The 72,089-nt window shown below is 49.0% G+C and overlaps 1 protein-coding gene across 1 annotated transcript; it reads left to right on the forward strand.

Moving 5' to 3' along the window:
• Window positions 1-8,332: 8,332 nt before the first annotated feature.
• Window positions 8,333-43,971, forward strand: LOC144808008 (uncharacterized). Its single transcript, XM_078673577.1, has 2 exons — window positions 8,333-8,441; window positions 39,991-43,971. Exon 2 carries the CDS (start codon window positions 40,675-40,677, stop codon window positions 42,292-42,294), a length of 1,620 nt encoding a protein of 539 aa, XP_078529703.1. The 5' UTR covers window positions 8,333-8,441; window positions 39,991-40,674; the 3' UTR covers window positions 42,295-43,971.
• Window positions 43,972-72,089: the final 28,118 nt, after the last annotated feature.

Genomic DNA, 72,089 nt, shown 5'->3' on the forward strand with positions numbered 1-72,089 from the left:
TGGTCTCCGCATACGCGGATGATATTATCCTGTACTTTCGTGATTTGAGGGGGGACCTTGCTTCTGTGTCTAAAATATTCGAGGACTTTAGGCTTTTATCTGGCCTCACCATCAGCGAGTCCAAGTCCTACGGGTTCATGTTTGCAGCACCTGACCAACCCACACCATTACCCTTCGCACCACACACGTTTCAAATGGCGGACTCCACCTTCCGCTATCTCGGGATACAAATCTACAGAGATGCAGATCTGATGATCGATGGCAACCTCGGCCGGGCTATGAGAGCGCTCAAATCCCAAATACAATTTTGGTTGTCCTTGCCCTTGTCGGTGGCTGGAAGGGTTGCCATCTCTAAGATGGTGATGCTCCCCCGCCTCCTTTACTATTTTACCAACTTGCCTTTTCTGATTCCCGCCTCGACGTTTAAGTCACTGGATACTCTCCTCACGGAACTCATATGGGGCCCAGGGCGGAGACGCATAGGCCTTGCCAAACTACAGCTCCCCGCCGGTGCAGGGGGCATGGGAGTACCTGACTTTCGGGCCTACAACTTTGCATGCCAGCTGCAATGGCTGGCCTACTGGCTAGCGGGTCGGAACCTGCACGAGGTCGACATTACAGAGGCAGACCACTCTAAAGGGAAGATACATGCCCTGCTGTTACCCCGCTCAGCCTTGCCAGGCGATACCCCGCCGCTGCTCCGGCTTGCCATCCAATACTGGCGGAAGGCCCTGAGATATACCACCCCGGCGACGTCCTATGCCCCCACGATCCCACTTCTGGGTGTCCCACTAGAGGCGGGCCCACTTACTACTCACATACTCACGCCTTGGCATGACACTGGCGTGACAACCGTAGGGGACCTTTTTGCCGAGGGGCGGCTACTGTCCTTCGAAGACTTTAGGACTACACATGGTGTCCCCGGGGGATCGTTCCTCATGCATGCCGGCCTTCGCCATTACGTGGCTACTAGGTGGGCACCTGGAGGACTGGAACCTCCCACTAATCCCTTGCCAACGATGCTATATCTTATGGGGACGGGGAGCCATCTCACTAAATGGTTAGCTGCTAGTATTAAATCGGGGAGGACACTCCCGCTATCGCTTCTCAGGGCTAAATGGGAGGGTGATATGGGTAGACCTCTACGGGACAAGGAATGGGAGCGCATCCTCCAGTTCCCCAAAAAAGTGGCCAGAAATCCCAAATTCAAGTTCATTCAGCTCATGCTTCTCCATAGGGCTTACTTGACACCTCGCCGCATACACGCCATGTTCCCTACTGCTGTAGACACATGCCCCCGATGCTTTGCGGATGACGCATCATTGCTACACATGCTGTGGGACTGCCCCAAGCTGGGCTACTACTGGTCCGTGGTCGCCGGATCACTCGCCAGTGCAGGCGCCTTAACACGCACTCCCACACTGGAATACGCACTACTGGGGTTGGGACCCGCGGCGCGCGCTAGAAGTGTAGCAACACGCTTTGCTGACCTGGCCATGCTCTTGGCAAAGCGGGCAATAACGATGAGGTGGAAGTCACCTAAACCACCTGACCCCGAGCTATGGAGGGCGGAAGTGGCGAGGTGGAGCAAAGCGGAAGGTGAGGCGCTGCAGCGCGAAGAACGCAGAGGTCTTAGGAAAACGCCGATCTCCTTGGATTGGTTTGCCATATTGGGGATGTTCGAAGCAGAGGGGGATGGGGACTCTGCTGATTCGATGCCTTAGCACTGCACTGTGTCCTACGAATTCTGAATTTCATGTGCCGCGTCTATCTATGGTGCACTAGCTACTGGCGCGGGATATCCCGTGCTGCTCATGATATTGCTCATGACTATCTGTATCTGTATTAATCAATACTACTGAGTGGAATAGACTCATGGGTGCCACCAGGCATGACCTAGCCTACACATACATGTATTACGAGTGTCGAAGGGGGGGAGGTTCCTGAGGGTGGAGGGTGGGGTTTTTGTTCCGGTTAGTTCGGGGAGCTGTTACATTATTAAGTATACCACAAACTACAAAATGTACGATGTACTTGCTGATATTCTGTTCACGAGAGCATGCCACCTTCTCATGCTGATCCTAACTGTTGCTTCTGTATTGCTGCTCGTGTTACTATGCTAATAAACAGATTTTCAAAAAAAGCTATAATGTTCACTGCAGACAAGTCTCTTTCTTCACGGTGGGATCATTTGTGAGGTTTTAAAATTAGGTTCACATTTTTACTTGTAGAATCTAGATGATTTTATCTGCTATTTACAACTAAACCTAGCCAGAAAAAAGAACAGCATTTCTGATATTAGTCATGGTGAAGCCAGATAAGTCTCTTTAAGAAAATGAAGAAAATCTTTGGCTTGCTGTTTGTAGGATTTTTTGACTGGCGTTGTTTCAGGGAAGAGGTGTGGCGCCGCGGCCAGGGTGACTGACGCTGGAATATGGGGACCACGGTTCAATCCCCGGCTCCGGCGGCAGGTTAGCCCAGCACCATGTGACTCTGGGCAATAGCTCGCTTAATCTTCCCGACGGCCCCCCAGCGCCTAGAGACCCTTACGGGTGATTGTGCGCTTTACAAATGTGGACTTTTACAGGTTCTCTTGGATCGTCAGAGAACGAATCAAAATTAATGAAATAGCCAGAAGTAGTTCAATCAATTGTTTGGATTGCATCAGGATTTGTAGAATTGCTGTGTTTGCTTGTTCTCGTCGAACTAATTGATCACTTGTTACATTTGTGTAGACAGGTGTATCTGGTCGGACTGTTATTTGGGTTTCTAGAGGAATGAGTTCAATAGCATTGTTGCATAGTCCTTCATTTTGCACTGGCGACTCCTTGATGGTTATGAGTCTTTCAGTTTGAACCTCTTGGATAGTAGCGAGAGGAGGGCGTCTGCTACTAGGGCGGAGACCACGAGGCCACTGTTGAGTATTGGTCACATATTGTGATTTTATGAGGTTGATTGACACACATCTTTTCTCCTTTTTTTCCGGCAAGGGGTGGCAGAAGTACTGTTCTTGTTCCGTTGACAGCTAGGATGGGTACAGGTTTTCTGTATGAAGGTCTAAATTCATTTTTATCTGCAATTTTATCTCTGACTAGATCCTTAACTTTTGGGACCCAGACCGGCCTTGCTGGCACTGCCGATTCTTCCCCAGTGGCGGTTTGCTTCAGGTTAACGTTGCTTTGTTTCGTTCTTAATTAAAGTAAAACAAATGATCCCTTGGATTATGCCACAATGAAGTGGCATAACCCTTTGCTCACTTCAGAGTTCACCCTTAGATGAGTAAGATCCTCCAACCTGTGCAATAGACTCCCACCACTGTGATAATCATATAAATTCCAACACTCAAAATTTATCATTAAATCCTTTTTTATTAAAAACGTTATCATCAGTTTACAGTAATCATCACACACTATGTGTCACACATTTCATCTGAAGCAATACAAGTTTAAAAACCACACATTACATGTGATACAATCAAAAGCCAATTGTAAGAGTAGCACCCTGCAGCACTCCAGGCAACCCTTATGGCGATGTTAGTGGTTTAGCCAACCTTATAAAGGCTCTCAAAGTGGTAGCTATGGAGAGCAACCTTTAGGCTTAGTCTAGGAGGAGTGCAAAGCAGCGCGGTATACCAGTATCTAATCCTTTAGTGTAGGCTAAGAGAAAAAGAACCACACATGCAATATATAAAAATAGATATTTATTACAATAACCAACTAACACTAAACAATGCACACAATATTGCAACAATATATCAGTAAAGCAGCACCAATACACAATAGTCCCCCGAGGGAGACCAAACCTTTCTCAGTGGACCCGCGGAATACAGAAGGTTAAGGAGCCACCCCACCAGTGGATGCCATCGGAAGCAGGATACCTACAACCACTGTCGGAAACAAAGGAGGACTTCCGTTCAATGCCGCTGCTGGAAGGATGAAAGAGTCTGTTGCAAGGTCAACAGAGTCCATTGGATGAAGTCAGTCTGTTGAAACAAAGACACAGTCTGTTGGAATTCTAATGCGGTTCGTGTAGAGAAGTACCTGTAAGCAGATGGGACAGAGACTATGCAGGAGACCTGGAAGACGCAGGTCTCTCGAAGTCAAGAAGAACAGGTTGCTTGTTGCAGAGCCCAGGCTCTGTTGCGCCGAACCAATAGCTACGCCTGAACTACTGTGTCTTTGGAGATGGCCGAGTTGGTCCTATCACACAACTGCATCGGTACGGATCAGTTATAAAGAGGACAGACTCAATGACAGAACCTTCCGTAGTGTTCGACTCCGTTACCGCGAGTTGGTGGAGGTAACCGATGCGGTCATCAGGAAATCAAGTGATCCAGCGACGCAGTGCACAGGGGTTCGGTTCCACGAGGGATGCTGACCTCAACTGGACGAGAGGACAGCTCAGACATCAAAGGGATGCAGGACCACCACCTGTGTTGCTGAACCTTTGGGGAGTCCGCAGGAGCTCAGGCTCGGCCGACCGATCGGTTGCCTTACAGTGCCTACGACTGCAGAGGAGTGACTCCTTCACTCCAAGGGAAATTCCTTCAGTTATCTTAAAGTTCCACAGGCCTTGGTTGGACCTGTATGGAGCACAGGCACAGACGTTGCAGAGGGCTTGCAGGACGAGGCAGTCAAGAGCAGCAAGAATCTACCCCGGTGCGATCTTGAGGTCCAAAGCGAAGTCCAGAGTACCCAGGCGGTCGAGGTAGAAGTGATGTTGATCTGAATCGAATCCCACAATGACTCTAGGGATGCATCCACAGGTAAGTCCTTAAGTACCCTAAGGTGAGGATTGGGATGATTCAGGGGTCCCTCTCAGATACTCCCATGTCCTTTGTCCAGTTTTACACCTGAGCAGGGAGCCAATGGCTTCCTGATCTGGTTTAAACTGGAGTATGCAAGAAGGCCACCAAATGTGCCCTTCGAGCAGACTATGTGGCACTGGTCAGCACTCCCACCCCGGCCTAATACACTAAATCCTGTCTGGGAGGTGGTCACACCTCCCTGTGACAGGAAACCTATTGTCCTACCTTCCCCTGCTCGGGCTTGGCACAGCAACAGGAGGACAGAATCGTGTCTGGGGTTGGCAGCAGACCTAGGTTGCTGTTAGGCTCTGTAACCTGGTTCCCGGAGCAGCTACTGTGATTGGAATCATACCTCCAACACCGGATACAGTGTTGAGGTATGATTCCAACATGTTTGATACCAAACATGCCCAGGTTCGTTCCAGTCAGTTTTGAGATGGACATCGCGTAATGATGCTTGGCCTCTCTATTTCGGGATGGCTGTTACACTTACAGAGCTTGGAGAATGGACTCCTGGGTTTGTAGGGGTGTCCTGCTCATGCAAGGGCACCCTCACACTTAAAACCGAGCACCCTGCCTTTAGGACTGAAAAGGTCTGCCAGAGGGGTGACTTATAGGGTCTTAGTGCACATGGGGAGAGATATAAGGAATCGTATATCTCTCGTGAGAGGTGCAAACATCAACTCACACAGGCTGCAATAGCAGACCTGTGGTCAGGATTTGGAGGGACCCTCATGGGTGGCATAATACATGCTTCAGCCCAGGGGGGGACCCCTGGTTCACCTATGCCCTAGGTTCTTCCGTACCATATACTAGGGACTTACAAGGGTGCACCAGTAGCCAAACAGGAATGTACCAAGGTACTTGCTATAGCCAATTTAGGGGAGAAAGAACAGAGGCTAGGGTCCTGGTTAGCAGGATCCAAGATAGACTAGTCAGAAACAGTATAACACCAGGCACAATGTGGGGCTAACCATAGAAGCATATCCTACTTTCCTACACTGCTGCAGACAGCTTTTTTTCGAGCATCACCACCCGCAATTTATGCTGTTTGTTGGAGCAGAGGCTCGGCCTCTCACTCTCTGAGGAGGACTCCCATGACCCTTGGAAAGACCATGGCAGTTTCCTCCAGGAGGTTGAAATTCAGTTATTTCAAGTTCCTACACCACTGGCACTGGACGCCGGAGTGGATCTCTAAAGCACATTTGGCAGAGAATTCCAAGTCCTGGAGGTGCTGAAGGTGTGGTGCACCGGCCTGTGACATTTTGCATTTCCTGTGGGTCTGTATAGTATTTTTGTACTACTCAGGCTCCGTTTAGGATACCTTGATGACCAACCTAGGGCTTAATTAATGACCCGTCTAACATTGCTTCACAAAATGTCAATATTCCCGGATTTAATGCACCATGGTAATAGTTGGCTGACTACAGCCTTCGTAGAGGCAAAGGTGGAATTTTACACCATTGGTCATCCACCACGCTACCGTCTCATAGTACATGGCTCTTTGACATGCACAACATGGCCACTTACAAAAGACCTATTTGTAAGCTGAAAGACCAACTGCAGAATTTTGGGGTCCCTTCCTACATGGGTAGTGGTATACACTGACACCAATCGACCTGGTTCCGTCCTCTGTACCTGCCCCTTGTCTACTTCGGGGGTGGGAGTTGGCTTCTTGAGGGGCTACCAGGTGGCCTGGCACACTGACTTTTCTCTCCTGTCCCCATGTTCCTTCCCCTCGCGTTCCCCCACATCCTTCTTCCTTGATCATCTGTCCGATCTTCTGGGCCGTATCACCTTTATCTGAAGGGGTTATTCTATTTATTGTTTTTCATGTTATCAATGTATTCTCACAAGTTCTTGTTTACACAGAATCTTGGACTCTGCTTAATCGATAATCATTCATACCGGTTAAATGCTGATTGTATAAGGAAAATCAATAAAGAATTGAGATATTATAAAAAGGCTATTTGAGACATTACTTAATTTATAGACATGATGAGAACACATGTACAGTGATACAATTAACAACCAAGTTTAACTAAAATAGACACATTAGCATTCTTCTGAACTGTAACATGTGCAGTGCTCAAGGTGAAATATGAGAAACGTTTTGCCACCAAAATGTGGACAGAGAGTCTGCTCTGTGTAGAAAAGTTTTGGAGATGCTACTCAGCACACAGCAGAAGTCATATGTGATGTTCTAGTTCATCCCCATAGTTGTGAAGAATGAGCCAGGTTTGTGTGAGACTTCAGCACAACCTCTAAATGTGTGAGTGTCCCTAGTGATGAGTGAGGCTTGAAGGCTCTGATGTATGCACGTCTGAATTAATGTTGCTGTCGAGGCATTCATGGCTGCTTGCATGACAATGCTACAAAGAGTTGACGCACTCGCTAATCAATGGTGTACTGATGACGAGCGTACTATGATATAGGGGCTTATATGAAGGAGTACAATATTTCCGAGTCATGAAATGCCCCTCCGCTGTGCTTCAAACCAGTAACACCCACTCATTCTTTTTATGATACATTGCAAACTGTGTGAGAAAATTCTTGTTCATACTTGATATCTGTATCTTAGGAATTAATTGCTTCAAAGATAAATTGCTTTTTTTGTCAGTGAATCTTTGTTGAGAAAGGGAGGTGGTTACTGTAAACAAAACAACAAAGCCTGGAAGAGGCCGGTGTCTTAATAATTTAGAAGACAGTTGTGCTCTTAAATCAGAAACTCAATACCTAATTAGGGCCTAAATTTCAGTCTTGTTCGAGGATATACAACTGTATCAAATATAAGGAATAAGCCACAGACACAGGAAAATTGGAAATAAACTGTTCCTTTAATTGTCTCTTTCACACATGACCTACGCCACATTCTATTTGATCTGGTGTTTAAAACTCCCTGGTATTTTCCTCAGTTTACTTTCCTATGTACCACGCTCTGGATTTGAAAAACCTGCAAATAAGTTATTTAAAAAAAAAACATAAGCTGTCCAGTTTAATTGCAAAACCGACCGAAATATTCATATATTCTTTAAAATACGGATATATTCATTGATATACAGATATATTAATTGAAATACTGATATATTCATTGTAATACAGACTGTCGCTTCCAGTTGTCACCTTTCTGTAAATACTCTTTAATCCTTTACAGTCAGTGTTTGGAAGATGCTCCTCAGAAGTGAAGCTATAAATGCTTTTTTACAGCAACAACCAAGTGTGAGGCCCTGTACTTGAACTGTCTGACCCTTAAAAACATTCACGTCTGTGACATCTGAAATCCCAGGTTTTCACAGGTATAAATGCTTGTTTGTGTGAAATGGAGTCACTTCTGGAGCCTGGAGGCGGCGGTTCTGTCAGCGGCCACCAGAGGGCGCTCCGCACCTGCTGATGAAACCCACTGAGCTGCACTTTGAATGAAAGGGAGAAGGGTTTCCTCTTCCGGGTCAGCAGTGGCAGAGACAGCACCAGCAGCGGCGGTGACATCACTTCCAGCCTCTCCTTGTGTGTCCAGCCTGCTGCAGAGGAGGAAGGAGCCCTGTCTATCTGTGCAGATACCTTCATCTACAGACCCCCCTCAGACCCCAGATCTGCCCCCAGGAGGAGGAGAGAGCCTGGACAGGTTTCTGCTCAGGTAGGAGAGCTGCCAACTCACTTCACTGCAATTTATGAATCCATGGATCAGATTCACCCCTCCTGGCATTCACTGTGACTTCAGGAGAGCTCAGCTCTTCCTCCTGCTGAGTCCGAGTGGGGAGCGGAGGAAGAGAGGCCTGTCCAGGGGGGCAGAGGAGGTGAGGCCTGTCCAGGGGTACAGAGGAGGTGAGGCCTGTCCAGGGGTGCAGAGGATGTGAGGCCTGTCCAGGGGTGGAGAGGAGGTGAGGCCTTTCCAAGAATGCAGAGGAGGAGAGGCCTGTCCAGGGGTGGAGAGGAGGTGAGGCCTTTCCAAGAATGCAGAGGAGGAGAGGCCTGTCCAGGCCTGTCCAGGGGGGCAGAGGAGGTGAGGCCTGTCCCGGGGTGCAGAGGAGGAGAGGCCTGTCCAGGGGTGCAGAGGAGGTGAGGCCTGTCCGGGGTGCAGAGGAGGTGAGCCCTGTCCAGTGGTGCAGAAGAGGTGAGGCCTGTCCAGTGGTGCAGAGGAGGAGAGGGTTGCCCAGGGGTGCAGAGGAGGTGAGACCTGTCCAGGGGTCAGAGGAGGTGAGGCCTGTCCAGGGGAGCAGAGGAGGAGAGGCATTTCCAAGAATGCAGAGGAGGAGAGGCCTGTCCAGGGGTGCAGAGGACGTGAGGCCTGTCCAGGGGTGCAGAGGAGGCGAGGCCTGTCCAGGGGAAGAGGAGGAGAGGCCTGTCCAGGGGAAGAGGAGGAGAGGCCTGTCCAGGGGTGCAGAGGAGAAGAGGCCTGTCCAGGGGTGCAGAGGAGGTAAGGCCTGTCCAGGGATGCAGAGGAGGTGAGGCCTGTCCAGGGGGTGCAGAGGAGGAGAGGCCTGTCCAGAGGTGTGCAGAGGAGGCGAGGCCAGTTCAGGGGTGCAGAGGAGGTGAGGCCTGTCCAGGGGTGCAGAGGAGGCGAGGCCTGTCCAGGGGTGCAGAGGACGTGAGGCCTGTCCAGGGGTGCAGAGGAGGCGAGGCCTGTCCAGGGGTGCAGAGGAGGAGAGGCCTGTCCAGGGGAGCAGAGGAGGAGAGGCCTGTCCTGGGGTGCAGAGGAGGAGAGGCCTGTCTGGGGTGCAGAGGAGGTGAGGCCTGTCCAGTGGTGCAGAGGAGGTGAGGCCTATCGAGGGGAGCAGTGTCTCTTCGAGGGACTGGGCATAGCGCCTCGAGGATCAGGGCGGAGTGAGAGGCACTGTATGGGGTGGAATGAAGTCTGGGCTCCTCTGTCCTTAATGAGAATCCTTCACCGAGAGCTCCTGAGAGAAGCACCGAGAGGCCTGTCCAGGGGTGCAGAGGAGGTGAGGCCTGTCCAGGGGGCAGAGGAGGAAAGGCCTGTTCAGGGGTGCAGAGGAGGTGAGGCCTGTCCAGGGGTGCAGAGGAGGTAAGGCCTGTCCAGGGGTACAGAGGAGGAGAGGCCTGTCCAGGGGTGCAGAGGAGGTAAGGCCTGTCCAGGGGTACAGAGGAGGAGAGGCCTGTCCAGGGGTGCAGAGGCGGTGAGGCCAGTCCAGGGTTGCAGAGGAGGTTAGGCCTGTCCAGGGGTGCAGAGGATGTGAGGCCTGTCCAGGGGTGCAGAGGAGTTGAGGCCTGTCCAGGGGTACAGAGGAGGAGAGGCCTGTCCAGGGGTGCAGAGGAGGTGAGGCCTGTCCAGGGGTGCATTGGAGGTGAGGCCTGTCCTCGGGGTACAGAAGAGGTGAGGCCTGTCCAGGGGTGCAGAGGAGGAAAGGCCTGTCCAGGGGTACAGAGGAGGAGAGGCCTGTCCAGGGGTGTAGAGAGGTAAGGCCTGTCCAGGGGTGCATTGGAGGTGAGGCCTGTCCTCGGGGTACAGAGGAGGTGAGGCCTGTCCAGGGGTGCAGAGGAGGAAAGGCCTGTCCAGGGGTGCAGAGGAGGTGAGGCCTGTCCAGGGGGTGCAGAGGAGGAGAGGCCTGTCCAGAGGAGTGCAGAGGAGGCGAGGCCAGTCCAGGGGTGCAGAGGAGGTGAGGCCTGTCCAGGGGGGCAGAGGAGGCGAGGCCTGTCCAGGGGTGCAGAGGAGGTGAGGCCAGTCCAGGGGTGCAGAGGAGGTGAGGCCTGTCCGGGGTGCAGAGGAGGTGAGGCCTGTCCAAAGGGTGCAAAGGAGGTGAGCCATGTCCTTTTCAGGGGAGTTGCAAAGAAGGTGATGCCTGTAAAGAGGTGCAGAGGAGGTGAATCCTCCCCAAGGGGAGGAGAGGAGGTGGCCTGTCCAGAGGGAGTAGAGGTGATGAGGCCTGCGAAGCTGATGCAAAAGAGTTGAGGCCTGTTCCGCGGGGGTGCAGAGGAGGTGTGGCCTGTCCAGGGGTACAGAGGAGGTGATGCCTGTCCTGAGGGTTGCAGAGGAGATGCCTGTCCCGGGTGTGCAGAGGAGGTGAGGCCTGTCCCGGGGTGTGCAGTGGAGGTGAGGCCCGTCCCGGGGTGCAGAGGAGATGAGGCCCGTCCCGGGGTGCAGAGGAGGTGTGGCCTGTCCAGGGGTACAGAGGAGGTGATGCCTGTCCTGAGGGTTGCAGGGGAGATGCCTGTCCATGGGGAGCAGAGGAGGCGAGGACTGTCCGGGGTGTAAAGGAGGTGAAGCATGTCCTGTCCGGGGGGTTAAGCGCAGGTGAGGCCTGTCCAGGGGTGCAGAGGAGGTGGTACCTGTTCCTGGCTGGGGTGCAGAGGAGGTGAGGCGTATCCGGGAGGGGTGCAGAGTGGTTGAGGCCTGTCCAGGAGGATGCAGAGGAGTGGAGGCGTGTTGTCTGCGTGGATGAAACGTGCCCTGTAGGGGTAGGAGGTGAGGCCTGTCCTGTTCTCTTGGTATGAAGAATGTGGACCGCCTCAGCCGCTGCTCTCACCGCCCAGAGATGCTCCTTTCCAGACATATCATTTTATTTTAAGAGCTCATAATCTGAATTTTTGAAAAGTATCTGGAGTTACCTTAGAGCCTCAGATGGCTCCTGACAAAGGCAAACTGGCTAAGTTCTCTTTCGTGAGTGCCCTGCCTTGTTTTAAGATGTTTATGTGTCGAATTCTGCTAGTTTAGGTGCTCCTTTGGTAACGCCTCCTGTCCTGGTGACGCAGAATGTCTTAAAGCTTTAATTGTGCTTCCAATTAGTAATTGGGTGCATCCCATAGGGCACACTTACATGGTTCCAGTATAGGATTCCAATAATGTTCAAAATTAAACCAATTTTGCAAAAATAGTTCCAAAAGAATAATGTTTATTCCAATCGTTCAGAAATTATATTAATTTCTTTTCATTTCTTTCATGCTCAGTAAACAGAAAAACTGTATTTTTCATATTGAGTTCAGTTGTTAGCTCCAATGCATTTCGGGCGCTGTTCCCTTCATCTGGGAGCGTGTCTAAAGTAAAAGTAACATAGCTAAGTTTTAGACTACATAGACATCACAAAAAATGTATATAAACAATTGTATCAGCCTGCAACAGTGTCCCCGTGCTCTATAAAATGTGGAGTGAGACGTGATTTAAACGAGGTGTGTAATTCGGCGCAGTAAGTGAAGAACGCTCTATGAGTGAACAACAAGCGTGTGGTTAAAACAATGGTGCGGCGCAACAAGTGCTAAGCGAATCGGTGAGAAGCTTACTTGAAACTCTTCCTGAAATTGCACGGTTGGTCTGGAAAGAGAAACGGGATTGTTAGCCCCAATTAAACGATACAAATGGCGGTCAATATGGTGAAGCGAGTGCAAAATAATACTCACTATGTTGTGTGCTGTGAAGGATACAGCATTCGGGACCAAGGTTTAAGAGACACGTTCAATGTTGTGTCCGGTGTGTGCCGGTACCTCCTGGTGATCGGCATTGATGGGCGCTGTTAGACCTGTCAGCCCTGTTTTTTCCGCCCTTGCCTCATTTTTTCCACCTTCTTTTTGCTGGCCCTTAGGTCTTCGGGCACCTTTTCATGGCTAATCCATGTTAGGGTGCAGGTGCTCTCTCCTACAAACATGGCTGCCACTGGCCCCTGCTACTGCAGCGTGGTCTTTTAGTGTAGCACCGTAGTGCCAGGAGCAGGCTGGATCCCCATACAATGTTGCAATGCCAGCCTGCCATCCCCTGTCCATAGGTAGAGTGGGGAAGCTCCTGGAACCTTCCAGAAGAAAGTCGGAGCTGATTTTTGCCGCCTTAGAGAGTGGTCACCTGACCTGGGCATACTTAAGCAAGGGAGGGAACTTTTTCTAGTCAGTTGGGGCATCACTGACCTGGGGAACCCACGCCGGAGTTTTAGGCGGGAGGGCCTAGTTAGGAACCAATGCTACTGGGAGTGACAGGATTTAGGTGCTGCCTCTTAAGCTGGGTGAGGTGTCCAAGACTAGCCCCCTGTTCTGGCCCAGCGGTAGGGAACCCCAGGGTCCATCGACAGTGACCTGAGGAAAACTCATCCAGCCTCCAACTCAACCCCCCCCACTTCAAGAAACCATCTCCAAAGGGCGCAGAACCATCCAAGCGCCGAGAAGACTACTTGCCCTTAACCAGAGACTACTGGGGGATCAACAAGGTACTGGACAGTGCTGCCCTGTGCACTCCCTGCCTCCCCCTGACTGAACTGATCAACTACTTGTCCTGCTCCCCTCATCAGAGCTGTAACCTGCTGATCTGATAAGCGCTCTGGCTTAGACTGCCTTTCCTGTCAGAACTGCTGGGTGGGCCCCCACATCGCGTCTCACCTGAGCGCTGTAACCTGCCCTGAAGCGCTAATGCCCCATGCGCTGTCCCGAGGCGCTGTATGATCGTCGCGCTGTTGCCCACAACTGCTGTGAAGCGCTGTGCCCCCTGAGCGCTGCTGCGCCTTCGCAGCGCTCACTGAAGTACTCACCACCTCAACCTGTGGGAAGCGCTGGCCTTGAGGCGCTGCTGTTGGCCCCCGGCGGCCCTCAGTGCCGCCGCTGTGTTCCCTGAGGGCCGCGACCGTCCCAACTGTGTGCAGTTTCCCCCGCGGCGGCCCCCGGAGCCTTGGGGAGGCCGCCGCGATTATCGGCCAGGCCGCGCCGGGATTCCTGTCAGGCGGCGCTGGGCCTGCCAGGCCGTGAAGCCGGCTTCTACCCCACGTGACAGGGGAACATCTTTGCACCGCCTCTCCAGGGCCGCGATTGAGCCCGTGGCCCGGCCTGGTCCCTGGCCGCGCCGCGATTGGCTGTTGACTCTCCCGCCCCCGAGGACGCGACCGGATTGGTCCCAGGCCCTCGCAAGGGCTGGGAAGGAAGCCGGGACTGCCTTGGGGGCCAGAGGGAGACCCGGGAAGAGCGCGAGAGTGGCGCGGGTCTCCCCCTACTACCCCCCTGGGGCATGTGAACACCGCTGGAAGGCTCCGTGGATCGCGGGAGCCCTCCCTTGTGTCAGCGAGGGCCCCTTTGCCCGCGTGAGGCCTGCCAGAGGGCCGAAGCCCTCCCCATCTCGCAGCGAACCAACGCAAGGGCCCCGGAGGGCCGAAGTCACAAGGTAACCCCAGGGGAGGAGGGCGGAAGGCCGGAGGAGGCCCCGAGTTCGCCCCTCCCCCGGGGAAAGTGAGACTGGGCCCTGCTGGCCCCCAATGTGCCTCTAGAGTCTGTGAGGCCCCAGTAACTGTTTGTGCCTGTGGACAGGCTTACGCTTGAGTTCAACTGTTTAGACCCTGAGTGTCCATAAAGTGGTACGGGGCCTGGTTGCCTGTTTAGGCCTGAAAACCTGTTGAGTTGGCCTGAAATGGTTTAGCCCGGTACAAGGGGGTTAACTGCTTTAATGAAAATGCTTTAATGAATATGCCTAAGGAAATGCTTTACTGAAAGGCTTTAATGCAATGCATAATGAAATGCTTTAATGAGAATACTTTAATGAAAGGCTTTAATGAAATGCTTAATGAAATGCTTTAATGAGAATACTTTAATGAAAAGGCTTTAATGAAAATACTTTAATGAAAATGCATAATGAAATGCTTTAAGGAGAATGCTTTAATGAAATGCTAATGCATTGTTTGCCTCGATCTGAAGCCTATATAAAAGACATCGATTTTCAATCAAAAGTACTGGTGTGGTCTCCATTATTGCGCCCACTTACTGCCTCGGTGGATGAGTGTGGCAGCCTTCCTGCTCGAGCCAAGCTACCCCCCGGAGAACTGGTGGTCCCAGTTCTTACATTGTTGGCGAGCGGTGGGATCCAGGACCTGTAGCTACCTAACACCCTCCAGTGGGACAGAGTGCGCTGCAATTAAGTGGACACCTGTTGTGCCTACAAGCTTGCCCAATTGCCCACCACTGTCTAGCCTGCAAAGTGTGTAGGGACCTGTGTTGACCCAGCATTGTTGCCTATGTCCTAGGATCTTTCTTCCAAGTTACCTGGGTCCCCACCTGACAAAATGGAGTTCCAGCTGGCTGACCTTGATAGGTACACGGTAGTGCAGTTAAGGGAGTTTTGTCAGGGGATGGGGGTGCCGGTTGGGCAGAGAGCTGTAAAAGAAGAGCTCCGCACCGCCTTGAGGGCATGGGTAAGGGCCCACCCAGGGGAGAGAGAGGATGAGGAACAAGAGGGACAGGTCACACAAGGGGAGGCGGACACTCAAGAAGACCCAGGCCTGCTCAACATTGATATGACTGACAATGTATTGCCAGGAAGACGTTCCGGGGCAGGGAGTAGTGTATCCAGGGGGAGTGTGTCGTCGCAGGAGAACGAGGACAGGAGGGAGGAGAGGCGATTGAAGTGGGAGCTTCCCAAGTTAGAGCACGAGAGGGAGAGAGAAAGGGAAGACAAGAAGCTTGCTTTGGAGAGAGAAAGATTAGCTATGGAGGAAAGGAAATTGGCGCACGAGCTACAGCTCAAGGAAATGGAGCTGCAAGCATTTACAGTTGGGTGCTCCAGGAAGTCCGAATGGTGGCAGTGTACCAGAGGTTCAGCAGGAGCCCAGATTCTGGTTACCTAAGGAGGTGATAGCGAGCTATACCAAGGGTGATGACATTGAAAGATTGTTGGAGGCGTATGAAGTGGCCTTGACTGCCCATGGGGTGCCCAAGAAACATTGGGGAGGTGGCCTGTAACGTTATATACCTCCTGACGTCAGGGACACCCTCCTGTATTTGGATAAGGCAGACCAGTTCAGGTATTCCCCCATGAAGAAGGCGCTCATTAAACATTTTGGCCTCAACCCTGAAAGGTATCGCCAGAGGTTCCGTGGCAGCCATAAGCTGTACACGCAGAATTGGGTGGATTTTTTGGAGTATGCCCGTAAGGCTCTGGATGGTTGGGTGCGTGGCAGCGAGGTGCGTGATTATGAGGGCCTGTACAATCTTTTTTTGAGAGAGCACCTCTTGGATAAGTGTTTTCCGGAGCTGCGCCAGCATCTGGTGGACCGCAATCTTACTGATCCCCGTGAGCTTGCGGAGGAGGCGGATACCTGGGTTAGCACCCGGGTGTCACACAAGGGCCCCGGGGGAGATAGCCCGAAAGGCGGACAGGGCGCCCCCCAGAAGAAAGAGGGTGGAGATAAAAGGACGGAGTTCTCACGAGGCCCACAAACTAGACAGTTTAGGAAAGGAGTAGGTACCCCACCTCAGACCTGTTCCCCAAAACCCACTTACCCTGACAAGAGTCAGCAGCCAAAAGTGGTCCGGTGCTATGAGTGCGGAGAGGTCGGACACTACAAGGGAGATGACCAGTGTCGCAAACGTCCCCATCCCCCACTGGTGGCAAGAGTCCCAGGGGGGCTAGTGTAGCGCTTGGGATGGAGCTGCCCCTAGATAGGGAAGGGGAGTGGACAGGCCTGACCCTGGTTTCACTTGGGGATAGAGAGATGGTCCCAGTGACGCCCTTACCATCGAATACTGCTAAGTACCAGCAGAGGGTGAAGGTCAATGGGGAGGAGGTGGACGCTCTGAGGGACACAGGAGCCAGCATGACCACCGTAGTGAGGCGGCTGGTATCCCCTGAGCAGGTAGTACCTTATGTGTTCCATCCGGCCGTGTTAGCTGACGGCAGTATGAGCTACTATCCCGTGGCTCAAGTTCCCTTTGAGTGGGGAGGAGTGTCAGGCCCGTTGAGAGTTGCGATCAGCCCTGCCTTGCCTGTGGACTGTCTGCTAGGTAATGACCTGGAACATACCGCCTGGAAGGAAGTGGAGTTTAAGGCCCACACTGAGATGCTGGGGTTACCAGGGTGGAGTTGCGTAGTCACGCGGTCCATGGCTGCCCGGCAAAAAGCTCAACCCGGGTTGGAGCCTGAGACAAAATCCCAACCCAATGCTGGTCGTGAAGAGGAGAGTGTGGTGGAGGACACACCCCGTGTGATGGATGGGGAGCCCGCGGAGGTACCCCCGGAGTCCGTGGAGGTGGATATTGTTACCGTGGGGGACTTGCCGACCCTTGCCGAGGGGCATGTGGAAGGAGGGCCTACCCGGTAGGAATTCTGTGAGGCGCAGAAGGAGTGCCCCACGCTTGAAGGCATGCGGCGACAGGCCGAAGCCCAAGCGGTCAACCAAGAGACCGGCAGTTATCACGTGTATTGGGAGGATGGCCTCCTGTACAGTGAGCCAAAGGTTCCGGTGCATGGATCCTCGAGGGCCTTAGTGGTACCCCAGTGCTACCGGGCCTTTTTGTTGGGATTGGCGCATGAGATAACCTTGGCTGGACACCTGGGCCAGGATAAGACCTTTGCGAGGCTAGTCCCACATTTTTATTGGCCCAGGATGAGAGTTGCCTCTGACACCTACTGCAAGACCTGCAAGACTTGCCAGGCAAGTGGCAAGACGGGGACCAAAGTGAAGGCCCCATTGGAACCACTCCCGGTGGTCGGTACCCCTTTTGAGCGGGTCGGCATTGACATCGTTGGGCCGTTGGACCCTCCGACCTCTGCGGGACACCGGTTCATCTTGGTGTTGGTGGACCACGCCACTCGGTACCCGGAGGCCATCCCTCTGAGGACCGTTACTGCACCTGTGGTGGCGCGGGCCCTGATGGGGATATTTACCCGAGTGGGATTCCCCAAGGTCGTGGTGTCGGACAGAGGCACAAATTTCATGTCGGCCTACATGCAGGCCATGTGGAAGGAGTGCGGAGTGACCTATCGGTTCTCCACTCCTTACCAGCCCCAGACTAACGGGCTCGCAGAGCGCTTCAACAAGACCTTGAAGGGGATGATCCGGAGCCTGCCCGAGGAATTGAGGCGGAAATGGGACATCCTCCTCCCTTGCCTGCTGTTTTCGTACCACGAGGTACCACAGAAGGGAGTCGGGTTCAGCCCCTTCGACCTGCTCTATGCCCATCCCGTTAGGGGACCCCTCAGTCTTGTCAAAGAGGGGTGGGAGAAGACTTCGAAGAAGCTTCCCTGTGATGTTGTCAGCTACATGCTGGCATTCCGCAGCCAGATGGCCAAGCTGTGGAAGGAAGCATCAGACAACTTAGAGGCTAGCCAAGCCGTCATGAAGGAGTGGTATGACCGCAACGCTCGGACGGTGGAGTTGTACGCTGGACAAAAGGTGTGGGTCATGGAGCCTGGGGAGCTTAGTGCCCTCCAGGACCGGTGGACTGGTCCGTACGAGATTGTGGAGCGTCGAGGCCAGACCACCTACATCGTGGACTTGAAGGCCCCCCATCAGCCCCATCGGGTGCTCCACGTCAACCGCTTGAAGCCTCACCATGAGCGACCGGAGCTTGCTCTCCTCATGGTAACGGATGGGAGCGAGGAGGAGGAGAGTGAGCCTCTTCCTGACATTCTAGCGGCCCAGGAGAAGGATGGTTCAGTGGAGGGAGTTGTCCTCTCCTCATCCTTGACCCCAGAGCAACAGAGGGACTGCCGCCAGGTATTGGCGCAGCACGCCTCGTTGTTCTCCCTCATGCCTGGAATTACACATCTGTGTACCCATGATGTGGACACAGGGGACAGTCCGCCAGTAAAAACCAAGTCTTACCGGCTGTCCGAGAAAGTGAAGAACAGCATCCAGGGTGAGGTAACCAAAATGCTGGAGCTGGGGGTGATCGAACCCTCCAGCAGCCCGTGGGCTAGTCCGGTCGTGCTGGTGCCGAAAGCGGCCCCACCGGGCACCACACCAGAACTTCGGTTCTGTGTGGATTATCGGGGGTTGAACTCTGTCACCAAGACAGACGCGCACCCGATCCCATGGGCAGACGAGCTGATCGACCGGCTGGGAGCAACCAAGTACCTCAGCACCATCGACTTGACATCAGGGTACTGGCAGATTGCCATGGCCGATGGAGCGAAGGAGGAGACAGCGTTCTCCACCCCCGAGGGCCACTTCCAGTTTCAAGTGATGCGCTTCGGGCTTAAGAATGCTCCGGCCACCTTCCAGCGGTTGGTGAACCAGGTGCTATCTGGCCTGGAGTCCTTCTCAGCGGCGTACCTGGATGACATAGCTGTCTTCAGTAGCACCTGGGAGGACCATCTGCAGCATCTCCAGGAGGTGCTGCGGGCGTTGCAACGTGCTGGCCTCACCATCAAGGCTAGCAAGTGCCAGATTGGACAGGGATCTGTCGTTTACCTGGGACACCTGGTGGGCGGGGGTAAGGTGCAACCCCTCCAGGCCAAAATTGAGACCATCATGGCCTGGGAGCCCCCCAAGACTCAGACTGAGGTCCGATCTTTCCTCGGCCTCACTGGCTATTACCGCAGGTTCATCAAGGGATATGGCACCATCGTGGCCCCCTTGCCCGAGTTGACGTCCAAAAAGCAGCCACCCAAGGTGATCTGGACGGCTGCTTGCCAGGAGGCATTTGAAACACTGAAGCGCGCGATGTGCACCGCTCCGGTGCTGGCCATTCCGGACTTCCAAAAAGAATTCATCGTGCAGACAGATGCCTCAGAGCATGGCGTAGGCGCCGTGCTGTCGCAACTCAACGATGGCGGCCAAGACCAACCTGTGGCCTTCATATCCAGAAGACTCCTCCCTCGGGAACAGCGATGGAGTACCATCGAGCGAGAAGCCTTCGCTGTGGTCTGGGCCTTGAAGAAGCTGAGGCCATACCTTTTTGGCTCTCACTTCCTAATTCAAACCGACCACCGTCCCCTTCGCTGGCTCATGCAGATGAGAGGCGAAAATCCCAAGTTGCTAAGGTGGTCCATTTCCCTACAGGGGATGGACTTTAGGGTTGAACATCGGCCCGGAGCTGACCACGCCAATGCTGACGGTCTCTCCCGGTTTTTCCGCCTTAGCGACGAGAACTCCCTAGAGGTTGGGTAGTTCTCCCCTCTTTCGGCTGGGGGGGACGCATGTTAGACCTGTCAGCCCTAGGGTGGTCTTTCCCTGTTTTTTTCGCCCTTGCCTCATTTTTTCCACCTTCTTTTTGCTGGCCCTTAGGTCTTCGGGCACCTTTTCATGGCTAATCCATGTTAGGATGCAGGTGCTCTCTCCTACAAACATGGCTGCCACTGGCCCCTGCTACTGCAGCGTGGTCTTTTAGTGTAGCACCCTAGTGCCAGGAGCTGGCTGGATCCCCATACATTGTTGCAATGCCATATTGCCATCCCCTGTCAATAGGTAGAGTGAGGAGGCTCCTGGAACCTTCCAGAAGAAAGGCAGGGCTGATTTTTGCCGCCTTAGAGAGTGGTCACCTGACCTGGGCATACTTAAGCAAGGGAGGGAACTTTTTTTAGTCAGTTGGGGCATCACTGGCCTGGGGAACCCACGCAGGAGATTTAGGCGGGAGGGCCTAGTCAGGAACTTATGCCACTGGGAGTGACAGGATTTAGGTGCTGCCTCTTAAGCTGAGTGAGGTGTCCAAGACTAGCCCCCTGATCTGGCCCAGCGGTAGGGGACCCCAGGGTCCATCATCAGTGACCTGAGGAAAACTCATCCAGCCTCCAACTCAACCCCACCACTTCAAGAAACCATCTCCAAAGGGCGCAGAACCATCCAAGCGCCGAAAAGACTACTTGCCCTTAACCAGAGACTACTGGGGGATCAACCAGGTACTGGACTGTGCTGCCCTGTGAACTCCCTTCCTCCCCCTGACTGAACTGATCAACTACTTGTCCTGCTCCCCTCATCAGCGCTGTAACCTGCTGATCTGATAAGCTCTCTGGCTTAGACTGCCTTTCCTGTCAGAACTGCTGGGTGGGCCCCCACATTGCGTCTCACCTGAGCGCTGTAACCTGCCTTGAAGCGCTAATGCCCCATGCGCTGTCCCGAGGCGCTGTATGATCATCACGCTGTTGCCCACAACTGCTGTGAAGCGCTGTGCCCCCGGAGCGCTGCTGCGCCTTCGCAGCGCTCACTGAAGTACTCACCACCGCAACCTGTGGGAAGCGCTGGCCTTGAGGTGCTGCTGTTGGCCCCCGGCGGCCCTCGGTGCCAGGAGAGGGCCGCCACTGTGTTCCCTGAGGGCCATGACCGTTCCGACTGTGTGCAGTTTCTCCCGCGGCGGCCCCCGGAGCCTTGGGGAGGCCGCCGCGATTATCGGCCGGGCCGTGCCGGGATTCCTGTCAGGCGGCGTTGGGCCTGCCAGGCCGTGAAGCCGGCTTCCACCCCACGTGACGGGGGAACATCATTGCCCCGCCTCTCCAGGGCCACGATTGAGCCCGCGGCCCGACCTGGTCCCTGGCCGCGCCGCGATTGGCTGTTGACTCTCACGCCCCCCGAGGACGTGACCGGATTGATCCCGGGCCATCGCAAGGGCTGGGAAGGAAGCCGGGACTGCCCTGGGGGCCGGAGGGAGACCTGGGAAGAGCGTGAGAGCGGCGCGGGTCTCCCCCTACGGCCTACTACCCCCCTGGGGCTTGTGAACACCGCCGGAGGGCTCCGTGGATCAAGGGAGCCCTCCCTTGTGTCAGCGAGTGCCCCTTTGCCCACGTGAGGCCTGCCAGAGGGCCGAAGCCCTCCCCATCTCGCAGCGAACCAACGCAAGGGCCCCGGAGGGCCGAAGTCACAAGGTAACCCCAGGGGAGGAGGGCGGAAGGCGGGAGGAGGCCCCGAGTTCGCCCCTCCCCCGGGGAAAGTGAGACTGGGCCCTGCTGGCCCCCAATGTGCCACTAGAGTCTGCGAGGCCCCAGTAACTGTTTGTGCCTGTGGACAGGCTTACACTTGAGTTCAACTGTTTAGACCCTGAGTGTCCATAAAGTGGTACGGGGCCTGGTTGCCTGTTTAGGCCTGAAAATCTGTTGAGTTGGCCTGAAATGGTTTAGCCCGGTACAAGGGGGTTAACTGCTTTAATGAAAATGCTTTAATGAATATGCCTAAGGAAATGCTTTACTGAAAGGCTTTAATGCAATGCATAATGAAATGCTTTAATGAGAATACTTTAATGAAAGGCTTTAATGAAATGCATAATGAAATGCTTTAATGAGAATACTTTAATGAAAAGGCTTTAATGAAAATACTTTAATGAAAATGCATACTGAAATGCTTTAAGGAGAATGCTTTAATGAAATGCTAATGCATTGTTTGCCTTGATCTGAAGCCTATATAAAAGACATCGATTTTCAATCAAAAGTACTGGTGTGGTCTCCATTATTGTGCCCACTTACCGCCTCAGTGGATGAGTGTGTTGTGTAGCTACTTTACACGTAAGCCCCTGGCTGCCTTCCTGCTCGAGCCAAGCTACCCCCCGGAGAACTGGCGGTCCCAGTTCTTACAGGCGCCTATTGGATATACTAGTACCACGTGGTGAGACCACGTGATCGGACATTTACGAACGACAGGGAAGATACACTGTGGTGGTAACGATGGAAACGGGTAGTTTAGAAGAGGATAGCTTCGAGGATGGAGTGAAAAATTTAAAAATAAAACGTGTGAAATAAAACGTATAAGATAAAACGAGGAGTCAAAATGGCGGTTTGAAAAGCAGAGAACCTGAAAAATGTATTTACGAGTGTGGATTAGATCCGATGAGGAAAGTGCCTGTGTGATCAGGGAATGTAAAATGTGCAAAAAAGTATAGCTTAGGGCTATGCATATGTGTTGCTATGTAGGGAATCATGCCACCATACAAACATAGTGTACAGAACATACGGTCTGTATCGACCCTTAATTACAAAGTAACTGTCATAGATAACAAGCCAGTTCAGTTCGGTAATTTAACCCATTGGGTTTAATTGCTTTCAGTTTATAAATCCAAAAGTTCTCGCGGCGGAGTAAGTATTTGTTGTTGTCACGTCCTTCTGTCTTCTGTATGATCTCTAGGATCATAAACTTTAATTGTGAGATGTTGTGATTTTGTTCTAGGAAATGTGTGGCTACTGAAGACTTGAGATTTCGTGTCCTGCTGTTAGATTTGTGTTCATTAAGCCGCACTTTAATCTTCCGTTCAGTTTTACCTACATAGACTTTCCCGCAGGGTCATTTTAGAAGGTAAACCGCATTTGAAGTGTCACATATTGCTGTTACAGTAAGCTTGATCTTACAGCCTTTCATTGGGTGCATTACGCTACTCCCTGGCATGATGTTTTTGCAGTTATTACAATTTGCACATGGTCTTGTACCTTTTGCTTCCAAGTTGAGTTGTGTGGGTGATTTGACGATTTCCCCTATATTTTTGCCTCTGGTGTAAGCAAACAGTGGTCTATGATCAAATATTGCATTGAAATCTGGTTCTAAGCTTAGAATCGACCAGTATTTGTTGATAATTTTCTTGAAGTCTGCGCTCACATTTAAAAATGTGGCACTTGTTGCGCCGCACCATTTTTTTAACCACACGCTTGTTGTTCACTCATAGAGCGTTCTTCACTTACTGCGCCGAATTACACACCTCGTTTAAATCACACCTCACTCCACATTTTATAGAGCACGGGGACACTGTTGCAGGCTCATACAATTGTTTATATACAGTTTTTTGTGATGTCTATGTAGTCTAAAACTTAGCTATGTTACTTTTACTTTAGACATGCTCCCAGATGAAGGGCACAGCGCCCGAAATGCATCGGAGCTAACAACTGAACTCGATATGAAAAATACAGTTTTTCTGTTTACTGAGCATGAAAGAAATGAAAAGAAATGTATATAATTTCTGAACGATTGGAATAAAAATTATTCTTTTGGAACTATTTTTGCAAAATTGGTTTCATTTTTAACATTAGTGGAATCCTATAATGGAACCATGTAAGTGTGCCCTATGGGATGCACCCAATTACTAATTGGAAGCACAATTAAAACTCCTGACAAAGGCACACATCTCCTCCAAGCATGGAGTTTATTTTTTAAACCACTGTCTTTAGTAAAGTAACCAAGACTACAACCCCCAGAATGCACTTACGTATTACAGGCATGAATATTCAGGGGATCACTCTATGGATATATTTGGTACTTCCCAGGGCATCGTGGCAGATAAGAGTAGAACAGTTCATGTGCAAGGGCGTTCATTCTCAGGCTCTTTCTGCAGATTGTGAGTCCAGTGAGATCTGTGATAATATGACTCTCTCTCAAGGAGATTTCACACAGTTGTATCTGTTTCAGGGAGAAATACAATGAAAAACAGGGGGTGCAAGTCCAGCGCCAGAGTTTCTGGTGTCCTTGGATCTCTGGACTGACCCTTCCCTGGTCCTGCAAGAGAGGACAAACCAGGTGTTTAGTCTGGCCTCTCCAAGGGAGCGAGAGCTGGCTCAGTATCCTGGTGCACCAGGTCCCGTCTCCCATCCTGGTCCTCACAAGGCCCCGGCTCACGTCCTGGTCCTCACAAGGCCCTGGCTCACGTCTTGGTCCTCACAAGGCCCTGGCTCATGTCCTGATCCTCACAAGGCCTTGGCTCACGCCCTAGTCCCCACAAGGCCCTGGGTCATGTCGTGGTCCACCAGACCCTGGCTCACATCCTGTTCCACCAGGCCCCGGCTCATGTCCTGGTCCACACGAGGCCCTGGCTCATGTCCTGGTCCTCACAAGGCCCCAGCTCACGTCCTGGTCCTCACAAGGCCACTGTTTACTTCCGTGATCCTCACAAGGCCCCAGCTCACGTCCTGGTACTCACAAGGCCCTGGCTCAAGTCCTGGTCTTCACAAGCCCCTGACTCACGTCCTGGTCCTCAACAGGCCCTGATCACATCCTCTTCCTCACTAGACTCCGGCTCACGTCCAGGTACTCACCAGGCCAAGCCGGAGAGGGAGATCAATAGGTTGTTGGCCCACAATGCCACCTTAAACAGGAAGCAGACATATGCAAATCAGCTTTAGACTTCTTCCAATAGGGCAGACCAGCCTGTAGAGCCAATCCAGATCCTTTCTGAACCGGAACACAATCAACCCAAGACTGGTTTCAGCCTATGTGAGCCTTGACAGTAGGGTGCGGCTTCATTCCAGTGGAGCAGGGAGCACGGGACCCCCACATGGGCCCACCTGGTGTATTTATGAATAAGCAAAATGATGGGTGGAACGTTTGAGTTCATCTCTGCCACTGGTAATTACTCTGGGACACATCCCAGCCCAACCTTCTTGTTCTTGCACTCCGTCACACCTCAGCATACAGCCAATCAGAGAGTTTTAGCTAATATTACTTCCATTGTTGTCTGCTCCAGTAGTCACAGCAGTTCTAACTCTAAGGATTGACCTGTCTCTCTGCTCCTGATGTTCACCAAATTAACTGAGGCCACAGTGAACAAGCAGCTCACCAAATACCTTGAGTCCCACCAACTTCTGCACAAAGTCGATCCAGGGCTCCAAAAGGGCTCTCTGCAGAGACCTTGCTGTCTAAAGCCACGTGGGATATTAGTGACATTATGTATGGAGGTGGGGGGGTGGGGGCTTTGATCTGATCAGATCTGTCTGCAGCCTTTGCCTCCATCTCCCACTCCACATTCCTACAGAGATTGCAGATGGTGGGTCTTAGGGGAAAGTGCCTGCTTGGTGCTTATACTTTTTGAAAGATTTGACCCAAGTGGTGGCATCAGCTAACTTCATATCAACCCCTAAGACAATTACCCCTCCCCCGGCTGGTTTTGAGCCCCAATCTTTTCAATCTTTACATGGCCCACTTGGCCAGCCTGATCGAGTCATTCGATATCCCCTCTACTCGATGATACACAAATGAATAGATTAGAAGAAAATACACCTGGTCCAGTCATTCGATAATCGATACCACCTCTAAAAGATGATACACAAATCATTAGAGTAGAATTAAATACAGATGAAATGTCCAGTAATTTTAGGAGCTGCCGCCAGGAAGACGCTGATTGGATGAGCTCAAACTCCCTAGACCTAAACAGTGAAAAAAAAACGGAAATAGTGGTATTTGGGACCGGAGCTTCACGGCACAAGGGTGGAGGCCAGTGCCTTTGGGATCTCTGTCCATCCCATTCCATCAGGTCAGCGAACTGGGAGTTTGGGTGGACTTGCATCTGTCCTTAGAAGGATACATTAAAATCACCTGCAATACAGGCTTTTGACTGCTAAAAGTTATCAGAAAAATACATCCATTCATCCCTGCTTCATCTAAGAAGGACCTGGTACTGGTTCTGATTGTATTTGTGCCCGGTGAAAGTGTGCACTGACGACTGATGGTGTCTGTGTCTGGTGAAAGTGTGCACTGATAGTGTGGTTGTGTGTGTGGTGTGTGTGGTTGTATGTGTGGTTGTGTGTGTGGTTGTGTATGTGGTTGTGTGTGTGTGTGGTTGTGTGTGTGTGGTTGTGTGTGTTGTTCATCACTGTGTATGCACTAGGCATGTCGTTTCAAATTGTGCAGGATTTAGACCATCTAATAATTTCAGTTAAACAATTGGGTACGTAATTTTTTGACCAGATGACGGTGACTAAAAAGTACATTTTGGGTGGGAAAATGAACTGTGTAGTGCAGTGGCATAGTTGTAATTGCTTCAGAAAAGGGGGGTGGTGATGAACAGAGTGCCTGAATTAAGCAGACCACTCTTACAAAGTCCAAAGATCAGGGCTTGATCCATCACCGTTTTTTAGCTCACTGCACCATCCCAGCTCAGAACTTGGCTATATGCAAATTAGTCTGTTCCTGTCCCAGTGCATGATGGGAACAGGGCAAACCAAACTACCAAGCCAATTCTTATACTGGGAAGGGAACAAGCTACCGGGGACCGGTTTCTGGCATTTCAGCCTCGTCGGCCCGGCTTGCTTGAATCCTGATGGTGCAATGAGCAAGGGACTCACATCTGAGTATACCCTTCCACGCTTATGGCGGACAAAATGATTCAGAAAAGGGGGGTGGTGATGAACAGAGTGCCTGAATTAAGCAGGCCACTCTTACCCAGTCCAAAGATCAGGGCTTGATCCATCACCGTTTTTTAGCTCACTGCACCATCCCAGCTCAGAACTTGGCTATATGCAAATTAGTCTGTTCCTGTCCCAGTGCATGATGGGAACAGGGCAAACCAAACTACCAAGCCAATTCTTATACTGGGAAGGGAACAAGCTACCGGGGACCGGTTTCTGGCATTTCAGCCTCGTCGGCCCGGCTTGCTTGAATCCTGATGGTGCTATGAGCAAGGGACTCACATCTGAGTATACCCTTCCACGCTTATGGTGGACAAAATGATTCAGAAAAGGGGGGTGGTGATGAACAGAGTGCCTGAATTGAGCAGACCACTCTTACCCAGTCCAAAGATCAGGGCTTGATCCATCACTGTTTTTTAGCTCACTGCACCATCCCAGCTCAGAACTTGGCTATATGCAAATTAGTCTGTTCCTGTCCCAGTGCATGATGGGAACAGGGCAAACCAAACTACCAAGCCAATTCTTATACTGGGAAGGGAACAAGCTACCGGGGACCGGTTTCTGGCATTTCAGCCTCGTCGGCCCGGCTTGCTTGAATCCTGATGGTGCAATGAGCAAGGGACTCACATCTGAGTATACCCTTCCACGCTTATGGTGGACAAAATGATTCAGATAAGGGGGGTGGTGATGAACAGAGTGCCTGAATTAAGCAGACCACTCTTACCCAGTCCAAAGATCAGGGCTTGATCCATCACCGTTTTTTAGCTCACTGCACCATCCCAGCTCAGAACTTGGCTATATGCAAATTAGTCTGTTCCTGTCCCAGTGCATGATGGGAACAGGGCAAACCAAACTACCAAGCCAATTCTTATACTGGGAAGGGAACAAGCTACCGGGGACCGGTTTCTGGCATTTCAGCCTCGTCGGCCCGGCTTGCTTGAGTCCAGAGTGGCACCGATGAGGTGAGTGGGGCTTAGTTGTAGGGGGGAGGGGGTGTCTCTGTACGCTTGTGTGTGTGTGTGTGTGTGTGTGCGCGCCGCGGCGGGGGGGTGTCTCTATGTCTGCATGCGTGTATGTGTGCTCGTGTGTGTGCGTGTGTGTGTTTGTGTGCGTGCGCTCGTGTGTGTCTGCTTACATGGAGCTAAAGGGGAGACAGGAGATGGTGAACGCGCGCGCTACCTGATCCGGTTCCTGAGGCTGCGCGTGCCCATCTCTTGTCGCCCTTTAGCTCCTTGTAAGCAGAGCTGACAACAATAGGTCTCGCTGCGACATCGCTACGCGATGCGTCGCAGGTGCGAGATCTAAAAACTAAAGCTGCTTTCTATACGAACATGATTAAAATCAGTCCCAACCCATCCAAAACTATCTTCTCACTAATTAAAGATATGACTAAAGTAACAGAGGGAACCAACAGTACAATAGTTTCCAACTCCCAATGTGCAGATCTGGCCTGCTTCTTTATTAATAAGGTAGAGGGGATCTATAACCTGCTGAATACTAGTGGACCCTCCCCGTTACCCGGCCGACCCCCCTTACCAGCTGGACTCCCGTTACTCCCTCCCAACTCTCCCGTTCATGACCAATAAAGACCTCGAGCTCCTTGCCATAAAGGTAAAGTCTGGGTCACCCGATGACCCTGTCAAACCTGATACCTTCAGGCAATTCCAGGACTCCATTCTGCTCGTAGGCGGGGAACTGATTAACAGATCCCTCCAGTCCGCCACAGTCCCCAGATCCTGGAAACATGCCAAAGTCATCCCCCTGTTAAAAAAAACCACCCTGGACCCCTCCCTGCCAGAAAACTTCAGACCCATCTCCCTCCTACCGTACCTGGCCAAGGTGATGGAGGCCCATGTGAACTCCACCCTGACCAAATATCTGGAAGCACATGGGATCCTGATGAGTCACAGAACGACTTCCGGGCAAACCATAGCACAGAGTCTGCGCTCCTGGCAGTAACGGAGCAACTAAGGCCATCACAGGACCTTAAACACACCTCAGCTTTGATCCTGCTCGACCTAAGTGCGGCGTTCGACACGGTCTCCCACGAGATTTTACTCAAACGCCTCAGGGAGATTGGGGTCTGGGGCAAGGCTTTGGCATGGTTTGCATCCTTTCTGTCTGATCGTTCCTTCCAGATTCACGCCCCACCTTATTCATCCAGCACATTCCCTCTCAAATGCGGCGTTCCCCAGGGCTCTGCCCTCAGCCCTACGCTGTTTAACGTGTATGTTCGCCCCTTGGCCCTGCTAGCAAAAGAACGTGGGATCAAGTTGATCTTGTATGCTGACAACACGCAGCTTATTTTCACCTTTTCCAACAACACTATATCGGATCAGTTACAATTTCAGGAAGATGTCACAGCCATCTCACGCTGGATGACGGAAAACTGCCTCCAACTTAACAAAAACGGAGGTGCTCCTGATTGGTCGAGACTCACAGAAATGGGGCGACCAGTGGTGTCCCCCGACGATGGGCCCTGCCCTGATTCCCAAGAAGGAAGTTAAGAATCTGGGAGTCCTAATGGACAACTCTCTCTCCTTTGAGTCACATACAAAAAAGGTGGCTGGTACCTGTTTTGGTCGCCTACGCACCCTTAAGCCCATTTTTGGCTTCTTTGAGCCGCCCAGCAGACAAGTAATAGTCCAGTCCTTGGTCCTATCCCACTTGGACTACTGCAACGGCCTATTGCCTTGTGCTAAACTTACAACCACGAATAGACTCCAAAGGGCTCAAAATGCAGCAGCTCGTACTCTTTTTGCCCTACCCAAACGCTGCCACACCTCACACATCCTTCGCCATCTTCACTGGCTGCCGGTGAAACAGAGAATTCGATTTAAAACACTCTGTCTAACCCACAAAATCCTACATGGCCAGGCCCCCCCAAATACTACAGGGTCTCTGCTCTTTCTACGTCCCCACACGTGCCCTTCGTTCTGCGGACCTTCACCTTGCCCGCACCTTAGGGTACGCAAGAGCAGAGCAGGCGGACGTTCCTTCAAATCCCTGGCCCCTGCTCTATGGAATTCCATCCCCCTTGAGGCACGCAAGACCACTGGCTCTTCCGGAAAAAAATAAAAACCTGGCTGTTCGCCTCCATTTAGCACAAGCTTCTCTAGCTCAACTTACCTATCCTGTTCACTCCTCTGGTTGACTATTCTGCAAGCGCTGGGACACCCTGTTGCTGGGGCAGCCATGCACTATACAAACATACTTAACATAACATAACGTAACATAACATCCCCCGAACTGTTCCGCCAATTCCACTATCTTCGGTAAAGCACTCTTAATATCCGAAGTTACGATAGTGACATCGTCTGCATAGGCAAACACTTTATATGCAGCCTGGTGTATCCTAACCGGAATGATACCTCTTGTTTTTTCCAGTCTACTTAAAAATGGGTCAATGTACAAGGCAAATAACAAGGGGGAACAAGGACAACCTTGTCTGGTCCCCCTTGTTATTGCCAAATTGTCTGAAAGATCCCCAGAAATACGGATTGCTGCCTTCGGGTGACTGTATAATGCCTGTATTGCGTTTATAAATTCTTTAGGGAATCCCTTCCAAACTAAAGTAGACCAAAGAAACCTCCAGGAAACCCTGTCAAATGCTTTTTCAGCATCTAACAGTGCTACCGAAACAGGAGATCCTGTAGCTTGTGCCCAATCCAGAAGAGAGATAATCCTTTTTCACGTGGTCTGTTGTATCTCGATTTAAGATAAATCCTTGCTGCCTTATTGAAACTAGACTTGGCATTAAGTCATTCAATCTGTTAGCCAATATTTTTGAAAAAAGCTTGCTATCCGCATTAATAATTCTGTTTGTTACAATTGTATTCGCCCCGCTTACATCATTATGTATCATCACTCCCTTGATGTCATTTTATCATTGACTAGCCCACTCTACGTTAACCTTGAATTAGATAGGATCTGTTATGTTTGCACTATATGATTTTATGCATATTAGTTTCACAATTTTAGTCTGATTGTGATCTTTTTCCTTCCTCTCCCTCTAACTGTAAAGCGCTCTGATATCCTTCGGGATCAAGTTCGCGCTATATAAAACTTTATAAATAAATAAATAAATAAATCGAGAATGGATTCCTGCATCACCGTATACGTAGGCATATCTGAATATCGCCTTCATAGATTGCTGCTGCTACAAAGACAGCACTTGGGCTGGTTCTGAGGTTAATAAAATCATGGTCGATCTCCAACAAACTGGTCAAATTGCACCGGCTTGCTGTCCTGAAAAGATGTCAATATAAAGCACTTCATGTCATTAACGCTCTTCAATCAGGGGGTTCATTCTTATTTGTACTCGCTTTTTTGCCTGGTATCAGCTGGCCGAGGGGTGAGATCCCACTGTGCTTTGCTGACAAAAGTCTCTAAGTTTACGAAAATCAGAATAGATGACTAGTCTCTGCCTGTGGTGACTGCAGGTACCTGGAATGGAATGCCCTCCCACCTGCCCTGTGCGCCCAAGAAAACATGAGTTCTTTCAGGAAACAAATCAAAACCTTTCTGTTCATGTTCAGGGGCTGTGTGATTTTGATACTTAAGTGCTCATATTAGCGCCAGGACACTTCTTTCTCGATTTAGCTATGCAGGGCTATGTAAATTGGCTCTCACATCCAGTCATAAGCCATCGATGTTTGGGCAACAGATCGTTGCAGCTATAGACGCCCTAGGAGGAGGAAAGGCTCCGGGATCTGAAGGTCTGGTGTAGAGTTTTACACAGCTTAGAAATAAATACTGGACGCATATCTGCTGGAGGTGTATGCCGAGGCATTAAAGGGTGGTGTGGCGCTGCCGTCTATAAGTGACACATTCATATCAGCACTCCCCAAGTTTGGGACAGACCTGGCTAAGTGTACCTCTTATCACCCTCTGTCACTGCTGCCCTGTGATAATAAATTCCTGCCTGAGGTGATGCGACTCGGCTATCCCTCCTACAAGAGAGAATAGTCTCATCTACGGACGGTATTCGCAGTGCTGCATCGGGAAAATACACACATAAAGGCTGGTGATGCCGATAAGGTGTTGGACTCCCTGGAAATACCTTTTATGATTGAGACATTTAGTCTCAGGGAGTTTGAGATCACTCATGAAGCTGCTGGACACACAGCCTATGGCCTGCGTTTACGTAAATGGGCTCATCTCAGATGCCATTTAGATCCCCTGGGGCACTGGGCTGGGACGCCCTCTGTCGCCCGTTCTATATACCAGGAATGAACCCTTAGGCCTGTGAACTTCAGGAGAGGCATACCATAACCATACTGGGCTGACACATTTTAGACACTGAAACCAAGAAGTAAACACATCTTTATAAATTGAAAGGTTTATAGTCACGGTGGCCAGGCCTGGAGGTGCGTTGAGAGTTGAGAAGGTCAAACGATGGAACTTCAGAGTACAATTGTTCGAAATCCTTGAAGTTAGAGGTTTTCTGGACAGGCCGCTGTCCTCTGGAGATCTGGTCTTTATTGAAGAGTAGAAAATAAAATATTCTCTTGGCATCAAAAGTATCACCAAATAGGTATAGCCACCATTCAATCCACTCTACTCAATCACATCTACACAAGATCATTTAATGATACATATATACCACCAAGAAAGGAATTCCACATAATAACTTTAATATAATAAAATACAACTTATGTTATTTCCTTTGTATGTAAAAAGGAGATTATATCTGTGACTCCCTATAAACAGTTCTAATTTTAATCCCCCAGTACAAAATATAATTTGGCGCACTAAAACACTTCAGATAAAAATACATGAGGTACTGGCATCAGTGTGGGTTTAATGTGCTGAGAAGTTTGATACCAAACTTCCCAGGTTTCAGTGTAGTCATTGTGGTGTTGTGGAATTCGTAATGACAAAATCCCCGCACCATATACTCATAATGACAGCACTGTACTTACAATGCCCAAGAATGGACTTGGGCACTGTAGGGGTACAGGGCTCATTCACCTGTACCCTCACCACTGGTATACTACACCCAGCTGGAGGGGTGGCTGATCTAGGCCAGGGAAGTGTTTTGTAGGCATGGCACACAGGGATAATATTAGCATTAGATCCTTCTAGTACCTGGCCTGTGTTATTGCATTGTTTGCATCACATTCTCCTAATGCCTCGCCTGTGTTATTTCATTGTTTGTGTGAGATTCTCCTCGTGCCTGGCCTGTGTTAATACATTGTTTGCATCAGATTCTCCTAATGCCTCGCCTGTGTTATTGCCTTGTTTGCGTCAGATTCTCCTACCACCTGGCCCTTGTTATTGTATTGTTTGCATTAGATCCTTCTAGTGCCTGGTCCTTGTTATTGCATTGTTTGTGTCAGATTCTCCTAGTGCCTGGCCTGTGTTATTGCATTGTTTGTGTCAGATTCTCCTAGTGCCTGGCCTGTGTTATTGCATTGTTTGTGTCAGATTCTCCTAGTGCCTGGCCTGTGTCATTGCATTGTTTGTGTCAGATTCTCCTAGTGCCTGGCCTGTGTCATTGCATTGTTTATGTCAGATTCTCCTAGTCCCTGGCCTATATTATTGCATTGTTTGCGTCAGATTCTCCTACCGCCTGGCCCGTGTTATTGCATTGTTTGCATTAGATCCTTCTAGTGCCTTGTCTGTGTTAACAATTACGCCCTTGCCCACTCTCCATCACGGGCTACTCCTCCGTGAATGCTTTGTGCACGCCTACTGTTGACCATACCTACTGCTGCTCCCCCAGGTGACCACCATGCATAGTCTGATCTACTCTCCGGTCCCTGCCTGCTTTCCTTTAGCCCCAATCGCTCCAGCGCTTTTCTCCTTCTGCGCAGTCCTTCCCACCTGAACTGACCACCCACGCCAGGCGCTACCTTAACACTTTACCAGTTTGGAGCGTGCCATTCCACCTGTTCTGCCCTAACCCCCACCCCCTTTCTCTATCCCCTTGTACAGCACTGTTCTTCTTCCAACCCAGTCCTGAAGATGATCCCAATTAACGCGGATCAAAACGCCGTTGACCATTCAGCCTAATAATAGGCGCTACCCACAATGTGGCACATGTTACCAACAGCTAGCTACATCCAAAACAAGCTTTTTTGAATTCATCTGTAGCCACATTGTTTTGCATAAATCACTGTATATATTCGACACTAATCACTATTGCGCCGTTTACGCTGATCAATTTGTCACTCGCGTCGCCACCTTGCTCACCATATGCACCTTTCACGCACCAAGTACAATTGGGGTTGTATTACTTGTGTATCTACAGTGCTGCTACTACTGTAAATTACTTTGTTCTTCCTAGATAAACACGATGCCTCGGGCCCATTCTACGTATGCATTGAGTCTCTTTATTTCTTTGCTGACAATGTTTTCTACATATCCTCTCTAATTGTTCTAATACTTATACCAGTTGGAATACTATATGTGTTTTGCTATGGCCTGTGTTAATACATTATTTGCATTAGATCATTCTAGTGCCTGGCCTGTGTTATTGCATTGTGTCCATCAGATTCTCCTAATGCCTGGCCTGTGTTATTGCATTTTTTGCTTCAAATGCTCCTCGTACATGGCTTGTGTTATTGCATTGTTTGCATCAGATTCTCCTCGTACATGGCTTGTGTTATTGCATTGTTTGCATCAACTCTAGTGCCTGACCTGTGTTATTGCATTGTTTGCATAAGCTTCTCCTCTTGCCTGGCCCGTGTTATTGCATTGTTTTCTTCAAGTTCTCCTAGTGCCTGGCCATGTTATTGCATTGTTTGCATCAGATTCTCCTACTGCCTGTCCCGTGTTATTGCATTGTTAGCATCAGATTCTCCTAGTGACTGGCCTGTGTTAATGCATTGTTTGCATCAGAGTCTCCTAGTGCCTTGCCTATGTTATTGCATTGTTTGCCTCAGATTCACCTAGTACCTGGCCTGTGTTATTGCATTGTTTGCGTCAGATTCTCCCAGTGCCTGGCCTGTGTTATTGTAATGTTTGCATCACATTCTTCTAGTGCCTGACCTGTGTTATTGCATTGTTTGCATCAACCCTAGTGTCTGACCTGTGTTATTGCCTTGTTTGCATCAGATTCTCCTAGTGCATGGCCCGTGTTATTGCATTGTTTGCATAAGGTTCTCCTAGTGCCTAGCCTGTGTTATTGCATTGTTTGCAAAAGATTCTCCTAGTGCCTGGCCCGTGTTATTTCATTGTTTGCATCAGATTTTCCTAGTGCCTCGCCTGTGTTATTGCATTGTTTGCATCAGATTCGTCTAGTACCTGGCCTGTGTCATTGCATTGTTTACATCAAATTCTCCTAGAGCCTGGCCTGTGTTATTGCAGTGTTTGCATTACATCATTCTAGTGGCTGACTTGTGTTATTGCATTCTTTGCATCAGATTCTTCTAGTGCCTGGCCTGTGCCATTGCCTTGTTTGCGTCACAATCTCCTAGCGCCTGGCCCATGTTATTACATTGTTTGCATCAGATTCTACTCATGCCTGGCCTGTGTTATTGCCTTGTTTGCATCAACCCTAGTGCCTGACCTGTGTTATTATGTTGTTTGCTTCAGATTTTGTTACTACTTTGCCTGTGTTATTGCATTGTTTGCGTCAGATTCTACGAGTGCCTGGCCTGTGTTATTGCATTGTGTGCGTCAGATTCTTCTGGTGCCTTGCCTATGTTATTGTAATATTTGCTTCAATCCAAGTGCTGGTCTGTGTTATTGTATTGTTTATATCAGATTCTCCTCTTGCCTAGCCTGTGTTATTGCATTGTTTGCGTCACATTTTCCTATTGCCCGGCCTGTTTTATTGCATTGATTGCATCACGTTTTTCTAGCACCTGGTCTGTGTTATTGCATTGTATGCGCTGCTTTTGGTATGTTATTCTTTGAATAGTCGTACCTTTTTTCCCAATCAAGTGCACTCATCTTGCAGTAGCAATCTACTTCCTATTTATGTAACAACAGACAGCACAGCATGTCTGCCAGAGATGTCGTAAGGTCAGAAACAGTACATAGGTAAGTAAGTATGATGCAAAACAAACTGTTGATTTAAACGAAGAAGCTGCTGTGATAGACGGCAAAACATCCATGTTGAAACAACAGCAGTAGGACAGTGGTACATGGAATGATATTGGTAGATTTATTTACACTTCTGTGCAGTGCGTGTCACTTATTGTTCTTTTCTTCCACTCTCATGAGATGGTTTTACAAGGCAACTCTGAGCTCACTGAGTGTGGAGCGAAGATTGAAAGATCTGATTCTTCATGCTGGCAGGTGGACTGGTGATCCCTGAGGGGGTGTAGTTAGTCTGTGTGTTGTCACGGCTGTCCAGGGGGTGTAAAAAAATGTCAGCAATTTGTGGAGGGCCCTCTTTTGGGTGAGAACCACACAGCTTCATGCAATACGGACTTAAGGGTTTGTGTCTGGTCTGGATGAGTTACATTCTGATAGCAAAATGGAGGACTTTTGTTTTCATTCATCAAGCTTTATTCGAATTGTATAAACAAGTTCATAAAAGCGTACAATGTAAAAGACAGAACAATAAAAACCATTTCATATGTTAAAAACAATTCGATTAAAAGCAAAATAAAAACAATACAGTACTCGGGAGACTAGTTGATAAAAAAGACAGAAATAACCAATACGAGGCAGGAAATGGCATTTTACCGCTCCATGTTAATTACCAGTTTTTCTAAGGTTGCATCAAGTCCCTAACCCTAACAACTGCTTTAAGGTAGGTGGATACAACTTTGACGGTATACAGATTTTCTAAAATGTTCAATCTGTGATAGGCAGCTCTACAGTTACATATGCCCCATGATCTCAATAGTGGTTTCAAAAGGCTTTCCCTCGGGTTCCCATAAAACCTACAGAATAAAATACAATGGATAGTAGATTGGGCTGATATGTCGTCAGAGGGGCAGTTCTCTAAGTTTCTAGACCAGTTGTTGGGATACGGGAAAGTTACTAGTCTATAAAAAATGTCAGTTCAGAAACGGGTCAAGAGCATGCGAATGTAGGGAGAAGGCTCTAATATTAAATATCTTTGTATCCCTTCACACTTAGTGATCAGTTGGTGTTCTACAACTGTACTCTTGCCCGTTTCAAAGGGGATTGATGTTACCAAGGTTTAACATCTTCAGTCACGACAGACAGAGAAAGCCCATCTACCTCGAGGTTCTTGAAAAGCTTTCTCCACTCCTCTGGTGCAGGCAGGATGTTTATTCTCTATTTGGCATTTACCAGGGGATGTTCAGATACAGTGGTTGAATTAAACCTTGGAGCAGCACTTGTAGCGATGACTCTTGGAGTCTTGTAGTGGGTGGTGGATGTGGTAGGACTGTCTCAATGCTCTACGGAGCTCAGAAAATCCAGACTCGCCTTCATCTCAGAGCTCGAGCTCTTTGGCTTGACCAGTTAAACTCCAATAAAGAAGATGACCTAGACCAGTTCTACCTCTCCCGACATTCGAACTCATCATTGAGGAAAGAAGCCCTTGTCTGGAAAGCAGATCTATACAAGGTGCACCTGACAGAAGTCCTGCCTGGAAGGAAGATCTCCGCAAGGTGCAGCTGACAGAAGTCCTGCCTGGAAGGAAGATCTGCACAAGGCACGGCTGACAGAAGTTCTGCCTGGTGGTGACCTCAAAGCAGTGAGAGACCCACAAACCACAAGATCCTTCAAGCTCAGCTAGCCACACTGGACACAATGTACACCAACTGATTTAGTTTTTATCAAATGGTTTATTCCATCACAAATGTGATAGTTATCTTGCCCAACCCATTAAAAATGCATTACATACTGTGCAAATTATAATAAGGCAGACAGGATATGTGTCACGTTTTGATTAGGCCTTGGTGTAGTTTGCAGAGTTTTACTCCTGGGAGCTCCACGAAGTGCCAGAAAAACTCTGCAGAACTCTGCGGACTCCCGCAAGTGGCAGAGTTTGTTAAGTTGCTCGCACTGATTTTTAGTTCCAGGAGTTTGTCCGGCACTGTAAAATGAGCACGAATGGTACTATGCGTCACGCTAGAGGGCGCTGATGCTTCCTGCCACTCAAATTGACATTCTACTCGAGTGGTAGCTTCATCAACGAGAATGGCAGATTTCTACACTCGAGTGGTCGTGACGTGCCGTGACCTCCCGCACTGAGAAATCTCGCCAGGAGGAGGCCTGGCATGTGATTTGTTCTCACAAGCGCTTGCCACCTTACAGTTGGCGAACCGCTTGAGAAACAAAACTCAGTTGTGCATCACTTCGTGATGTTTTTTGAAATGAGCTCCCCCGGCAGAGCGGAATTCTTCACCCACCCCTGGTTTTAAGGCAATAATCTCTTGGACAAACTCTAAACTAGGCCCTATGTCTGCAATCAGTGTTGTAGAAAAAGTGAGATCCATGGCCTTGTGACTATCAGGCCGTTATCTGACTTCTGATGAACCCCACAGAGTGAGTGCGCAGCCAGAGGGCAGTAAAGAGACCGAAGGACAGGAAATGAGGTAAACTTGAATATGAGAAATATGGAAAGGTACAAATGCTGCATCACCTGTGGATAACTGACACCTCCTCCCATTCTGCCAAATGCCTATTCAGTCACTAAGTGGGATCCTGGGCCCCAAACGAACAACATCATGTCAGATACCATGTAATGGTGGAAAAGAGGGGAAAAAGAGTAATATACACACATCTGTTGTGGGGATATGTCAGGTAAATTATTGCTTTCTCAACGCAAACTGGTAGTTTCGCATCGCGAGAGGTCACGAGCATACGCGCCCACTCGCAATGAGAAACCTGACCTCCCCGCATTGAGAATCAGACCTGGAGGTTTATTTTCCACGCTCGCGATCGGCAACTTGATGTTGCTGATTGCGCACGAGGAAAAAGTCTCGCCGGGATGTAATTTTTGCTCGCTCGCGGTTGCCAACTTGAGCATGCGGACTGCGAGCAAGCACAAAATGACTGCTGCACTACGCTACGCTATGCTATGCGTGTTTGCACTGTGCTACATGCAATTCGCGTAGGTCGGAGTACCGCAAACTTCGCAAACTACACAAGCGTAGCGTAATACTTCACTCAGGGTTAGTTGTGAAGGATTCTCTATAAGTACTAAATGACTGATTTCGTTGAATATTAAATTATATGAATCAACGTTTGTTTGCCTTATCTGCGCACACAATATAAAGGACGGGCCCTACAGTGAACCCCTCGTTCTGTTTTACAAAAAGCCCCCGAAGGAGCTGCATCTTACAGAACTTTATCTAACTTAGGAAGAACTAAAGACTTGCTTTTTAAAGTTGTCTTTCAGGGCCAGAACCAGGTGCTGTAAGCTGCACTAGTTTCAGGGAGATGGACAGATGTTATGGCGATAGGAAACCCCCCTCAACCCACAATAATGTTCCAGTCTTCCAGGTTAGAAGAAACCAGAAATGCTTGAACCAAGGGAGCTATTGACAGTGTCAAAGGTGACTTATGAAAAGTGAGTAAAGACAGGAGTTGGTATTTGAGATGATCTTAAGTGAATAGGAAAGAAACGAGACGAAGTGAGTGAATGGAGTTACTTTTGTTATGTACTTCGCAAAGAGTTACTGGAAATTTCGCAGCCCCGCCTGATCCATCTCTTTTTCTAAAATCTATTGTTATTTAAATGAAGTCTTAACCATATGCGTCTATCTTGAACCTCCTTTTCAGATATTAATAAGATGTCACCAGATCAACAGAACTTTTAGTTAAATATCTGTGTATGATGAAATATTCCTTGCTAAGTTTCAAAGGTGGTAAAGAAGAAGGGGTAGATTTACTAAGATTTTGCGCCGTGTTTGTGTCACAAAAGTGGCACAAAAAAGTGCAAAATATTTTTTTCCTAATTTTCTTTCCAGCAAATAATGTAAAAGTAATGTGAAGCATCGCATAGCACCGTGTCACATTACTTTGCGCCATGGGGGGCCTGCCAAGTGTGGTGCATGGGCGTTCCACTGCAACGACCCAAGGTTTCTCACGCTAAACCCAATTTACCAAATACAGTAGATTGGGTTTAGTGTGAGAAAACTGCACCCTTTTAAACTAGGCGCAAGGAAGGAGAAATGCTTTCATTTCTCCTTCCTTTTCTGACTTTGCATGCGTGCAACGCGCATACAAAGTGGTAAAAGCTTTCCCTCATGTCTAGGGTGTCTTTCCTGTACAAAACCTATGCTGGGCTCACACACACACACCCTAGCGCTCTTGTGCTAAGGTGTGTGCATGGCGCAAGGCTGCTGTAACCAGTGCAGGTGCAAGGGAAAGGGAAGGAGAGAGCCATATCTTTGAAAATATGGTGCTCTCCTGCTCCCTCCTTGTCACGCAGCGCAGCCTCCCTGGGGGGAGGGTGGGTTGCGCTGCATTGCATGGAGATTTGGTAAAACTCCACCGAAATGTCTTTTACAACCAGTTAAACGTTGTGAATTCTCATTCCATTATGTTTCAATTTAGTAATTTTAAATATCTTTACATCCAACAGAAAACAAGCCTTGAATGTATGAAATGACCATCAATAACGAAGCTAATTCTGTAAATCTTCAATAATAGCAGAAATAATGAGCTACAGTATTCAGGAAAACATCAGCGCATTCGGCGACAGAGGAACCTGCACACAAATGGACAGATCCTGGATGAAGCATCAAGGAAGTTCAGTGATTGTAAGAGTCTGAGCTGTGCACCTCCACGCCACAAAACGAAGAAATTACCTTAGGAAACTTAAGGCAACAACGATAAGAAACCGCCTCCTGTATAAACAAGTGTCCAACATCAGCTTTGATCATCGGATCGGTATGATGTGATTACCACAGTGCTCTGTTTTATAAAATGATGACAAGCCATCATTCCGTGCTCTAGGAGAATTGTAAACTCTTTCTGGACAAACCACAGTAACCAGAGAAGAGCACAACAGAGCGGAGCCAGACAACTGACGGGTAAAGGAAAGAGGAGTTCTTCTAGCTACAATACAACAGACTGTTCCAATTTGCACCGGCCGGAAGGAAGATACATCTTTACCCGCAATCGTGCACAGCCATAATCCAATCTAAAGGCACAATCGCCTACTAAGACACCTTCTACGTATTAGGAGTGTGGTAAATATTTGGTGGCTATTGCATTTTATTATTAAAACAGAAATCAAACATGTAAAATACCGCACACATATTAAATGTGTGAGAAAAACACAAGTGCTTTATCAGACATGTCGGCCCATCAGGAAATGCAGTCATGGGATGAAGACAAATATATACCCGACCCACAAACACTAACCAAGAAAGAAGAATCATACACATGCAGCAAGAGCTTTAGTTTGTCATCACTACTCAAGCTTCATCAGCACACGTACACAGGACAAAAACCCTTCAAGTGCAGTGAATGTGGGAAGAGCTTTAGTCAGTTATCAAACCTCCAAAGTCATCAGCGAACACACACAGGGGAAAAGCCATTCAAGTGCAGTGAATGTGGGAAGTGCTTTAGTCAGTTATCAAACCTTCAAAGACATAATCAAACACACACAGGGGAAAAACTATTCAAGTGCAGTGAATGTGTGCAGAGCTTTAGTAGGTTATCAGACCTAAAATGTCATCAGCGAACACACGCAGGGGAAAAACCCTATCAATGTAGTGAATGTGACAGAAGTTTTCGAGACTCTTCAGCATTAAGGAATCATCAGCGAACTCACACAGGAGAAAAACCATTCAAGTGCAGTGAATGTGCAAAGTGCTATAGTCATTTATCAAGCCTTCAAACACATCAGCGAATACACACAGGGGAAAAACCATTCAACTGCAGTGAATGTGGGAAGAGCTTTAGTCGATTATCCGTCCGACAAATTCATCAGCGAACACACACGGGGGAAAAACTCTATCATTGTAGTGAATGTGACAGTAGTTTTAGTAACTCTACAGAATTAAGGGTTCATCAGCGAACTCACACAGGAGAAAAACCATTCAAGTGCAATGAATGTGGGAAGAGCTTTAGTCAATTATCAAAACTAAAAATTCATCAGCGAACACACACAGGGGAAAAACCCTATCATTGTAGTGAATGTGACAGTAGTTTTTGCTTCTCTACAGCATTAAAGAATCATCAGCGAACACACACAGGGGAAAAACCATTCAAGTGCAGTGAATGTGCAAAGAGCTTTAGTCAATTATCAAACCTACTAAAACATCAGCGAACACACACAGGGGAAAAACCATTCAAGTGCAGCGAATGTGCAAAGTGCTTTAGTCAGTTATCACACCTTCAAAGACATAAGCGAACACATACGGGGGAAAAACTCTATCATTGTAGTGAATGTGACAGTAGTTTTAGTAACTCTACAGAATTAAGGGTTCATCAGCGAACTCACACAGGAGAAAAACCATTCAAGTGCAATGAATGTGAGAAGAGCTTTAGTCAATTATCAAAACTAAAAATTCATCAGCGAACACACACAGGGGAAAAACCCTATCATTGTAGTGAATGTGACAGTAGTTTTTGCTTCTCTACAGCATTAAAGAATCATCAGCGAACACACACAGGGGAGAAACCATTCAAGTGCAGTGAATGTGCAAAGAGCTTTAGTCAATTATCAAACCTACAAAAACATCAGCGAACACACACAGGGGAAAAACCATTCAAGTGCAGCGAATGTGCAAAGTGCTTTAGTCAGTCATCACACCTTCAAAGACATAAGCGAACACATCCAGGGGGAAAGCCACTCAAGCGCAATGAATGTGGGGAGAGCTTTAGTCGACGATCAGAGCTACAAAGTCATCAGCGAACACACAGGGAGAAAACATAGAAGGGCACTGAAAGTGAAAAGAGCTTTTGTCAATTTTCGATCCCACACAGCCCTCAGTGAATACACTCCTTCATTTAACTCACATGGAAATAATCCTAGAGATGCAGAGATTCCGGAAAGAATTTAAGAACATAAAAAATAATATTGACCCATCTAAGGACATAGACAAGAGCAGAACAGTGCAGTTATTGTGAGAGGAATAAATTACGGAAAAAGATAAAATTCAAATTATGTATGACATTGAAATACCAATGATAGAAGACCTGAATAGCAGTAAAGAGGAAAAACAGATAACAGTATTTGCAGAATTATAATAGTGTTTGGTTCCAGTGATTGTTCACTTCCGTACACATAACAAAGTGACATGATGTACCAGGATACACAGTGGGAGACAAGCACAATGTGGATTTAAAGAAAAGAAACATTGTTGATTTTTATTTGGTGAAGAAGAGATACAAAGAAAAACATTCAATCGCACCTGACCACACTACCTGTAAAGCAACACTGAACAATACTGGGACTAACAACGGTATTTTCAGCTAACTTGTCGGATTAGTGATAACACCTATAAACCCAACACACGTGGACATGTAGTCAGGGCTCTGGAGATGGAAGCTTCATTGGTAAAATGCATGTGTTACTATTAACAAATGCCACTGCAGTATACGTAATGAAATAAAGCGAAGCACAAGTGTTCAAGAAATAACCTATTTTTAGATATAAAAGAACATATACCTTGTTTTTAAGTAATGTTTGCTGCACCTTTTACACACTGTTATCGGTTGATGGATCAGCTTGTGCCTCGGGTCCTATAGCTAAGTGTGACCCATGGCTCCTCTCCGACTTGTCTCTCTCTATTAATTCAGCGTCTTGCCAAACTCTACTTTTTACCAGAATTGAGCGACTGTAAGCAGCAGACTCTGGTTTAATAATGTGGTGAAATAGTGAAATCCCACATCAAAAGCATATATGTACCAGGACAATCCGTTGCACTCCCAGCAACTCGTCTTCCACACTGATAGTCCCTTGTTCTCAAATGTTCTGAATGATTTGTTGTATGAATGCCAGAAGTGGCAGTGACATTCATGAAGCTAAAGCTAACAGGAGTGTGTGGGAGACAGAGAGGGTGAGAGATAAAGAGAGCGAGAGAGACAAAGAAATGGTCGAGAAAAAGAGAGAAATGGAAAGAGGGGGAATGGCACGATATTTGTACTCACCTAAAAATAGAAGAAGCAGCCGAATACATACCAAAGTGAGACATCACCAGAGAAACGGGCTGAACACCTGTGAATTTATCTATTTATATTTATTACCTATAGACTCATGTCATGCAAATAAACAGGGAACAAGTAAGGAGAATAGTGATGGAGCCCATTATCATATGCAAATCACAATGACGTCACATGTAGTGATGTCACAAGAAGTGATGTCAGGCCCTCATAATAATTTTCACGGAAAAGGTTGACGGCCTGTTTTAAAAACAAAAAACAAGAAACATAAAATAATGTAAAAAGAAGTTTTTGGTTTCAGTTTTTATACATCATGTGTTTATCCCACTTTCAGTTTGTAACTAAACTCGGAATTGACTGAAAAATTTAAATATTTTTAAACAGATATGTTGAACTTGGAAATTACATTTTTAAACAGTTTTTAGCAATTAAATAACATGTGCTTTAATTTGTGTTTGTTTCCTGATGTTCTGTATCCAGCCCCTAAGCCCCAAAGTGTTTCACATTTACAGTGAATTAAGCAATAGAAGGGCTAATTTTGTCTGGTTCTCTGTTCCTCTCTTGCGCCACTCATACAAATAAATAAAGGGGACGCTGCTAGTGGGACAGATAATTGCAAACACTCTGAGGCCGGTGTTTGCATATGCAAGAAGCAAAGTAACATTTCCCAGTCGCAGGCTAAGGAGCTGGGTGGAACTGAGTCCCTTTTCTAGATAATAGTGGGGGGACCCCATCAAACTGTGTCAACCTCCGACAAGTGCCGTGCTGATAAAGCAAAAGTGAATTTGAGTACTTTACGATGAATTAAAATGAGAGGAAGAGAAGAAGAGAGCGAGGTGCAGGATGTATTAAAGAAAATGAAAACAAGGGAAGCAAGACTTTACCCTGTTTGTGTACAAACATTTTACGTAAACAAGTTGTGCTGTGCATTTTAAACAGGCTGTCACCCCCCTTTGTATGTAAATGAGCTTCTGTAATCAGACACCCCAGTCTCCCATCTCTTCTCACGCGGATGATAAATGTGAGCACTATAAGGTAATCACAAACAAGGGCTATAGAGAAATAATCGGCTTCCAGGTCACACAGCTGTTGTTATGTAGTTCTTTATTAGTTTTTTTTATTTACTTTAATTTGCAGCAATTCTCCAGGTTACGTTTTCTCAGTATATTGCTTTATATCGTTCTTTGCGCTCCATCAGTTAAACGTGAGGTTTGATGTAGGATTTGTTGTAAGTGTTCCTAGACCATGTCCCAATCCCTTTGTCCTCGATTTGTCGGCATGTGTTGTGTCCACACACTGGTCTAGGATTGGCCTTCTCAAGGTAGACGGCGCTGTAATAGGAATAATAACTCAGACATATATGAAATTGTATGTAAACAAATGTGTGCCTTTCAGTTATCAGGCACCACCAGACTCACATCTACACATGGAATTGAGCACCAGACTAAAGTGACTCCTCTCTATATAAATATTTGCCATCAGTAATCGGGCTTATGGTTCTACTGATGCTCACAGCAAATGAAGTTTCTGGGACTGTACGCATTGGCCTAAATTTTAATTGCTGAAGTTTCACGCAGTTTCGCTGATGCGCACAGCTTATAAGGTTTGTGAATATTGCGCACTGTAAGCAGATCACTGAAGTTCACCCTTAAGTTGTAACTAGGTCAAAACATAGTACGTACATCATACAAAATGTGAATGACCCTCCCTTCTTGTTCACATCTCCAGGAATCTCCTCCGTCATGGCTGAAGTGAAAGAAGGTTTTCACACATTATGCTCATGTCTGTGGCACTTCCTTAAGTGCAGAGAGGAAAGCCTCATTGTTAATGCATTGTTTGGGCTCCGAGGGACAAGAATTCTTTAAACACCTTCCTGAACTCTCTGATAGTGACTCTGCCACTGTTAATGAATACGAGATCTGCATCAAAAAGTTGGACTTGCACCACCTTCCCAAAGTGATTACTGTCCCCAGTTGCAGGCTAAGGAGCTAGGTGCAACTGTGTCCCATTTCTAGATAATAGTGGGGGGACCCCATCAAACTGTGTCAACCCCCGACAAGTGCAGTGCTGATAAAGCAATAGTGAATTTGAGTAATTTATGATGAATTGAAATGAGATAAAGAGTGGTAAGTGTTGACAACTAGTGTTTCGGGGTGTTGCCTGATGAAATTCTGTTTAAAGCGTTTTTTCACTTTCAAGGAGAGACTGTGGGGGTAGGTTATAGCGAAGGTGTTCTGACCGTGGGGTGTCAGGGCGTTGGGAGAAGGGCCTGCAAGAGAGTCCAATTGTGCGGCCGGGTGCATCTTTGGTGGTTGGGGGGTGAGGGTCTTCGGGTGAGGGGGCCGAGGGGTGATGTGGTGGGTGAAGGTTAGGCTGTTCGATTAGGGGGGGTGGGGGTTATAGCGCACTGAGGTTCCCCTTCTTGGGAGGACTGTGGCGGTAGGGGGGGAGGAAAGCTGATTGTCGGGAAGGAAGGAGGGGGAGTGGACCGCTCTGGGGGCGGGGCGGTGTGTTAGGCTGGGAATGCAGAGGCCCTCGGCTCTCCTGGTTAAGGGAGTGGGTAGGGTCAGGGACCTTACTAACCTGGCGATGTTGAGGCGTCGCGGTAATACCTTCCCAATGCTCCCTTGGGGAATTCATCCAGGGAGGTCCTCTAGTTGGGTTGCCCTGGGGCACACCGGCCGCCTAGACAATGCAAGGGGGGGTGTTGCTCCTGGGATCAAAATGAGTTGCAGTGAGGTAGGGATGCTTTATTGATGCCTTATAGTATTAGGCGACCCCTTAGAGTTAATGTGCGCCGAGGCGCCAAGTCCTCGGGGTAGATTAAAAAAAACATATAGTTGCTGAAAATGGTAATGGAGATGTCTCCGGTCAGGGACTGATGTTTCAGGGGGGAGATGGTTAATCTACGGTTGTGATCTGTGATAGTGGTTTTGGAGAAGGGCAGGTGGGAGTTTAAGATAATGACCCAGAGATCTGGTCTGTTGGTATGGAAAATGAAGTCCATTTTCTTCAGCCCTCTAGTAGCTCAGTGGTAAGTGTCAACAACTAGTGTTTTGGGGTGTTGCCTGATTAAATTCTGTTTAAAGCGTTTTTTCGCTTTCAATGAGAGACTGTGGGGGTAGGTTATAGCGAAGGTGTTCTAACCGTGGGGTGTCAGGGCGTTGGGAGAAGGGCCTGCAAGAGAGTCCAATTGCGCGGCCAGGTGCATCTTTGGTGGTTGGGGGGTGAGGGTCTTCGGGTGAGGGAGCGGGGGTTGATGTGGCGGGTGGAGGTTAGGCTTTTTGAGTAGGGGGGTGGGGGTTATAGCGCACTGAGGTTCCCCTTCCGGGGAGGACTGTGGTGGTAGGGGGGATGAAAGCTGATTGTCAGGAAGGAGGGAGGGGGAGTGGACTGCTCTGGGGGCGGTCGGTGTTGGGCTGGGAGTGCAGAGGCCCTCGGCTTTCCTGGTTAAGGGAGTGGGTAGGGTCAGGGACCTTACTAACCTGGCGATGTTGAGGCATTGCGGTAATACCTTACCAATGCTCCCTTGGGGAATTCATCCAGGGAGGTCCTCTAGTTGGGTTGCCCTGGGGCACCCCGGCCGCCTAGAGGATGCAAGGGGGGTGTTGCTCCTGGGTTCAAAATGAGTTGCAGTGAGGTAGGGATGCTTTATTAATGCCTTATAGGATTAGGCGACCCCTCAGAGTTAATGCACGCTGAGGCGCCAAGTCCTCGGGGTCGATAAAAAAAAATGACATTAGAGGCAGACATTGGTGGGCTTCCCGTTCCCAGTTTGAGCTTTTGGTGTTGAAAACAAGGCGGCCATTTTAATGTCAGGCAGCCACTTAGCCTAGAGGGGAGCTGTAGCTTGCTATCCTCCGGTGGTGCCGGGAATTTGTTATCCTTTTTTGGTCGTGGCGTGGGTCTGCTTTCCTCAATCCGGGGGCAAGCGTCCAGAAAGGTTCAATCCGGTCGATGTGCCATCAATTTTGGCTGTTTAGGGAAAGTGGGCGGGCATTTTGGGGGCAGGCAGCCCGGAGGGGAGTGGTCCCAAGTTAGAGCAGTGTTGGGTCCAGTGTTTAAATGTAGAGGGGACTCTGCAGCTGGGGCCGGGTGTTTACTGGGGTCGATCTTCAGCTACAACCTCCGCTGGGCCATCGTTGAGTGGTTGGAGATCGTGTCCTTTGCTCCTTCCATGATCAGTGGAAGTCTGCGGTGGTGGCCATTTTATAGTCAGGTGTCCTAGGAAGGGGGATCCAGCTGGGTCTCCAGGATCTTCTGCAGAAACATGTGTTTGGTACTCCTTAGGGACGGCACGAGGGCTTCTCACAGTGCTCCAGGGCTGGCAGCTTAATGGGGCCGTTTCCGCTTGTATGGCCTCGTTTATATCTTGCGTGGATTGGATTGCCGGTGGCCATTTTGGGGGCAGGCAGCTCCGGCGGCGAAGACGAGCGTGTGCTCACCCGCGCTGCCCACGCCATTTCATTGCGGATCTCCTCTTCGGCTCCGCTCCCTTGGAGGACAGTGCTCCGCTGGGGCCTCTGCGGTGCCCTTGTTATCTGATGGGCAAGGGGGTCCTGTGACTCTGCTGCTCGTGGCCTCCAGGCGCTGCGAGCTTCGATGCGCGTGCCACGAGTCTGGGAGTCACTCCGGTGAGTGTTAGAGTGGTCTTCAGTTTTTTTGTTTGTTGGGAGGCACTCCGGTGGCCCCGTCACGGGACGGGGTTCCAATGGGATTGGATTCCAGGCCTCTTGGCTGGGCCACCCCTGGACCCCGGTGTTGACTCCCTTGTGGGAGTCCGTTGTCTAGGGTATCTTGTATTTCATCGTTGTCTTGAAATATATCTGGAAAAAAGGCAGCGACCGCACAGGTTCCCAACGGAGCTACTTCTGGCCTTTGCGGGACTTGCTTTGAAAAGAAACTACTTCACATTTGAGGACGATTTCTTTCTACAAGTGAAAGGATCAGCAGTGGGCTGTCCTTTTGCCCCCAAAATGGCGATTCTGTACATGGGGCAATACGAGGAGAAGTTTGTTTACAACAATAACCCGTATAAATCACATATCCAGCAGTGGCTGCGATATATAGATGACGTCTGGTGCGTTTGGAATGGATCAATTGAAGCATTGGAGGCGTTTCATATCTGGCTGAACAACCGCAGTCCTGATATCAAGTTCAGCCTCACCTATAACTCCAAATCACTACCGTTTCTAGACGTGGAAGTTAAGGCCACGGCTGACGGACTCGCCTGCTCCCTGTATCAAAAAAAGACGGACAAAAACAACGCCCTGCACTGTAAAAATTGCCATCCTAGGAGCCTCAAGAACAACCTGCCCTATGGACAATTTCTTAGGGTAAGAAGGAACTGCTCTAGAATCCAAGACTTCGATATCCATGGCCAAGCCCTGGTTAAAAAATTACAGGACAGAGGTTATCCGAGAAAGCTTCTCAAGCACTCGATGAAGAGGGCTAGATGGACACCCAGGGAGCATCTGCTCGAAAAAAGACGCAGACCACCAACTCAACGCATGGTGTGTGTGTCTACATTCGGACCCCACACACACCCCTTACAGAAAATCATTCGGAATGCGTGGCATCTAGTTGAAGAAGTGCTCCCGGATGTGGGATCACTCCTCTTTGCATTAAAAAAGAATCGGAGTATAGGACAACTGATCACTACAACAAGACCACAAAAGAAGCGTGATACCCAGAGTACAATATTTGGCGCGAATCCAGTCAAGGGCCACAGAAAATGTGGCACCTGTTCGGTGTGTAACCTCACAGTGGAAGGCTCGCTATTCACAGATGGTAAGAAATTCTGGCGGCATGATGAACACACAAATTGTAAAACCAAGTACGTGGTGTATGCCATTTTATGCCTGTGCCAAAAGGTGTACATCGGCAAAACTACACAAGAAGTCAGACAAAGAATAATTCAACACAGGTCCAGAATCAACAACAAAATACTTACTGCTCCACTAGTGGCCCACTACCTACAGAAGAATCACAAGGCGGATGAATTAAAATGGACTGTGCTCTCAGTCATCAAAGCAGGTGGAGGTGGTGATCCAGACCTACGCCTCTCTCAGAGGGAAGCGTATCTAATATTGAAATTCGATACTGCAAACTTAGGTATGAATGACCTTTCAGAATCAAGCAACCTCCGATCAGCATGAGATCCATGTCCTTCTACTGTACACTCAGAATCTTCCTTCTCAGCCCTTGCACTTCGGCAATAATATCCGTTGCGTGTTGGTTCTGGCGTGCTCCAACAAGTCTGAAAGTCTTTAGCAAACTCTGTTATCCCTGGGCCTCTCTCAGTCAGTTGCAACGGGATTGTCCACTTGTAGTCATTACTCAGTTGCACTACATGTCCCAGTTACCCTGTTGGTACACGTGACCTGTAGGGTTCCCTTTAAGTCAGCTTCAAACGCGCCCGGCTTGCGCAAGCTGAACGCCGCCCGTGAATGCAGGATACTGATCACCCCAATCTATCGAACTACGAGTAAGTCTTAATATAACTTCCAGCGCTGCTGCGCGGCGCTCTAAGAGCCAGAACGTGCTGGGTCATTGACACCTGGTTTCTTCACCATTTCAGATTAATCGACATTGCTGACGAACATCTACACGAGAGCGGCTATCGAGCCTCGGCTCTGGGCGCCTTCTAAAACAGTGAGTTTCGATAACACTGAGCTTACAATGGGTTTGGCCAACCACGAACTGTGCTACATGTGTAGAGTTAATAGCCCGCAGCAAGCGTTATACGTGGACACAAACGTTATACCTCAACTTTTTTCTAGGTAAGTGCCAGCTCAGACTCGCCCCAAAAAAAAGTCAGCTCTGCCAAGCACAACTGCAACTCTGCTAATCTGTGCGAAAAACGTCTTCCCAAACAGGTAGGCTTTTATCCAAATAAGTGCAAACCGATGAAATTGTGTGAAATTCGATGGTCTTGATTTCCCCCCTCATCTGGTTACAGAATTACGATATTGGAGAGGTGTTTCAGTATACTGCAACCTCCGCTGGCCTGACTGAGATCCAGGCTTGATCATATTGCAACCATTCACAAGTGACAATTAACCGTCATTCCCAGGTACTATTCATTTTCCTTTTGAGATATGAGTCACGAGTCTGATTTTTTAATTCTATTCAAGTTCACTATAGTGCACAACACTTACATCATTGTCCCTCACCATTATCATTTGCAGTTTCGGCTCCATCCAGTCCGTGTCCTGAGGAGAACCCTTACTAGCGTTGAGGTTCGAAACGCGTTGACTCTGAGCCTCGGAAAAAGAATTTGGGTGCCGCTAGGACCATTGAGACTTATACAGTGTTATCCCTTGTTGTGCAACCCTGTAAATTTGTTTTCAATACCCTTGGCTCAGTCAGACAGGCAGGCAGCTCTCTCTGATTAGAGGTCCGTTTGTCTTTTTGTACCCAATATAAAGGACTGGTTCCTAATGTTTAAGTCTTGTTAGGTAATTGATTCAACATTGTTTGGTGTTGCGTGTGTCAATGTATAGCATTTATTCTTGATCACTTGTATAGCACTTGTACATATTTTTGCACATTTTTATTGTCTGTATGTATCTTTCACTGTCTGATGACTGTTTATTTGATGACATATTTTAAATATCAAAATGTTTTTCGAAAAATACAAAAAACTAAAATAAAATAGATGACCCTCCAGAATGAATCTGCTGTTTGAGATCATAAATTGTAAAATAAATCTGTCTGGCCCCTTTGGAAGGAAGATCAGCACAGGGTACAGCTGACAGAAGCCCCTTTGGAAGGAAGATCAGCACAGGGTACAGCTGACAGAAGTCCTGCCTGGAAGGAAGATATGCACAAGGCGCAGCTGACAGAAGTCCTGCCTGAAAGGAAGATCTTCACAAGGCGCAGCTGACAGAAGTCCCTGCCTAGAAAGGAACATCTGTACAAGGTGCAGCGGACAGAGGTCCTGCCTTGAAAGGAAGATATGCACAAGGCCCAGCTGACAGATGTTTTGCCTAGAAAGGAAGATCTGTACAAGGCACAGCTGACGGAGGTCCTGCCTGGAAGAAAGGTCTGCACAAGGCGCTGCTGAGAGAAGTTCTGCCTGGCAATGACCTCAAAGCAGTGAGAGACCCACAAACCACAAGATCCTTCAAGCCCAGATAGCCACACTGGACACAATGTACATCAAAGGCCTGATTTAGAGATCAGCGGATGGTTTATTCCATCACAAATATGACCGGTATCCTGCCCGCCCCACTAAAAATGCATTGCATCCTGTGGCAATTAAAATAAGGCAGACAGGATGTCTGTCACATTTTGATCAGGCCTTGGTGTAGTTCGCCGAGTTTTACTCTCCCGGAACTCCACAAAACTCCACACTCTACAAGACTTCCGTAAGTGGCAGAGTTTGTTAAATTGCGCTGCTCTCATTCATATTTAGTACCAGGAGTTTGTCCCGCATTGTAAAATCAGCATGAACGGCACTACGGGGTGAAGACGAGCGTGGGCTCACCCACGCTGCCCGCGCCCTTTATTGCGGATCTCCTCTTCGGCTCCGCTCCCTTGGAGGACAGTGCTCCGCTGGGGCCTCTTCGGCGCCCTTATTATCTGATGGGCAAGGGGGTCCTGTGACTCTGCTGCTTGTGGCCTCCAGGCGCTGCGAGCTTCGATGTGCGTGCCACGGGTGCGGGAGTCACTCCGGTGAGTGTTAGAGTGGTCTTCCGTTTTTTTTGTTTGTTGGGAGGCACTCCGGTGGCCCCGTCACGGGGAAGGGGTTCCAATGGGATTGGATTCCAGGCCTCTTGGCTGGGACTCCCCTGGACCCCTGTGTTGACTCCCTTGTGGGAGTCCGTTGTCTAGGGTACCGGTTCTTTCGCGGGTCCCGCTGCTGGATGTGAGAGCTGTCCGTGCCGTCGGTAGGGGGGGTTGAGTGGGGCCGTTCCGGACGATGTCAGCTGCACAAGGTGCAGCAGACAAAAGTCCTGCCTGGAAGGAAGATCTGCACAGGGTACAGCTGACAGAAGTCCTGCCTGGAAGGAAGATATGCACAAGGCGCAGCTGACAAAAGTCCTGCCTGGAAGGAAGATCTGCACAGAGCACAGCTGACAGAAGTCCTGCCCGATGGAAGATCCGCACAAGGCGCAGCTGAGAGACGTCCTGCCTGGAAGGAAGATCGGCACTAGGCGCAGCTGACAGAAGTCCTGACTGGAAGGAAGATATGCACAAGGCACAGCTGACAGAAGTCCAGCCTAGAAAGGAAGATCTGCACGAGGCGCAGCTGACAGAATTCCTGCCTGGAAGGAAGATCTGCACGAGGCACAGCTGACAGAAGTCCTGACTTGAAGGAAGATCTGCACAAAAGCAGCTGACAGAGGGGAACATCCTTTACAACGCAACTTTTGCAATGCACTACCATTACGACGCAACTTTTACAACGCAAGTTATTACAACACATTGCGCTGGGGGGCGCTCTAGGATAGGGAATAGTTTAATTACTATCCAACACCTTCCCTACTTTCCACGGGGACTGGAGTTGGAATAGTAAATTAAACTATTCACTATCCCGCACCCCCCAATGCAAGTCATTGTAACGACTTGCGTTGTAAAACCTGCGTTGTAATGGCATGCGTTGTAAAAGCATGCGTTGAAACGTCATACATCCCTGACAAAAGTCCTGCCTGAAAGGAAGATCTGCACAAGGCGCAGCTGACAGAAGTCCTGCCTGGAAGGAAGGTCTGCACAGGTCGCAGCTGACAGAGGTCCTGCCTAGAAAGGAAGATCTATATATTTACAACAAGGGGTGGTGAGGGACAGAGTCTCTGAATTAAGCAGAATACTCTCACCCTGTCAAGAGATCAGGGCTAGATCCAACACCGTTTTTTAGCTCACTGCACCATCCCAGTTTCAGAACCTGGCTGTATGCAAATTAGTCTGTTCCTGTCCCAGTGCATGATGGGAACAGGGCAAACCAAACTACAAAAGCCAATTCTTACACTGGGAAGGAAACAAGCTTCCGGGGACCGGTTTCTGGCATTACAGCCGTCTTCGGCCCGGCTTGCTTGAATCCTGATGGTGCAATGAGCAAGGGACTCATGTCTGAGTATACCCTTCCACGCTTAGGGTGGACAAAAATATTTACAACAAGGGGTGGTGAGGGACAGAGTCTCTGAATTAAGCAGAATACTCTCACCCTGTCAAGAGATCAGGTCTAGATCCAACACCGTTTTTTAGCTCACTGCACCATCCCAGTTTCAGAACCTGGCTGTATGCAAATTAGTCTGTTCCTGTCCCAGTGCATGATGGGAACAGGGCAAACCAAACTACAAAAGCCAATTCTTACACTGGGAAGGAAACAAGCTTCCGGGGACCGGTTTCTGGCATTACAGCCGTCTTCGGCCCGGCTTGCTTGAATCCTGATGGTGCAATGAGCAAGGGACTCATGTCTGAGTATACCCTTCCACGCTTAGGGTGGACAAAAATATTTACAACAAGGGGTGGTGAGGGACAGAGTCTCTGAATTAAGCAGAATACTCTCACCCTGTCAAGAGATCAGGGCTAGATCCAACACCGTTTTTTAGCTCACTGCACCATCCCAGTTTCAGAACCTGGCTGTATGCAAATTAGTCTGTTCCTGTCCCAGTGCATGATGGGAACAGGGCAAACCAAACTACAAAAGCCAATTCTTACACTGGGAAGGAAACAAGCTTCCGGGGACCGGTTTCTGGCATTACAGCCGTCTTCGGCCCGGCTTGCTTGAATCCTGATGGTGCAATGAGCAAGGGACTCATGACTGAGTATACCCTTCCACGCTTAGGGTGGACAAAAATATTTACAACAAGGGGTGGTGAGGGACAGAGTCTCTGAATTAAGCAGAATACGCTCACCCTGTCAAGAGATCAGGGCTAGATCCAACACCGTTTTTTAGCTCACTGCACCATCCCAGTTTCAGAACCTGGCTGTATGCAAATTAGTCTGTTCCTGTCCCAGTGCATGATGGGAACAGGGCAAACCAAACTACAAAAGCCAATTCTTACACTGGGAAGGAAACAAGCTTCCGGGGACCGGTTTCTGGCATTACAGCCGTCTTCGGCCCGGCTTGCTTGAATCCTGATGGTGCAATGAGCAAGGGACTCATGTCTGAGTATACCCTTCCACGCTTAGGGTGGACAAAAATATTTACAACAAGGGGTGGTGAGGGACAGAGTCTCTGAATTAAGCAGAATACTCTCACCCTGTCAAGAGATCAGGGCTAGATCCAACACCGTTTTTTAGCTCACTGCACCATCCCAGTTTCAGAACCTGGCTGTATGCAAATTAGTCTGTTCCTGTCCCAGTGCATGATGGGAACAGGGCAAACCAAACTACAAAAGCCAATTCTTACACTGGGAAGGAAACAAGCTTCCGGGGACCGGTTTCTGGCATTACAGCCGTCTTCGGCCCGGCTTGCTTGAATCCTGATGGTGCAATGAGCAAGGGACACATGTCTGAGTATACCCTTCCACGCTTAGGGTGGACAAAAATATTTACAACAAGGGGTGGTGAGGGACAGAGTCTCTGAATTAAGCAGAATACTCTCACCCTGTCAAGAGATCAGGGCTAGATCCAACACCGTTTTTTAGCTCACTGCACCATCCCAGTTTCAGAACCTGGCTGTATGCAAATTAGTCTGTTCCTGTCCCAGTGCATGATGGGAACAGGGCAAACCAAACTACAAAAGCCAATTCTTACACTGGGAAGGAAACAAGCTTCCGGGGACCGGTTCCGGGTATTACAGCCGTCTTCGGCCCGGCTTGCTTGAATCCTGATGGTGCAATGAGCAAGGGACTCATGTCTGAGTATACCCTTCCACGCTTAGGGTGGACAAAAATATTTACAACAAGGGGTGGTGAGGGACAGAGTCTCTGAATTAAGCAGAATACTCTCACCCTGTCAAGAGATCAGGGCTAGATCCAACACCGTTTTTTAGCTCACTGCACCATCCCAGTTTCAGAACCTGGCTGTATGCAAATTAGTCTGTTCCTGTCCCAGTGCATGATGGGAACAGGGCAAACCAAACTACAAAAGCCAATTCTTACACTGGGAAGGAAACAAGCTTCCGGGGACCGGTTTCTGGCATTACAGCCGTCTTCGGCCCGGCTTGCTTGAATCCTGATGGTGCAATGAGCAAGGGACTCATGTCTGAGTATACCCTTCCACGCTTAGGGTGGACAAAATATTTACAACAAGGGGTGGTGAGGGACAGAGTCTCTGAATTAAGCAGAATACTCTCACCCTGTCAAGAGATCAGGGCTAGATCCAACACCGTTTTTTAGCTCACTGCACCATCCCAGTTTCAGAACCTGGCTGTATACAAATTAGTCTGTTCCTGTCCCAGTGCATGATGGGAACAGGGCAAACCAAACTACAAAAGCCAATTCTTACACTGGGAAGGAAACAAGCTTCCGGGGACCGGTTTCTGGCATTACAGCCGTCTTCGGCCCGGCTTGCTTGAATCCTGATGGTGCAATGAGCAAGGGACTCATGTCTGAGTATACCCTTCCACGCTTAGGGTGGACAAAAATATTTACAACAAGGGGTGGTGAGGGACAGAGTCTCTGAATTAAGCACAATACTCTCACCCTGTCAAGAGATCAGGGCTAGATCCAACACCGTTTTTTAGCTCACTGCACCATCCCAGTTTCAGAACCTGGCTGTATGCAAATTAGTCTGTTCCTGTCCCAGTGCATGATGGGAACAGGGCAAACCAAACTACAAAAGCCAATTCTTACACTGGGAAGGAAACAAGCTTCCGGGGACCGGTTTCTGGCATTACAGCCGTCTTCGGCCCGGCTTGCTTGAATCCTGATGGTGCAATGAGCAAGGGACTCATGTCTGAGTATACCCTTCCACGCTTAGGGTGGACAAAAATATTTACAACAAGGGGTGGTGAGGGACAGAGTCTCTGAATTAAGCAGAATACTCTCACCCTGTCAAGAGATCAGGGCTAGATCCAACACCGTTTTTTAGCTCACTGCACCATCCCAGTTTCAGAACCTGGCTGTATGCAAATTAGTCTGTTCCTGTCCCAGTGCATGATGGGAACAGGGCAAACCAAACTACAAAAGCCAATTCTTACACTGGGAAGGAAACAAGCTTCCGGGGACCTGTTTCTGGCATTACAGCCGTCTTCGGCCCGGCTTGCTTGAATCCTGATGGTGCAATGAGCAAGGGACTCATGTCTGAGTATACCCTTCCACGCTTAGGGTGGACAAAAATATTTACAACAAGGGGTGGTGAGGGACAGAGTCTCTGAATTAAGCAGAATACTCTCACCCTGTCAAGAGATCAGGGCTAGATCCAACACCGTTTTTTAGCTCACTGCACCATCCCAGTTTCAGAACCTGGCTGTATGCAAATTAGTCTGTTCCTGTCCCAGTGCATGATGGGAACAGGGCAAACCAAACTACAAAAGCCAATTCTTACACTGGGAAGGAAACAAGCTTCCGGGGACCGGTTTCTGGCATTACAGCCGTCTTCGGCCCGGCTTGCTTGAATCCTGATGGTGCAATGAGCAAGGGACTCATGTCTGAGTATACCCTTCCACGCTTAGGGTGGACAAAAATATTTACAACAAGGGGTGGTGAGGGACAGAGTCTCTGAATTAAGCAGAATACTCTCACCCTGTCAAGAGATCAGGGCTAGATCCAACACCGTTTTTTAGCTCACTGCACCATCCCAGTTTCAGAACCTGGCTGTATGCAAATTAATCTGTTCCTGTCCCAGTGCATGATGGGAACAGGGCAAACCAAACTACAAAAGCCAATTCTTACACTGGGAAGGAAACAAGCTTCCGGGGACCGGTTTCTGGCATTACAGCCGTCTTCGGCCCGGCTTGCTTGAATCCTGATGGTGCAATGAGCAAGGGACTCATGTCTGAGTATACCCTTCCACGCTTAGGGTGGACAAAAATATTTACAACAAGGGGTGGTGAGGGACAGAGTCTCTGAATTAAGCAGAATACTCTCACCCTGTCAAGAGATCAGGGCTAGATCCAACACCGTTTTTTAGCTCACTGCACCATCCCAGTTTCAGAACCTGGCTGTATGCAAATTAGTCTGTTCCTGTCCCAGTGCATGATGGGAACAGGGCAAACCAAACTACAAAAGCCAATTCTTACACTGGGAAGGAAACAAGCTTCCGGGGACCGGTTTCTGGCATTACAACCGTCTTCGGCCCGGCTTGCTTGAATCCTGATGGTGCAATGAGCAAGGGACTCATGTCTGAGTATACCCTTCCACGCTTAGGGTGGACAAAAATATTTACAACAAGGGGTGGTGAGGGACAGAGTCTCTGAATTAAGCAGAATACTCTCACCCTGTCAAGATATCAGGGCTAGATCCAACACCGTTTTTTAGCTCACTGCACCATCCCAGTTTCAGAACCTGGCTGTATGCAAATTAGTCTGTTCCTGTCCCAGTGCATGATGGGAACAGGGCAAACCAAACTACAAAAGCCAATTCTTACACTGGGAAGGAAACAAGCTTCCGGGGACCGGTTTCTGGCATTACAGCCGTCTTCGGCCCGGCTTGCTTGAATCCTGATGGTGCAATGAGCAAGGGACTCATGTCTGAGTATACCCTTCCACGCTTAGGGTGGACAAAAATATTTACAACAAGGGGTGGTGAGGGACAGAGTCTCTGAATTAAGCAGAATACTCTCACCCTGTCAAGAGATCAGGGCTAGATCCAACACCGTTTTTTAGCTCACTGCACCATCCCAGTTTCAGAACCTGGCTGTATGCAAATTAGTGTGTTCCTGTCCCAGTGCATGATGGGAACAGGGCAAACCAAACTACAAAAGCCAATTCTTACACTGGGAAGGAAACAAGCTTCCGGGGACCGGTTTCTGGCATTACAGCCGTCTTCGGCCCGGCTTGCTTGAATCCTGATGGTGCAATGAGCAAGGGACTCATGTCTGAGTATACCCTTCCACGCTTAGGGTGGACAAAAATATTTACAACAAGGGGTGGTGAGGGACAGAGTCTCTGAATTAAGCAGAATACTCTCACCCTGTCAAGAGATCAGGGCTAGATCCAACACCGTTTTTTAGCTCACTGCACCATCCCAGTTTCAGAACCTGGCTGTATGCAAATTAGTCTGTTCCTGTCCCAGTGCATGATGGGAACAGGGCAAACCAAACTACAAAAGCCAATTCTTACACTGGGAAGGAAACAAGCTTCCGGGGACCGGTTTCTGGCATTACAGCCGTCTTCGGCCCGGCTTGCTTGAATCCTGATGGTGCAATGAGCAAGGGACTCATGTCTGAGTATACCCTTCCACGCTTAGGGTGGACAAAAATATTTACAACAAGGGGTGGTGAGGGACAGAGTCTCTGAATTAAGCAGAATACTCTCACCCTGTCAAGAGATCAGGGCTAGATCCAACACCGTTTTTTAGCTCACTGCACCATCCCAGTTTCAGAACCTGGCTGTATGCAAATTAGTCTGTTCCTGTCCCAGTGCATGATGGGAACAGGGCAACCAAACTACAAAAGCCAATTCTTACACTGGGAAGGAAACAAGCTTCCGGGGACCGGTTTCTGGCATTACAGCCGTCTTCGGCCCGGCTTGCTTGAATCCTGATGGTGCAATGAGCAAGGGACTCATGTCTGAGTATACCCTTCCACGCTTAGGGTGGACAAAAATATTTACAACAAGGGGTGGTGAGGGACAGAGTCTCTGAATTAAGCAGAATACTCTCACCCTGTCAAGAGATCAGGGCTAGATCCAACACCGTTTTTTAGCTCACTGCACCATCCCAGTTTCAGAACCTGGCTGTATGCAAATTAGTCTGTTCCTGTCCCAGTGCATGATGGGAACAGGGCAAACCAAACTACAAAAGCCAATTCTTACACTGGGAAGGAAACAAGCTTCCGGGGACCGGTTTCTGGCATTACAGCCGTCTTCGGCCCGGCTTGCTTGAATCCTGATGGTGCAATGAGCAAGGGACTCATGTCTGAGTATACCCTTCCACGCTTAGGGTGGACAAAAATATTTACAACAAGGGGTGGTGAGGGACAGAGTCTCTGAATTAAGCAGAATACTCTCACCCTGTCAAGAGATCAGGGCTAGATCCAACACCGTTTTTTAGCTCACTGCACCATCCCAGTTTCAGAACCTGGCTGTATGCAAATTAGTCTGTTCCTGTCCCAGTGCATGATGGGAACAGGGCAAACCAAACTACAAAAGCCAATTCTTACACTGGGAAGGAAACAAGCTTCCGGGGACCGGTTTCTGGCATTACAGCCGTCTTCGGCCCGGCTTGCTTGAATCCTGATGGTGCAATGAGCAAGGGACTCATGTCTGAGTATACCCTTCCACGCTTAGGGTGGACAAAAATATTTACAACAAGGGGTGGTGAGGGACAGAGTCTCTGAATTAAGCAGAATACTCTCACCCTGTCAAGAGATCAGGGCTAGATCCAACACCGTTTTTTAGCTCACTGCACCATCCCAGTTTCAGAACCTGGCTGTATGCAAATTAGTGTGTTCCTGTCCCAGTGCATGATGGGAACAGGGCAAACCAAACTACAAAAGCCAATTCTTACACTGGGAAGGAAACAAGCTTCCGGGGACCGGTTTCTGGCATTACAGCCGTCTTCGGCCCGGCTTGCTTGAATCCTGATGGTGCAATGAGCAAGGGACTCATGTCTGAGTATACCCTTCCACGCTTAGGGTGGACAAAAATACTTACAACAAGGGGTGGTGAGGGACAGAGTCTCTGAATTAAGCAGAATACTCTCACCCTGTCAAGAGATCAGGGCTAGATCCAACACCGTTTTTTAGCTCACTGCACCATCCCAGTTTCAGAACCTGGCTGTATGCAAATTAGTCTGTTCCTGTCCCAGTGCATGATGGGAACAGGGCAAACCAAACTACAAAAGCCAATTCTTACACTGGGAAGGAAACAAGCTTCCGGGGACCGGTTTCTGGCATTACAGCCGTCTTCGGCCCGGCTTGCTTGAATCCTGATGGTGCAATGAGCAAGGGACTCATGTCTGAGTATACCCTTCCACGCTTAGGGTGGACAAAAATATTTACAACAAGGGGTGGTGAGGGACAGAGTCTCTGAATTAAGCAGAATACTCTCACCCTGTCAAGAGATCAGGGCTAGATCCAACACCGTTTTTTAGCTCACTGCACCATCCCAGTTTCAGAACCTGGCTGTATGCAAATTAGTCTGTTCCTGTCCCAGTGCATGATGGGAACAGGGCAAACCAAACTACAAAAGCCAATTCTTACACTGGGAAGGAAACAAGCTTCCGGGGACCGGTTTCTGGCATTACAGCCGTCTTCGGCCCGGCTTGCTTGAATCCTGATGGTGCAATGAGCAAGGGACTCATGTCTGAGTATACCCTTCCACGCTTAGGGTGGACAAAAATATTTACAACAAGGGGTGGTGAGGGACAGAGTCTCTGAATTAAGCAGAATACTCTCACCCTGTCAAGAGATCAGGGCTAGATCCAACACCGTTTTTTAGCTCACTGCACCATCCCAGTTTCAGAACCTGGCTGTATGCAAATTAGTCTGTTCCTGTCCCAGTGCATGATGGGAACAGGGCAAACCAAACTACAAAAGCCAATTCTTACACTGGGAAGGAAACAAGCTTCCGGGGACCGGTTTCTGGCATTACAGCCGTCTTCGGCCCAGCTTGCTTGAATCCTGATGGTGCAATGAGCAAGGGACTCATGTCTGAGTATACCCTTCCACGCTTAGGGTGGACAAAAATATTTACAACAAGGGGTGGTGAGGTACAGAGTCTCTGAATTAAGCAGAATACTCTCACCCTGTCAAGAGATCAGGGCTAGATCCAACACCGTTTTTTAGCTCACTGCACCATCCCAGTTTCAGAACCTGGCTGTATGCAAATTAGTCTGTTCCTGTCCCAGTGCATGATGGGAACAGGGCAAACCAAACTACAAAAGCCAATTCTTACACTGGGAAGGAAACAAGCTTCCGGGGACCGGTTTCTGGCATTACAGCCGTCTTCGGCCCGGCTTGCTTGAATCCTGATGGTGCAATGAGCAAGGGACTCATGTCTGAGTATACCCTTCCACGCTTAGGGTGGACAAAAATATTTACAACAAGGGGTGGTGAGGGACAGAGTCTCTGAATTAAGCAGAATACTCTCACCCTGTCAAGAGATCAGGGCTAGATCCAACACCGTTTTTTAGCTCACTGCACCATCCCAGTTTCAGAACCTGGCTGTATGCAAATTAGTCTGTTCCTGTTCCTGTCCCAGTGCATGATGGGAACAGGGCAAACCAAACTACAAAAGCCAATTCTTACACTGGGAAGGAAACAAGCTTCCGGGGACCGGTTTCTGGCATTACAGCCGTCTTCGGCCCGGCTTGCTTGAATCCTGATGGTGCAATGAGCAAGGGACTCATGTCTGAGTATACCCTTCCACGCTTAGGGTGGACAAAAATATTTACAACAAGGGGTGGTGAGGGACAGAGTCTCTGAATTAAGCAGAATACTCTCACCCTGTCAAGAGATCAGGGCTAGATCCAACACCGTTTTTTAGCTCACTGCACCATCCCAGTTTCAGAACCTGGCTGTATGCAAATTAGTCTGTTCCTGTCCCAGTGCATGATGGGAACAGGGCAAACCAAACTACAAAAGCCAATTCTTACACTGGGAAGGAAACAAGCTTCCGGGGACCGGTTTCTGGCATTACAGCCGTCTTCGGCCCTTACTAGCGTTGAGGTTCGAAACGCGTTGACTCTGAGCCTCGGAAAAAGAATTTGGGTGCCGCTAGGACCATTGAGACTTATACAGTGTTATCCCTTGTTGTGCAACACTGTAAATTTGTTTTCCATACCCTTGGCTCAGTCAGACAGGCAGGCAGCTCTCTGTGATTAGAGGTCCGTTTGTCTTTTTGTACCCAATATAAAGGACTGGTTCCTAATGTTTAAGTCTTGTTAGGTAATTGATTCAACATTGTTTGGTGTTGCGTGTGTCAATGTATAGCATTTATTCTTGATCACTTGTATAGCACTTGTACATATTTTTGCACATTTTTATTGTCTGTATGTATCTTTCACTGTCTGATGACTGTTTATTTGATGACATATTTTAAATATCAAAATGTTTTTCGAAAAATACAAAAAACTAAAATAAAATAGATGACCCTCCAGAATGAATCTGCTGTTTGAGATCATAAATTGTAAAATAAATCTGTCTGGCCCCTTTGGAAGGAAGATCAGCACAGGGTACAGCTGACAGAAGCCCCTTTGGAAGGAAGATCAGCACAGGGTACAGCTGACAGAAGTCCTGCCTGGAAGGAAGATATGCACAAGGCGCAGCTGACAGAAGTCCTGCCTGAAAGGAAGATCTGCACAAGGCGCAGCTGACAGAAGTCCCTGCCTAGAAAGGAACATCTGTACAAGGTGCAGCGGACAGAGGTCCTGCCTTGAAAGGAAGATATGCACAAGGCCCAGCTGACAGATGTTTTGCCTAGAAAGGAAGATCTGTACAAGGCACAGCTGACGGAGGTCCTGCCTGGAAGAAAGGTCTGCACAAGGCGCTGCTGAGAGAAGTTCTGCCTGGCAATGACCTCAAAGCAGTGAGAGACCCACAAACCACAAGATCCTTCAAGCCCAGCTAGCCACACTGGACACAATGTACATCAAAGGCCTGATTTAGAGATCAGCGGATGGTTTATTCCATCACAAATATGACCGGTATCCTGCCCGCCCCACTAAAAATGCATTGCATCCTGTGGCAATTAAAATAAGGCAGACAGGATGTCTGTCACATTTTGATCAGGCCTTGGTGTAGTTCGCCGAGTTTTACTCTCCCGGAACTCCACAAAACTCCACACTCTACAAGATTTCCGTAAGTGGCAGAGTTTGTTAAATTGCGCTGCTCTCATTCATATTTAGTGCCAGGAGTTTGTCCCGCATTGTAAAATCAGCATGAACGGCACTACGGGGTGAAGACGAGCGTGGGCTCACCCACGCTGCCCGCGCCCTTTATTGCGGATCTCCTCTTCGGCTCCGCTCCCTTGGAGGACAGTGCTCCGCTGGGGCCTCTGCGGCGCCCTTATTATCTGATGGGCAAGGGGGTCCTGTGACTCTGCTGCTTGTGGCCTCCAGGCGCTGCGAGCTTCGATGTGCGTGCCACGGGTGCGGGAGTCACTCCGGTGAGTGTTAGAGTGGTCTTCCGTTTTTTTTGTTTGTTGGGAGGCACTCCGGTGGCCCCGTCACGGGGACGGGGTTCCAATGGGATTGGATTCCAGGCCTCTTGGCTGGGACTCCCCTGGACCCCTGTGTTGACTCCCTTGTGGGAGTCCGTTGTCTAGGGTACCGGTTCTTTCGCGGGTCCCGCTGCTGGATGTGAGAGCTGTCCGTGCCGTCGGTAGGGGGGGTTGAGTGGGGCCGTTCCGGACGATGTCAGCTGCACAAGGTGCAGCTGACAAAAGTCCTGCCTGGAAGGAAGATCTGCACAGGGTACAGCTGACAGAAGTCCTGCCTGGAAGGAAGATATGCACAAGGCGCAGCTGACAAAAGTCCTGCCTGGAAGGAAGATCTGCACAGAGCACAGCTGACAGAAGTCCTGCCCGATGGAAGATCCGCACAAGGCGCAGCTGAGAGACGTCCTGCCTGGAAGGAAGATCGGCACTAGGCGCAGCTGACAGAAGTCCTGACTGGAAGGAAGATATGCACAAGGCACAGCTGACAGAAGTCCAGCCTAGAAAGGAGGATCTGCACGAGGCGCAGCTGACAGAATTCCTGCCTGGAAGGAAGATCTGCACGAGGCACAGCTGACAGAAGTCCTGACTAGAAGGAAGATCTGCACAAAAGCAGCTGACAGAGGGGAACATCCTTTACAACGCAACTTTTGCAATGCACTACCATTACGACGCAACTTTTACAACGCAAGTTATTACAACACATTGCGCTGGGGGGCGCTCTAGGATAGGGAATAGTTTAATTACTATCCAACACCTTCCCTACTTTCCACGGGGACTGGAGTTGGAATAGTAAATTAAACTATTCATTATCCCGCACCCCCCAACGCAAGTCATTGTAACGACTTGCGTTGTAAAACCTGCGTTGTAATGGCATGCGTTGTAAAAGCATGCGTTGAAACGTCATACATCCCTGACAAAAGTCCTGCCTGAAAGGAAGATCTGCACAAGGCGCAGCTGACAGAAGTCCTGCCTGGAAGGAAGGTCTGCACAGGTCGCAGCTGACAGAGGTCCTGCCTAGAAAGGAAGATCTGCACAAGGCGCAGCTGACAGAATTCCTGCCTGGAAAGGAACATCTGTACAAGGTGCAGCGGACAGAGGTCCTGCCTTGAAAGGAAGATATGCACAAGGCCCAGCTGACAGATGTTTTGCCTAGAAAGGAAGATCTGTACAAGGCACAGCTGACGGAGGTCCTGCCTGGAAGAAAGGTCTGCACAAGGCGCTGCTGAGAGAAGTTCTGCCTGGCAATGACCTCAAAGCAGTGAGAGACCCACAAACCACAAGATCCTTCAAGCCCAGCTAGGCACACTGGACACAATGTACATCAAAGGCCTGATTTAGAGATCAGCGGATGGTTTATTCCATCACAAATATGACCGGTATCCTGCCCGCCCCACTAAAAATGCATTGCATCCTGTGGCAATTAAAATAAGGCAGACAGGATGTCTGTCACATTTTGATCAGGCCTTGGTGTAGTTCGCCGAGTTTTACTCTCCCGGAACTCCACAAAACTCCACACTCTACAAGATTTCCGTAAGTGGCAGAGTTTGTTAAATTGCGCTGCTCTCATTCATATTTAGTGCCAGGAGTTTTTCCCGCATTGTAAAATCAGCATGAACGGCACTACGGGGTGAAGACGAGCGTGGGCTCACCCACGCTGCCCGCGCCCTTTATTGCGGATCTCCTCTTCGGCTCCGCTCCCTTGGAGGACAGTGCTCCGCTGGGGCCTCTGCGGCGCCCTTATTATCTGATGGGCAAGGGGGTCCTGTGACTCTGCTGCTTGTGGCCTCCAGGCGCTGCGAGCTTCGATGTGCGTGCCACGGGTGCGGGAGTCACTCCGGTGAGTGTTAGAGTGGTCTTCCGTTTTTTTTGTTTGTTGGGAGGCACTCCGGTGGCCCCGTCACGGGGACGGGGTTCCAATGGGATTGGATTCCAGGCCTCTTGGCTGGGACTCCCCTGGACCCCTGTGTTGACTCCCTTGTGGGAGTCCGTTGTCTAGGGTACCGGTTCTTTCGCGGGTCCCGCTGCTGGATGTGAGAGCTGTCCGTGCCGTCGGTAGGGGGGGTTGAGTGGGGCCATTCCGGACGATGTCAGCTGCACAAGGTGCAGCTGACAAAAGTCCTGCCTGGAAGGAAGATCTGCACAGGGTACAGCTGACAGAAGTCCTGCCTGAAAGGAAGATATGCACAAGGCGCAGCTGACAAAAGTCCTGCCTGGAAGGAAGATCTGCACAGAGCACAGCTGACAGAAGTCCTGCCCGATGGAAGATCCGCACAAGGCGCAGCTGAGAGACGTCCTGCCTGGAAGGAAGATCGGCACTAGGCGCAGCTGACAGAAGTCCTGACTGGAAGGAAGATATGCACAAGGCACAGCTGACAGAAGTCCAGCCTAGAAAGGAAGATCTGCACGAGGCGCAGCTGACAGAATTCCTGCCTGGAAGGAAGATCTGCACGAGGCACAGCTGACAGAAGTCCTGACTTGAAGGAAGATCTGCACAAAAGCAGCTGACAGAGGGGAACATCCTTTACAACGCAACTTTTGCAATGCACTACCATTACGACGCAACTTTTACAACGCAAGTTATTACAACACATTGCGCTGGGGGGCGCTCTAGGATAGGGAATAGTTTAATTACTATCCAACACCTTCCCTACTTTCCACGGGGACTGGAGTTGGAATAGTAAATTAAACTATTCACTATCCCGCACCCCCCAACGCAAGTCATTGTAACGACTTGCGTTGTAAAACCTGCGTTGTAATGGCATGCGTTGTAAAAGCATGCGTTGAAACGTCATACATCCCTGACAAAAGTCCTGCCTGAAAGGAAGATCTGCACAAGGCGCAGCTGACAGAAGTCCTGCCTGGAAGGAAGGTCTGCACAGGTCGCAGCTGACAGAGGTCCTGCCTAGAAAGGAAGATCTATATATTTACAACAAGGGGTGGTGAGGGACAGAGTCTCTGAATTAAGCAGAATACTCTCACCCTGTCAAGAGATCAGGGCTAGATCCAACACCGTTTTTTAGCTCACTGCACCATCCCAGTTTCAGAACCTGGCTGTATGCAAATTAGTCTGTTCCTGTCCCAGTGCATGATGGGAACAGGGCAAACCAAACTACAAAAGCCAATTCTTACACTGGGAAGGAAACAAGCTTCCGGGGACCGGTTTCTGGCATTACAGCCGTCTTCGGCCCGGCTTGCTTGAATCCTGATGGTGCAATGAGCAAGGGACTCATGTCTGAGTATACCCTTCCACGCTTAGGGTGGACAAAAATATTTACAACAAGGGGTGGTGAGGGACAGAGTCTCTGAATTAAGCAGAATACTCTCACCCTGTCAAGAGATCAGGGCTAGATCCAACACCGTTTTTTAGCTCACTGCACCATCCCAGTTTCAGAACCTGGCTGTATGCAAATTAGTCTGTTCCTGTCCCAATGCATGATGGGAACAGGGCAAACCAAACTACAAAAGCCAATTCTTACACTGGGAAGGAAACAAGCTTCCGGGGACCGGTTTCTGGCATTACAGCCGTCTTCGGCCCTTACTAGCGTTGAGGTTCGAAACGCGTTGACTCTGAGCCTCGGAAAAAGAATTTGGGTGCCGCTAGGACCATTGAGACTTATACAGTGTTATCCCTTGTTGTGCAACCCTGTAAATTTGTTTTCCATACCCTTGGCTCAGTCAGACAGGCAGGCAGCTCTCTGTGATTAGAGGTCCGTTTGTCTTTTTGTACCCAATATAAAGGACTGGTTCCTAATGTTTAAGTCTTGTTAGGTAATTGATTCAACATTGTTTGGTGTTGCGTGTGTCAATGTATAGCATTTATTCTTGATCACTTGTATAGCACTTGTACATATTTTTGCACATTTTTATTGTCTGTATGTATCTTTCACTGTCTGATGACTGTTTATTTGATGACATATTTTAAATATCAAAATGTTTTTCGAAAAATACAAAAAACTAAAATAAAATAGATGACCCTCCAGAATGAATCTGCTGTTTGAGATCATAAATTGTAAAATAAATCTGTCTGGCCCCTTTGGAAGGAAGATCAGCACAGGGTACAGCTGACAGAAGCCCCTTTGGAAGGAAGATCAGCACAGGGTACAGCTGACAGAAGTCCTGCCTGGAAGGAAGATATGCACAAGGCGCAGCTGACAGAAGTCCTGCCTGAAAGGAAGATCTGCACAAGGCGCAGCTGACAGAAGTCCCTGCCTAGAAAGGAACATCTGTACAAGGTGCAGCGGACAGAGGTCCTGCCTTGAAAGGAAGATATGCACAAGGCCCAGCTGACAGATGTTTTGCCTAGAAAGGAAGATCTGTACAAGGCACAGCTGACGGAGGTCCTGCCTGGAAGAAAGGTCTGCACAAGGCGCTGCTGAGAGAAGTTCTGCCTGGCAATGACCTCAAAGCAGTGAGAGACCCACAAACCACAAGATCCTTCAAGCCCAGCTAGCCACACTGGACACAATGTACATCAAAGGCCTGATTTAGAGATCAGCGGATGGTTTATTCCAACACAAATATGACCGGTATCCTGCCCGCCCCACTAAAAATGCATTGCATCCTGTGGCAATTAAAATAAGGCAGACAGGATGTCTGTCACATTTTGATCAGGCCTTGGTGTAGTTCGCCGAGTTTTACTCTCCCGGAACTCCACAAAACTCCACACTCTACAAGACTTCCGTAAGTGGCAGAGTTTGTTAAATTGCGCTGCTCTCATTCATATTTAGTGCCAGGAGTTTGTCCCGCATTGTAAAATCAGCATGAACGGCACTACGGGGTGAAGACGAGCGTGGGCTCACCCACGCTGCCCGCGCCCTTTATTGCGGATCTCCTCTTCGGCTCCGCTCCCTTGGAGGACAGTGCTCCGCTGGGGCCTCTGCGGCGCCCTTATTATCTGATGGGCAAGGGGGTCCTGTGACTCTGCTGCTTGTGGCCTCCAGGCGCTGCGAGCTTCGATGTGCGTGCCACGGGTGCGGGAGTCACTCCGGTGAGTGTTAGAGTGGTCTTCCGTTTTTTTTGTTTGTTGGGAGGCACTCCGGTGGCCCGGTCACGGGGACGGGGTTCCAATGGGATTGGATTCCAGGCCTCTTGGCTGGGACTCCCCTGGACCCCTGTGTTGACTCCCTTGTGGGAGTCCGTTGTTTAGGGTACCGGTTCTTTCGCAGGTCCCGCTGCTGGATGTGAGAGCTGTCCGTGCCGTCGGTAGGGGGGGTTGAGTGGGGCCGTTCCGGACGATGTCAGCTGCACAAGGTGCAGCTGACAAAAGTCCTGCCTGGAAGGAAGATCTGCACAGGGTACAGCTGACAGAAGTCCTGCCTGGAAGGAAGATATGCACAAGGCGCAGCTGACAAAAGTCCTGCCTGGAAGGAAGATCTGCACAGAGCACAGCTGACAGAAGTCCTGACTGGAAGGAAGATATGCACAAGGCACAGCTGACAGAAGTCCAGCCTAGAAAGAAAGATCTGCACGAGGCGCAGCTGACAGAATTCCTGCCTGGAAGGAAGATCTGCACGAGGCACAGCTGACAGAAGTCCTGACTTGAAGGAAGATCTGCACAAAAGCAGCTGACAGAGGGGAACATCCTTTACAACGCAACTTTTGCAATGCACTAACATTACGACGCAACTTTTACAACGCAAGTTATTACAACACATTGCGCTGGGGGGCGCTCTAGGATAGGGAATAGTTTAATTACTATCCAACACCTTCCCTACTTTCCACGGGGACTGGAGTTGGAATAGTAAATTAAACTATTCACTATCCCGCACCCCCCAACGCAAGTCATTGTAACGACTTGCGTTGTAAAACCTGCGTTGTAATGGCATGCGTTGTAAAAGCATGCGTTGAAACGTCATACATCCCTGACAAAAGTCCTGCCTGAAAGGAAGATCTGCACAAGGCGCAGCTGACAGAAGTCCTGCCTGGAAGGAAGGTCTGCACAGGTCGCAGCTGACAGAGGTCCTGCCTAGAAAGGAAGATCTATATATTTACAACAAGGGGTGGTGAGGGACAGAGTCTCTGAATTAAGCAGAATACTCTCACCCTGTCAAGAGATCAGGGCTAGATCCAACACCGTTTTTTAGCTCACTGCACCATCCCAGTTTCAGAACCTGGCTGTATGCAAATTAGTCTGTTCCTGTCCCAGTGCATGATGGGAACAGGGCAAACCAAACTACAAAAGCCAATTCTTACACTGGGAAGGAAACAAGCTTCCGGGGACCGGTTTCTGGCATTACAGCCGTCTTCGGCCCGGCTTGCTTGAATCCTGATGGTGCAATGAGCAAGGGACTCATGTCTGAGTATACCCTTCCACGCTTAGGGTGGACAAAAATATTTACAAGGGGTGGTGAGGGACAGAGTCTCTGAATTAAGCAGAATACTCTCACCCTGTCAAGAGATCAGGGCTAGATCCAACACCGTTTTTTAGCTCACTGCACCATCCCAGTTTCAGAACCTGGCTGTATGCAAATTAGTCTGTTCCTGTCCCAGTGCATGATGGGAACAGGGCAAACCAAACTACAAAAGCCAATTCTTACACTGGGAAGGAAACAAGCTTCCGGGGACCGGTTTCTGGCATTACAGCCGTCTTCGGCCCGGCTTGCTTGAATCCTGATGGTGCAATGAGCAAGGGACTCATGTCTGAGTATACCCTTCCACGCTTAGGGTGGACAAAAATATTTACAACAAGGGGTGGTGAGGGAAAGAGTCTCTGAATTAAGCAGAATACTCTCACCCTATCAAGAGATCAGGGCTAGATCCAACACCGTTTTTTAGCTCACTGTACCATCCCAGTTTCAGAACCTGGCTGTATGCAAATTAGTCTGTTCCTGTCCCAGTGCATGATGGGAACAGGGCAAACCAAACTACAAAAGCCAATTCTTACACTGGGAAGGAAACAAGCTTCCGGGGACCGGTTTCTGGCATTACAGCCGTCTTCGGCCCGGCTTGCTTGAATCCTGATGGTGCAATGAGCAAGGGACTCATGTCTGAGTATACCCTTCCACGCTTAGGGTGGACAAAAATATTTACAACAAGGGGTGGTGAGGGACAGAGTCTCTGAATTAAGCAGAATACTCTCACCCTGTCAAGAGATCAGGGCTAGATCCAACACCGTTTTTTAGCTCACTGCACCATCCCAGTTTCAGAACCTGGCTGTATGCAAATTAGTCTGTTCCTGTCCCAGTGCATGATGGGAACAGGGCAAACCAAACTACAAAAGCCAATTCTTACACTGGGAAGGAAACAAGCTTCCGGGGACCGGTTTCTGGCATTACAGCCGTCTTCGGCCCGGCTTGCTTGAATCCTGATGGTGCAATGAGCAAGGGACTCATGTCTGAGTATACCCTTCCACGCTTAGGGTGGACAAAAATATTTACAACAAGGGGTGGTGAGGGACAGAGTCTCTGAATTAAGCAGAATACTCTCACCCTGTCAAGAGATCAGGGCTAGATCCAACACCGTTTTTTAGCTCACTGCACCATCCCAGTTTCAGAACCTGGCTGTATGCAAATTAGTCTGTTCCTGTCCCAGTGCATGATGGGAACAGGGCAAACCAAACTACAAAAGCCAATTCTTACACTGGGAAGGAAACAAGCTTCCGGGGACCGGTTTCTGGCATTACAGCCGTCTTCGGCCCGGCTTGCTTGAATCCTGATGGTGCAATGAGCAAGGGACACATGTCTGAGTATACCCTTCCATGCTTAGGGTGGACAAAAATATTTACAACAAGGGGTGGTGAGGGACAGAGTCTCTGAATTAAGCAGAATACTCTCACCCTGTCAAGAGATCAGGGCTAGATCCAACACCGTTTTTTAGCTCACTGCACCATCCCAGTTTCAGAACCTGGCTGTATGCAAATTAGTCTGTTCCTGTCCCAGTGCATGATGGGAACAGGGCAAACCAAACTACAAAAGCCAATTCTTACACTGGGAAGGAAACAAGCTTCCGGGGAACGGTTTCTGGCATTACAGCCGTCTTCGGCCCGGCTTGCTTGAATCCTGATGGTGCAATGAGCAAGGGACTCATGTCTGAGTATACCCTTCCACGCTTAGGGTGGACAAAAATATTTACAACAAGGGGTGGTGAGGGACAGAGTCTCTGAATTAAGCAGAATACTCTCACCCTGTCAAGAGATCAGGGCTAGATCCAACACCGTTTTTTAGCTCACTGCACCATCCCAGTTTCAGAACCTGGCTGTATGCAAATTAGTCTGTTCCTGTCCCAGTGCATGATGGGAACAGGGCAAACCAAACTACAAAAGCCAATTCTTACACTGGGAAGGAAACAAGCTTCCGGGGACCGGTTTCTGGCATTACAGCCGTCTTCGGCCCGGCTTGCTTGAATCCTGATGGTGC

The sequence above is a fragment of the Lissotriton helveticus genome, chromosome 1_2 (genome assembly GCF_964261635.1).
Source record: "Lissotriton helveticus chromosome 1_2, aLisHel1.1, whole genome shotgun sequence".
Lineage (NCBI taxonomy): Eukaryota > Metazoa > Chordata > Amphibia > Caudata > Salamandridae > Lissotriton > Lissotriton helveticus.

Excerpts from the sequence above, each read along its gene's own strand:
- LOC144808008 (XM_078673577.1), top strand. The coding sequence starts at position 40,675 with ATGTGTGAGAAAAACACAAGTGCTTTATCAGACATGTCGGCCCATCAG.